General features: G+C 42.3%; 2 protein-coding genes across 2 annotated transcripts; one reads left to right on the forward strand and one right to left on the reverse strand.

Annotated features, from left to right (window-relative positions):
• Positions 1-236: 236 nt before the first annotated feature.
• VWDE (von Willebrand factor D and EGF domains) lies at positions 237-38709 on the forward strand. The gene is made up of 30 exons (XM_074150160.1): positions 237-318; positions 4378-4562; positions 7456-7687; positions 9360-9425; positions 10123-10382; positions 11941-12030; positions 12824-12968; positions 13649-13863; positions 14202-14275; positions 16285-16558; positions 17966-18174; positions 18627-19612; positions 21525-21661; positions 23912-24067; positions 24676-24780; positions 25146-25260; positions 27171-27421; positions 27539-27758; positions 28650-28787; positions 29380-29442; positions 30953-31624; positions 31955-32050; positions 32138-32233; positions 32721-32816; positions 34080-34175; positions 34768-34863; positions 35519-35614; positions 35715-35810; positions 37070-37165; positions 38519-38709. Exons 1-30 carry the CDS (start codon positions 237-239, stop codon positions 38707-38709), a joined length of 5634 nt encoding a protein of 1877 aa, XP_074006261.1.
• Positions 38710-47115: 8406 nt separating this feature from the next.
• On the reverse strand, positions 47116-54492 carry LOC141466310 (uncharacterized). The gene is made up of 5 exons (XM_074150161.1): positions 54270-54492; positions 50796-50891; positions 49406-49510; positions 48545-48640; positions 47116-47225 (listed from the first exon to the last, which is right to left on the reverse strand). Exons 1-5 carry the CDS (start codon positions 54490-54492, stop codon positions 47116-47118), a joined length of 630 nt encoding a protein of 209 aa, XP_074006262.1.
• Between the last annotated feature and the right edge of the window lie 17215 nt (positions 54493-71707).

Raw genomic sequence — 71707 nt, forward strand, 5'->3', positions numbered from 1 at the left:
GGAGCCGCCACCCGCGGCGGGGCCGGGCCGGGGGCCGGCGGGGAGGGGGGGCGGTCGGAGGGCCGGGCCCCGCCGAGGACCCCCGGCGGGAGGGGCTGCGCTAAGGCGCGGGGGTGGGCGCAGGGAGCCGGCCAGAAGAGCGCGGAGCCGCCGACGGTTCCCGGGAGCCCGGCGGAAGGGGAGCGGAGCGGAGCGGAGCCCGGCGGAGGGGGGCCGTCGTTTGGCGCGGCGGGGCCATGCGGGGGTCTGTTCCCCCATCCCTCTGGCTCTACGTCGCCCTGCTGGGGTGTCTGGCGGCGGCCAGACCCCGGCGGCGAGGTAAGAGGAACCGAGAGGGGGCGAGTGGATGCAGGAGGGGGCGCCGCCACCGGCAGGTGACCGGGGAGTGGGGTGGGGTGGGGGGGGGGGGGGAGCAGGGGGAGGCGGCCGCTCCGGGAGCCGAAGCGCTTGCCCTCAGCCCCCGGCAGGTTTGGAGGTAGCCCCCTGGCAGGGAGCGCTCGCCTTGTCCCGTCGGCTCGGGTCTGGTCCTTCCCCCGTCCCCGCACAGCGCTGGTGGTGTTCCAGCCCCACGGTTACTAGTTTCGCGGCGAGAGGCTTAACTTTATGAAGCGACAAAATAGGAGTTGTCATTGTCACAGCGCACCTGCGGGGAAGACCTACCGAGTGACAATCGGAGCCGAGGAATGTTAATTCCCCTGCTCTCTCCTCCTCGCTCTCTTCTCCCCGTGTGCTGGAGCACCCCTACCTGGCACCTCTGCAAGGGGATTTGCAAAACCTGTGCGAAAATCGTAGGGTATTCGTTCAAACTTATGACAGAAAGTGCACATAAAGAGCAGATGCAATAGCGTATTATATTGAGAACTACTAGAAAATATTCTATAAGCATGCGTTTTACATTGACTTCCTTTCCAAAGCCGCCTTTAGGGTGTGGATGTGAGTGCTTGAAAAGGTTAGTTATTCAAAATAAGGTTATTTATAAATAAATAAGGTTATTTATATATTCAAAATAAGGTTATTTATAAATAAATAAGGTTATTTATATATTCAAAATAAGGTTATTTATAAAGATATAAAGGTTATTTATAAAGATGTCTTAGTGTGTGCACATTGGTTCTATTTTCTTTGCTGTTCTGTGTCTACGCATATTATGATGTATTATGAGCATTTCTATTCCTGTTCCATTGCATTGCGATCGTCGTTGCTACAACATTTCTGATCCTGTTCTTTTGTACATCTCATCCAAGCACATGGTATCTTTTAGGTAAATAGTTACAGTCATTTTCGCGTTTTGCTTTAAGAGTCTTACCCTAAGTAATTACTTCAGGATAACTTCTTTCAAAAAGTGAACTTCTTTCTATTTTAGTATTCCGAGGGAATTGAAAACCACGAATAGGTCTGAGCACTTTTGTTGAATATGGTCCCAGCTCTAATTTCTGCCTTGGGATGTTGATATGCTGCATCCTTTGCAGTCAGTAGATGCAATAAAAAACACTTTCTAGATCAGAGCAGGCACTTACTAATAGCACTGTGTGTTTATCCATAGTCATTTGCCAGACCCTGGCCTTTGGGCAGCAGGAGATATAAACTGATAAGCCATCCATCCCGGAGGAATAGAGTTGCCAGTCCTGCCCCTCTGCCCTTGCCTTGCCTGTATTCCACGAGTGGCTCCTTTTTCCGTCTCTACTTGGGTGGGCACCCAGCAGTCCTCAGTCCCCAACTGCTCCGTAATGCTGGAAACATTAGGGACAGGTGGAAAATCATCAGCCCCTCCCTGCACATGGATTGGAACAGAGATGGGAACAGGGAATTGAAAAGCTCTTCCTTTGTAGAGCTCAGTTCTGCACCTGAGTGCCCAGAAGCAGTCATGGGGAGCCACTTAAATACCTTTTTTTGTGGAAAATGATCTGTGTTGATTTCAAGAACCTCCTTGACTTCTGATTAATGTGTGGTGCTCAGAGTACCTATTACCTGACCCAGTTTGTGGCAGTCATGGTACAAACCCCAAGGTGTTGGCAGAGATTTCCTCTGTATCTCTCCCAAAAGGCTCATCCTCCAGCACAATGCTATCCTTGTGCTTAAGATGTTGCAAAAGTTGGTTTCTTTTCTGGCTTCGGGTCACGTTTCTCAGTATCTGGCAGGACCAAGAAGGTCTGGGATGGATCCAGGCAAAACTCACTGTATTCATCCTGAAGACAGGCAGGAAAAAAAAATGAACCGGTGTTGTGCAACATGAGATTTCCAAGCAATAACTATGGAAACATTAGCATACTTCTAAAAAGGAAGAAAGAATACATGAAGAGCTGGATGACATTTTAAAGTGATGTGCATAATAAGAAGAAACATATAATTTGATCTTTAGTAGGATTTATAACCCTGTTACAAGTGAGTACAATCCGCTGTTTTAAAGATCTATCAAACGATGATCTAATTAAACTGGGGGGGGAAAGAAAATAAAGACTTGTCTCATGTCTAGCTTGATTTATTAATGGCAAAGGTAACAGATATTAATTGTTTCAGGAGTTGGTTCAGTTACAGGAAAGAAATCTGATGAGGGTGCTGCATGAAAGGGAGAATTCCAGAAAAAAAAAAAAAAAAAGAAGACAGGAAGAAACTTTCACCGTGGTTCATAAACTACTTGTGCTGTAGCTTGCTTGGAAAACATTTCAATAACACACATGGCTGACCTGTGATTCTTCAAGGGCTTTTCTTCAAATTCCAATGAAGGGTAAATTCTCGATAAGGTCAACTTGTATGGACACGAACAGCCTACGGGCTACTAGGAGTAACTCAGAAGTGCGGTGGTGGCACAGTCAATCACAGTGACTTCCATCTGCCCTTAGAGGACAGAAGATAAAGCTATTGTTACCTGCCCTGGGTAGCCTAAAGCCATATCAGATTAAATCTTCCATCTTTGAAAGGCTGTAGGATTCTCAAACTGTGCTTGAAAGAGATGAAGTCTGTTCACTCAGTGGGGCATCTTCTCCATTTAAAGGAGGGGAATTACCTGGTTTTGAAACTGTTTTATAATTGTGGTTGTCTGGGCAATAGCGTGAAAATTGTGGGAGATGATAGTGTGTTATTGCATGATTTGAACCAAAATTTGTTTGTAATCAGTGACATAAATACACCATGCAAGATATGGAACAAATACAGAAAAGCCTGGGAGAGAAAATAAGTTAAAAGTAGTAGTATTCAAAATGTAACATCATAGAGCTTTACTGCAGCTGCATTTTTTAAATTCATGAATAGCATAATAGTAGAGGCAAGAATTAAGATTAACTGTCATTCAGTATAACCTGAAATTCCATTCGTGGGCAGCATCAGTTGGTATCCAATTTTAAAAGCAAGGTAAATAGATAGGTATCTTTAAAATGTTAATTATTTATAAATATTCTCTTACTTTATTTTCCCCTACTTTCACTTCCCAGGCACATTCCTGAGCAAGAATGGCCACTCAGCATGTTGCATGCAAATATGCCATTAGTCAGAACTTTTATTGTCACAGTCTTTGACAGGAGTCGACTCAGTTGCCAGATCAGACTCAGAAATTCTGGCATTCTGCTTTATTTCTGAATGAATCTGCATTTAAAAAAAAAAAAAAAAACAAAAAAACCAACAACAAACCTGTCATAAAGACGTCTTCTGATTCTAATTCTTTATTTTACCTACCAGCAATTTTGAGATTTTTTTCTTTTGAGGCCACAAAGCCGCTTAAATGTCCAATAATATGTTTGACAGTTGTATTTACTTTATTAAAATTTAACATGTCAGTCATGCAGATTAACTTAAATTGTGTAACTGGGTATCTCCCCATTTCCATACACACTTCTGCTACGATCCACATGTATGTGTACAAACTGTATGCAACTACCTCTCATCCATTTGAGAGAATTCTTCATTTCATGCATAGAAACCCCATAAAGTGGTAGCCTGTTTACAAAAAACCTTTGGATAATCTTTACTCCTCTTAAAGTAACATTTTGACCCTCTCATGTATCTGACACCCCGTTTTTATTCGGGTTGTTAGGGTTCATAAACATCAGTGAAACTAGACAGTCAAAATCCAGAGAGAAAGTATGAACGTACTCCTTTCTGCTGTTTTTAGATCCAAGGTAAATGCCTAATGCGGTTATTAATTTGCATTTATTGTCCACTTAAAGAAGGAAAAGTTACCACATGATGAATTCTATTCAATTTTAGAGTGCTAAGATAACTATTTGTTGTTGTTACTAAGACTTCAATATGTTTTTCAATAAAAGTAGCTTCACATCATATTGCAATATATGCATATTTTCCCGTTAATAATACTTAACGTATTTTCTAACATACCTGTTAGGCGTTCCATCTTGATACTCAAACTACTCTCTTGCTCCACAGTTCTCGAATGCTCTCCTGGTGGACATCGGGTCCTGCAGAGCCCTTACCGAAGCGTTGATTTTGATTCGTCCCACCTCCAGCAATCAGCTATTCAGGATTTAATATGTGACCATTCCCTAACACCAGGATGGTATCGCTTTATGGTTTTCGATAAGCCTGCTGAGATGCCGACCAAGTGCGTGGAGGTATTGTTACAACTCATTTGGTTATTAGAAATACATATTTTTTTTCTTAAAAACTTTTCAGTCGGATCGGTATAAAAACAGAATATGGTTATGGAGACTGATGTGGAGGAATACAGAGTACCTATTCTCTCTAAATACTTTATTTAAAATGTGTTAACTGGACAATTAAGTCTCAGGCATTGAAAATTTTACACTGAGTAGGGAATAGCAGGGGATGATAAATTACGTCGCTTTTAGAGCACTCAAAACCGGTCATTTTTGGTCACTGCTGAAGATTTTCTCAGCGGCAGCAGAGCAGGGCTATCCTGTTGTAAAGCTGCAGCTATTTGATGGTCAGTCTGTTGGGAAGGCTGTGTGAATGTGGGATAAAGATTTGCAGCCATGAAATCCACATGAATCCAATAATTGTGGAGCTTTTAAAGTGATCACGTTAGAGAGAAGAGATTGCTCTTAAAATGACTTGAACTAACGGAGCTAACTGGGGATTAGTTGCCTTGTCATCAGCAAGTCCCCTAAGACTCAAGAATTACTTGGAATATTTAATACTTTAGACTTGTAAGGCTTTATTTTGGAGTGTGCCTACTACATTACTATTTTAAAACATTTCCTTGTTTTAAAAAAATTAAAATATCATTAGAATATTTTACCTGTGATTTCTCTAATGAATTGAAATTGCCTGGTCACAGTCTCTTAAAAAAGAAAAGAGAAGAGAAAAGCCCAACAATGAAACACTTCTATAGGAATACAAAACAGTTAAAACATAGTGATAAAATTAAACTGAGTTTATAGCAGCTCCTCTTATTTTTATTTATTTATTTATTTATTTATCTATTTTATTTTTTGTTAAATCTTTACACCAGTATAAAGCCACTGAAGTACCTTTAATGTGCAGCTGACTCAAGGTCAGCTCTGCTGTGTGTTGCAGAGGCTACTGTTAGCCAGGCTTTTATACCACAAAAAAAATAGCAAAAAAGTATCATTCCTGAAGGACTTTCAGTTAGAGTTAATACAAGCAAATTGATTAACTAGTTGTATTTTCTCAAAATGGATACTTCTATGCAAAGAACCAGCATGATAAACCGGGGGAAAAAATGGTGTGTTTTTCAGAGCAGAGGTTAGACCAGCAAAATAGCTGCTCTGATCATCTGGGAAAGTTTTGGAAATCTGACTGAAGTTCTCAGTGCTTAGTAAATATTTGGTAAAAATAGGCTGCCATCCTCATAAAGAGGAGTCCAGATGATTACAGTTGGAAAGAGATTGATTCAAAATTGACTCTGCAAATGAGATTTATGCATTGATATCTGCTTCTTTGCATCTGTTGACAAAACCAAGACATTTATTTTGAAATCTCAAAGTCAAAACATGAAAACCAAAATAAAATGAATGTCTTGTTTGGGAAGTTTCCTCCTTTCTTTCCCTTTAGGAGAACTTTCATTATAGCTATATTTAATCCTTGTCAAGGATTCAGACTCTGTTAAACAATCCATTCCATTTCTGCCTACTTCTCATTAATTCTGTCTGTCTGACGGATTGATGGTGGGCTCAGATATTCTAGATGAAGAAAGAAAAGTGAGATGAGTAATTGCTCAATGAGTCTGCAGTAGCCTTTAGACCAAGAGGTTTAAAGACAAGATGGTCTGAGACCTTGTGTCACTACCGGGTCAAAGAAAGGGATACTTGAAGTGATGTACGAAGGAGAAGAGGTTCTCAAAATCTCACAATCTCAGGTTTATAGTTTTCATGTAAATATTTTCCAAATGCTGGCTTTAACACACTGTGTCCTCCTAGGTGTTTCTCTTCAGTTTGCTTTCTGCAAGCACATGAGAGACTGGAGGTGATCTTTAACTCATTCTGGTAACCCACGAACCAGATTCCTCCTTTGTCTCCGTTTCTCAGGACTCATTTTTCTGTGTTCCACTGGTAAACTCTGGGGTCTGTTAACTCAGATTTACGCTTTGGGTACCGTGATTGGTACCACTGTTGAGTTGTGATCTGCGTGGCAGCTTCTTTGTTGTGAAGACCTCATGTTGCCACAGTGGTGAGGAGCGAAGGAGACTATTCCACAGCACACTTCTCACTCCCTGATAAAAGTGTCTTGCGTTTTTGGATAGGGCTGCAAGCCAGTAACCGTGCATCAGCTGGCCAGATCTCTTAGCTGAAATCCAGGAGGTTGGCTGAGCCTTCGGTCCATGGCAAAGGGTGGATAAAACATGTCCCCTTAAGCACCTTTAGTTGATATTCAGTGAGTGTATTGCCCTCAGGTGTGGCTCCTGGTTAAGTTCTTCAGGCACTAAACAAGGGGAGACTTTATCACTCTCTACAACTCCCTGAAAGGAGGTTGTAGCGAGGTGGGGGTCGGTCTCTTCTCCCAAGTCACAGGTAATAGGACAAGAGGAAATGGCTTCAAGTTGTGCCAGGAGAGGTTTAGATTGGATATTAGGAAAAATGTTTACACGGAAGGGGTTATTAAGCCTTGGAACGGGCTGCCCAGGGCAGTGGTTGAGGCACCATCCCTGGAGGTATTTAAAAGACGGGCAGACACAGTGCTTAGAGACATCGTTTAGTGATTGTTTCTGTCGGTGTCAGGTTGATGGTTGGCCTAGATGATCTGAAAGGTCCCTTCCAACTTACGCAACTCTATGATTCTGTGTTTCTAAATTACAGTCTTTAGAAACACAAATGCATTAGACTCAAAGAAGGACTTAAGCCTCTTTTGTGTGTATTTGTATTCAGCCTTGAGGAGGAAAATAAGCAAGTCCTCAATTACACTGTCTAAACTTTGCTAAAAGTCCATGCAGGAAATTAATTGAATACACGTGTACCTCTCGCTAAAGCACAGCAAGAGTTTGATACAGCATTAACCATTTTCTGATGTTTTTCTTTGGCGCGGAAGATGAATCACTGCGGTACTCAAGCCCCTGTCTGGTTGTCTCTGAGGGAGTCAGAATCCATGCCTCGCCCCGGTGAGATCAAACAGTTGACGGCTTGTGCTACATGGCAGTTCTTCTTCAGCACTTCAAAAGACTGCTGCCTTTTCCGAATCCCTGTCAGTGTGAGAAACTGCGGAGGCTTCTTTGTTTACTTACTGCAGCCCACCCAAGGATGCATGGGGTATTGTGCAGAAGGTGAGAAAATGCATGGTCTAACTCAATTACGTGCGTGTGTTGATGAGTAACTGTCTTTCTCTGGTATTTGGCTGAAGGGAAATACCTGGAAATAGTTATACCTGGTGAAGTTTCCTGTGATCCTTACTTTTAATATTGATACAGTAGGAAAATAATTTTGTGTAGTAAGGTGGGTTCACACCACCCCTTTTTAACTTGCATTTAGCACTCAAGGACTGTTCAAAGCACAGAAACTTAGGAATTGAAATTTTCATATAATGAGGTGGGGATATAAGACACATCTAGAAGTCAAAATTCAGAGTATTTTTACACTGACACTTCTGCTCTGCAAATACCCGAGACTGAACATGCATAGAATTACGTCAGAGTAAATTTTGTTTAAGAACTTGACTAAAGTGCATTTATATCAATTACTGTTTAGTGTGGTTAGGAATCTTTTTCTTACTGTACCTCTTTTATCATCATTCTGGAGAGTATACACATTGTTGCTAGAAGAAAAATTCAGCACAGAAATGCTCTATTGATAGACACTTTATTAGTACCATGAAAAAGAACCGGAGTCCTTTTGTGGTGTTTTGTTTTGTCTTGGGCCCTTGTGCTGCAAAAGCGTGTTGGTGTTCACAGCTCAAAGCTTCAGTATTTCATTATTCGTGCCAGATCTTTCAGATAACTTAAGGAAGGCATATTTAAATCCTTACACTTATAAATACTGTGAAATAGTGGCAAATCAGTGTAGCAGGAGATTCTCATTAGCTCGTGTAATACACTGTTGTGAAAATACCAGCAATATTTTTATGCATCATGCACTGTATTGCTCTAAGTCACGTTCTCTATTTCTGACTGTTTGCAAAAGCTTAACACCAAAACAATCAGTGCTGCTATATTGGACCGTCATTATACCTTTAGGTCCAATTCTTAAGGCATTCTCCAAGGGTTTATTGACAGAAAAAACTGCCAGAAATGGGACAATTCAGCATACGAGTGGCTGAAGCCACGAAGAACTCCTGCACTACGGGACTTTGCGTTTGCTTTGGAACATCAAAATCTGCTCTTCATTCTTTTTGGCAAACGGGGCTTTTGGTGTTGCTGCTGCCCTTTTGACTTAATTTGGCTGGACTGACTAACCTCTTCCTGCTGCTGTTACAAATGTGCTGGTATCTTCATGTTTAATCAAATTTCCACTTTTTAAAAATAACATACAAAATAGAAAACAATAGCCTTTTTCTTAGGTAGGAAGGATGATTTTTGTTCAAATCAGGGCTGCGCTGAATTTGGCTGTCCAGGGTTACAGTTAATAAATAAGCGTTCAGATGTGCATTTGGGGAGACAAAATATATATGCAAGGGAATAGTTTAATTCCTTTTTATTCACTAATGGTATCTATGAGTATTGGCTGGGTACCTCTGAAGTAAGAGATGCAGAGGTGGTAGAAAGTTCTGTACCTTCTTCCCAGGTGTAGCCAATCTGCTGGTGATTTCCAGTGCAAGGATTTGCACTGGCTGCGACCATAATTGTATAGGAATTACTAGAAGATTGCTTTTACTTTGCTAATTTACACTTCAATTAGTGTCTTGTGATATTTTGTCTATTTTTAACATAGGGCAATAAGTTAAGATCATTGATGTACCCACTCCGTATGTGTGTGAATATACAATTTAAGAACAATTTATAGTTGTTTCAGATGCAAAGCCACAGACCTGTGATCCTGAGGGAGCAGAGATTCAAGGCGTCTGTAGCAGTAAGTATTTTAGTTTGATTTTCAAGATTTTCTGTGCATCTGTGACCCAATAATGTCAACATTTAGTCATATTTTGTCTTGAATAAAAACATATTCATGTTATTGACGGTATTGCTCGGTCTTTGCCAAATGAACAGTTTGGAGGTCATTTCAGACCTTGTATTACAAAATTAGTTTCTCAGCGTAATGTTCAGAATAAGCCAAAATGTTAAAAAGTAGTTCTAATAATGCTGGTTTACAGATTACCTTGATTCGTTAGGAGTCAATCTACAAATTAAACTGTTGCTTATTCTGTTCCCTGTTACATAGCCCTTTTTTTTTTTTTTTTTTCTTTTTCCCTTTCTTCATAAGTAGAGAAAATATTCTTCTGTCAGGCAATTTCCTTTGCATGTTGCTCTCTCCTGTCTGTTAAAATAATTAAATATGTTTTGTTCCCTTGTTTGGGGGTCTTTCCCCCCCCTCTTCAGCACCTTCGTATGGGCTAGAATATAATCAGGGGCTGATCAAGAGTTTTAATAATTAATTAAAAATCATACACACCACCTCTGATTCTCTAAGCAATTAGGTAATATTTCCATATATGAAAAAGGTAAATATTATTAATGTATTAATGGAAAAAATCTATGTCCATGTCATTTCATCGGATACTGGTTTTTGCACAGAATAAAAAGCACAACCCGCACTTCTGTTTGACCAGGTAACCTGGCTCCTCCATCACCTCCGTCTGTGTCACCACCGCTGCCAGCCGTTCCTGAAGTTGTAGCACGGTTGATCAAAGGCAGCATTTACCTAAGGTGTACCTTTGGCTTTCCTTTTGCAAACAGCTCGGTGGGATTCATTGTAATCTGGTCAAGGCTTTCTCCTGAAGGTACCAAAGAGGAACTGAAACGTGAAACAGCAGTTCATGCATTCTCACTTCTAGAACTAGATGGAATAAACGTCAGACTTGGAGACAAAGTATGTTAAAAATAATTATAAAACTTTTTGTATCTTTTAAAATATGTTATTTCTCCTTCATAGCCATTTTATCTAAGGGCATATGGTTTCATAAATGCTCAGTAGACACTAGGAGTTACCAAAGTCAGCATTCCAGTGCCTTAGTGTGTGATTTTTCTTGGCAGAAGCATACTGCCTCTAGTTGCTGTTTACACCAGCAGTGCCCATACCAATGTGGAAACACCACAAAATATATCAGTAACTGTCACTACTGTTAAGGTTTTTAGACTGTCTCAGTGTAGTGTAGTGTGCCTCCAGGAGATAAATGCTAATTCAAATTGCTGCTTCTTCTCCCTCTACTGTGATTTTGTTTGGTACTCTAAATTAAGAGGATTTTTGGATGCAACTGCATCTAAGTAAGAGGCTATAAGAGCCAGAGATTGTGAGAAGCTGTGTTGTTGATTCATCAGACAGATTTCTGTTCTCTGAATCAATAATGAGCTCTGCTGCGTGATGTTTTTGTCTCCAGGATTGAATTTAAATGGTTTAATCTCTGCCATCAATAGGAGTGGGAGTACCTGCATTACCCTCTGTGGGAGGAGAATCAAGATCTAGGCTCTAATGGTAACTTTGAGAAGCTTAAGAACTGGAAAATCAATAAGCTTTTTACTTGTATATAACAAAATGCAGGTTATTTTTTCCTGGCCAAAATAATAAACAAAAATGAACGTGGTTGGTGTGCGTGTGGATGTGTGTTCAAGCCAAAGCCCGGCTGTTTGGATGGTTTATGGGCAACAATAGCAATTGCTAATCCTCAAAAATCCTTTGGGGACTTGGTGAATAGATGCCCGACGGTGTTAGCTCAGTGATGGTCAAAAGGAAAGGCACAGTCATAAACCACCCACTGCTGCTCTGAATCCTTGGTTTTCTCAGGATCTCAAAGGTTGTGTGTGTGGTCAGCGTGTCTCAAAAGGGATACAGCAAAATAAACAAACAAAAAATACAAAACCAAAGCAAAACCACAGTGTCTGGTAGCATGGAACTGGTTCAGTGGAGGGAAATCACAGTAAGTTCTTCAGCTTGAAGAAGATTATCCAGGCCCGTAACACCAGGAAAATAGTATAGTAAGAAGAGGAGAAGGAGGGGATGATTGTTTTGCGTAATCTAAGATCTAATGGGCACTCAGCAGAATTAAAAGGCAAAAAGGGTGAAATGGACAAAAAGAAGTAAATAACTTGTAATAAAGTATTTTCCACAAGATGTCATGGGGTGCAGAAATGCTCCAGAAGGGATTTGTTAAATCCGTGGAGACTTAGGTGCTTGTTAAACATGATGGTTTGTATGCGGCCCTTGATTCAAGAAGTCTCTGCCCCGCTGGTGGAATATACCGGGAAGAGGTCTCAGGATGCTCAGTCTATGTTTTTCTTAAGCATCACCATTGACAACTGGTAACTTTCTGGTGCAAACAGAAGACTGGGTGTGATGAATCCATCAAACCAACCCATGATGGCTGGGATTTGTCTTCACGCAACCACTTCATACCAAAAATGTGTTCTATTATACTGGTTTTGCCCTACAGGTCTACTGTAGCAGTTCTGCTTTTCTCATGGAGAAGCCGGATATGCAAAGTGCTTCTGTGGAGAGCAAGGAATTTTTTGCTGGCATTAAGGTAATTTTGAAAGAAAATAATGTTTTACTTTATCCTAGTAGGAATCTTTTTGAGTATTGCCACAGTAGTCCGTCCTCTGACTAGAAAGCACTCAAAATGTATTAATTGTGAGTTAAAAGAGCATGTTGTTGGCTGTAGTGAACTTAAATTTGTCAAACAGGAGAAGAGTTGAAGTTTTAGGCATCTGTTACCGGTTTCTAGTTGCACTTTTAGTTATGTATCTATAGTGAGCTGTGTTGTAAGTTTACGGAGAGGAGTCCCAGGAGAAATAGGGTGCTTCCAGATTATTTTGGGACATTGTTGCCTGTAGGTAGCCTCTTCCTCCCTTCCCCCAGACAATACACCAGACTGTTTGTATTTAACTTCCAGAAGGTACCCAGAGAATACGTTTTTGTGGTGGTAATGTGGTTTGCTAATTCCTTACCTTTTTAGCTAGCCTTTACTCTTGCCTTTTCCTTATCTTTGCCGCTTATTTCCACCTCTTCAAGACTCTTACCGCTGTGTCCCCATCTTCTCCCCAGTACGCCACTGCTCCTCAGACAATCTAAATTAGCCTGATGAAGTGGAGCAGGCTCTGCACCGTGACATTCATAAAATCATAGAATTGCCTGGGTTGGAAGGGACCTTTCAAATCAAGTCCAACCGTCAACACTGACAAAACCCATCACTAAACCATATTTCTAAGCACTATGTCTACCTGTCTTTTAAATACAGCCACGTACTCCTGGTTAGTAAGCGGTGCTGTAGTTTACTCACAAAGCTTGCATTTTAAGTACAATTTCTTCTGCGCTAGATACATCCGGAAACATATGATATATCAGAAGACGGGAAGGAGTACAGACTGGCAATAGAAAGCAGCATCCCTATTCCTTGTCCCGAGTTTAGCCAGCTTGAAAGCGACTGCAAAATCTCACTAACATTAAATACTGTTGATGAAGGTAAGCATCATCCTGATTTTTGTTGCATTTTGTATGTTTAAAGTGTTTTTTCTAAGTATTCCCACCAGTCTCCTTCTTTGGAGAAGCTGTTACATTGTAAAATACTTTCTAAAATATTGAAACAAAATATTCACAGACTGTGTATACTGCTGCTGAAAGTATGGAAGAACGTGTCCCTAATCCATCACTTGTTGGAGTTATCAGGTGTTTTTGGCAGCTATGGGTATCGGAGCCATATTCTTTCACTTGGATAGACGGAATACTTGCAAAGTTTATGATTCATTTCATTTTGTTGACCTGTTGCATTGCAAGTATTGTATATGCAGTCGTGAAGTTCTTGGTTTTTACTATCATGACTGTTTTCGGTAGTTCCACAAGCACAAGTCCTGTGAACCCCAGGAGGAGCCTTGCCTATGCAGACAACTGTTTTTATGTCACATTAACAGGCCTATCGTGATTTCCATTTGTCTATCAAAACTGGAAAATTCAAACCCGTGTTCTTGGGTGTGTGTATGAAGATGTAGAGAGGGAGTTTTGCATGACCAAACCCAAGAAAAATGCACAATTATTTTAATTTATGAAAATGTTTGTAAATAAGTTAGTATCTGTATCAACAGTAGTAATCAAACTGTGACTGACTTAGAGGAAAACTCACTAATGATGTGCTTTCATTAAAACAGGTAAAGAGCAGTTAGGTTTAAACTTGGCTCTTTCTTCTTGTCATGTGGATCTTCTCCAGAAACCCTGCAGTAACGGAATCTGTAGTCAAGCTGTAATTTATTTCACTGCTGTGACAGACTTTATGCAGGATGGAGATAGAATTACCAGGATTGCAGTGGAACCTATATCCAGCGAGAGCTTCCTGTGGAATGGCTACGTTCCAGAGAGCACACAGGTTGAAAATCTTCATGTTACGCTCTGTCAACTGGCCGGAAACGCGGCTGATGTTAATGAAGCTTCTATTTCAGTTGTGATTTGCTGACTCACATCAAGATTTCCAAGTGGTCATTTTTCCATGGTTTTACTTTCATTGAAATGCTGTGTTTTCATTTGAATTTTTTTTTTTTTTTTTTTTTTTTTTTTTACATTTTAATACTGATATAACTACTCAGATTGGTTAAAAGTATAATATATTTATTAGAATGTAAACTAGTATCATAAGATAAATAATGTGCTGGAGTCTGTTTATTTCCTAATCTAACACGGTTTACTGTGTGTTGCTTTGTTTTGAAGATTACGGTAAAGGATCTGCCCACTGCCTACTGCTACTCATTTACAGACCCTCACATAATTACATTTGACGGAAGGTAATCGCTGGATCGCTGCTCTTAATTTTAAGTGTGGTGGGATTTTTTTGTGGGTGGTTTTTGTGGGCATTTTTAATTATTTATTCATTTTAAATCTGGGCTGGTGATACAAGTTAGCTGTAGTTTTCCACAGCTGCACTCTGTACTTTACATTCTTTCTTGGAAAGTAAGGATAAACATTCTTTAGTTAGTAAAAGCTTGTCAGTGGTGATAATGTTTGTGAAATTTGTATTTCTAAGTGCAAGTTTTGGGCTGTGGCAAGAGAGTGAAGCAAATGGACTGTTTTCCTTTATAGAGGAGTATGCCAAGAGAGCAGGGGTTGCTGTACTGTCTGTTGACTATGAAAGATAGAAATGTTATTAAATATGAACGGTGATAAAATGATCGATGAGGCAAAACTGCTTTGATGCCAAGGTTTTTCCAATCTACAGCGTAGTTTCCCTATTTCTAGGTGTCGATATCTGAATCCTGGTAAGGATCAGGTTGCCAGAAGCTATTTGCTGCCCGTGTGCCATTGTGCTGAGTTCATTAATAGCATTGAAAGCCACTTAATCACTGCTGTCACTCGCACATCACTGACCTTCTTTCTGAAGTGAAGACAGCTTCCTTGGCCACAGCTGGCATGTTTTTGGTGTGCTTCTGTCTTTCAAAGTGTTTCTAATTCATGGAAGGTGTCAAAACAAACACGGGGTCCACACCTGGGGCATATATTCTCAGCAGAAGCCCATTTCTTCAAGTGGCAGGGTGACAAGAAGAGGATGTGTTGCCTCCACCCCACTACCCTACTCCTCCTGGGAACTTAATAACGGAAGGGAAAAGACAAGCTGCAATTGCTTCTCTGATAGCACTGAGACTAGAAATAATAATAATAAAGTCACTGAGTTATCCTAATCTTTCAGTTTCTCCTTCATTGGAAATTATAGGGATGGCTTCACTGGGCATTTTAACCACTGATGCGTTGTGATCAAGCTTTTTTATGAAGCAGTGGTTTTCTGTGATGTGGGCTGGCTGGAAGCAGGATGCTGTGGTGAAAAAAACTTTCTTTTTAAGGTTAAAGTCTGTTGCTACTTTATTTTACAAACTGAGGAAACAAACAGAAAAGGAACTGTCCTTACTGAATGATGGGTAATCCTCTGCAGTCCCAGTAGGGCAGCCATCTGCAGTTTGTCTGCTGGCCCATTATACGTAAAGCAAATCACCATTCTGCAATCAACAATTAACTGTCAAATGCTATTTATAACCAAGAGGCTGTTAAACTTGCAGCAAAAGTTTGGAGGTTTTTCTTTCTTTTCTTTCCCGCCTTCCCCCCAGCCCTTCTCACTGCTGAATCCTTAAATTGGTCATTTTAACTTTGCTTCAGGGAACAGATGGCTAACCCTAAGGAAAAGAAAGAAAAAAGAAAGCCGCTATTTATGGTTTACATCTTAAATAATTTTCAAATCTTGGGGAATAAGCACTCCTCATCTCCGTTTTAATAAAGCAGACCTTTTAAAAAGTATGTGACTTTCTAAATCATTTTGTCAAGGGTACTTAGGCAGCTTTCAGCAGCTGCCCCCCAGCTATGCACCTTATTGCTCTTGCTGCATGGATGTACTGCTCTAGAGACACAAAGGTTGAGAAGTGCCCCCCTGTTCCCTGCCAAAAACACTTAAAAAAAATAATCAAAGAATGGCAGTGGCTTCATGGTTATGTTTCCATTCACAACCATTGTCTACATACACTCCACTCATGATCCTTCTTTTATTTCTTATTTTTCTGCTGTAAAACAGGTTTAATTTTTTTTTTTTTTATTTAGAGCTGCGTGGAGGAAGATATGATGGTGTTTGTTCAGAACAAACTTGTGCGTTGGTTTGTGGGCTGTACTGTTTGGTTTGTCTGATGCAGGAGAAAGAGTTGCAGTGTCAAAGTTCTCCAATTAGAAATCTGTTTTAAGATAAAGTTGCCGACACGTGGCAATACAGTTATTTTTATAACCAAAGTGATATCACATGCTGTTCTTTTGATTCCAGGCTCTATGACAATTTTAAAACAGGAACATTTGTTCTCTACAAGAGTACATCTCGAGATTTTGAAGTTCACGTTCGCCAGTGGGACTGTGGAAGTCTTCTCTACTCAACATCCTGCAACTGTGGCTTTGTTGCCAAAGAAGGAAGTGATATAATTGCATTTGACATGTGCAGCGGTCAGCTACATGAGTCACAGCCACACTTATCTGTAATAAATAGAGACACAACAGGAAGCAATGTCAGAATCACTGAATCCTACCTAGGAAGAAAAGTAACAGTAAGTAGTAAATAATTGCTTGCAGATGTAATGCTGATCTCAGCAATTATTTTTTACCAATTCATACCAACTTCAAAACTAAAACATGTCTATTTTCTGCAATTAAGCAATGTTTATTTTACAATCACAGTCTTTTGGCCAGTGTTTTGCTTGTAAGTGAAGGATGTTGTCCTCAAAAACAAGGTTGTGTCAATGTGCACACCTTTCTGGAACCAAGCTGTCAATCACAGGAGACAACCCTTGTGTGGAAGGTGCAGTTTTCAGATTCAATATGCACTTATTTAGCAGCCCTGACGTTCCAGCATGAGATCTCTGTGTGCTCTGTTTTTGCTGGTGTCATACAGGGAGGCTGTGCATGCAGATAATGAAGTGTGCCAAATCACGTCCACAGAATTAGAAGTGGAGGTGGTTTCTCTCAAGTCTGTGGCCCTCGGATAAAACATTCACGTTTGCTTTTCTAGTTTCCTGTAGCTTTTTTTTTTTTGTAGATAGAATTGCTGTAGGACTCCACTGAACTTCAAATGAAGCAGAATGTAAGAATGAAGCCCTCAACTGCTCTTTAATCACTCTGTTGGTCTGGAAGGCAAGCAATAAAAACAGATAGGCCTTTTCACCTTGGGTTTGGCTATTGGTATCAGACTATTTTAAATATTTAACTTTTATCTGAAGCACTTCATCTGAAGGCCTCAGATATGATATATTAAGATGACATTAGACAATAGAGAAATTAAAGGGATACTTAGGAACCAGAAAAATTAGGTGACTTGCTCAGATTTGTACAGCAACTTAATAATAGAAACAACATTTAAACTTGCCATGGATTTTGTTCTTGAGAATTCTGCTATTTCTTTCAAGAGGTTGTAAAGTTGCCTGAAATTAAATAATGAATATTTGAGACTGTTCTGAGCTATCCAGAACGTTTAGGATCAGCTTTGCAGGTGGAAATTTACTCTATATTGAGCTACTAACACAGGGAATCGTGTAGCTGACAAAGGGAAAGTTGAGAAAGTTGCTGCCAGAGAGTCTGTTCCTATTGCCAAAATCATCCCTTTCCGTATGCTGGCATGTGAGGAGTCAGGAGCCCGGCTGATCTTGGATTCTCCGTGGTTTTGCAGTCACCGACCTTTCACAGTTACACCTGCTAACGATGGATGAAGCTTATGGACCTGTAGTGCACCATCTAGCTGCCTGCTAAGGTTGAGATGTGTCGGGTTTTTATTTACAGGGCTTCACAGGAAGAAGAAATAATGACATTTATCTGATCCAGAATAATTAGAGCAAGAACTCAATGGGATGCCTTTATACACCTGGCCTTTTCCCATTGTTCCGTGTCAACAAGCATACCTGGCTTTATTAGGCAAAATAAAAATCATGTTTCTCATGATGATACCATCAATCTCTTTTCAGGTTTTGTTTTCTTCTGGGGCTTTCGTTCGTGCTGATGTGAGCGAATGGGGAATGAGCATAACGCTTAGGGCACCCAGTTCAGATTACAGACATACCATGGGACTCTGTGGCACCTTTGACGGAAATGCAGAGAACGACTATCACACTGTGAACGGGGCGGAAATCCCAAACCATGCTAATGTTCCTTTTTCTTTTATTAAGGAATGGAGGTAACAAAATACTTCTGTTTCAATCAAATGACATCATTTTTTGGTTCAGCCTTTCCTTCACACTCTTAAAAACTTGTCAAAATAATAATAATAATAAAAAAATCTTCCTAAGTTTATAAGTTAATATGAGAATGCCATCATTACATTCCATAATTAATTTCAGAAAAAATTGAAGCTGAAGTGCCAAAGTAGTATTCAAGTAGTATGATGTACAATTAGTTTGATTAGGTTTCGAACAAAGTATCGAGATCTACAGAAAATATCCACTCTTTTCTATTAAAAGTTACTCCCATGGTTTTATGATTCAACTGCTCTTTAAATGTAGCTGTGTGCTGCAGATTCTGTGATCTGTGATGTAGTATTACACAACGAAAAGCAAAACAAACATTGATGCTATGCTAAAACAACGAAAATAGTTCAGATGCAGCTTCATCTTTTCCTTTCTTTTCTAGAATTTCACCAGGAGAAAGCTTGTTTGACAAGACACCTGCTTCTTTAACATCCTCTAGAAAAAGAGTCTTCTGTGACTGCACACTTGAAGATGCTGGATTATATCAATCAGTGAATAAACTGGAGACAGTTTCTCAGTCAGAACTTCCTCCGTCTTGTAAAGAAAGTGAAAACGGTAGATTTCTTTCTTTGATACCAGGCCTGGATGTCACTGCTGAGTATCTCGGTCCTGCTGATCTTGTCAGAGGCTTAAAGAAACGTTCATCTGCACGTGAAATGGACACATCTACACTTCTGCAGAAGGAGGATGATCAAACCAAACTTTACCAAACATCACTAGCAAACACACGTGTCTCTGCAACCTCAGTGGGAAATACTGGTGTAAAAAGAGAAGGAACTTCAAGCTCAGGCATTAGAAGAAATTCTCCCCGTTACAGTAGTCATCTTCACAAAAGTCAGTCTGTTACGAGTAGGGGGAAGCGCCAAAATTATTACGAATATCACCCAGTATTTCTATTCCAAAGTCTTAGCCAAACAGATCTAGAGGGATATAGTTATTTTTTCCCAGAGGACCATGCCACTGACACAGACCAAAAGTTCCTTCCTTCTTGGCCCACACCTTCTGGCCTCACCGAGTCCAGCGCTTTATTACTGTGCCATCAGGCAATAGCTAATTCCAGTATAGGAAGGTCTTGTGGTGGCCTTCTTGGCCGGCGAGTAGAGGATACGATCGACATGTGTGTTAAAGATTTGCTGCTGAAAGACGACCTCAGTTGGGCAGAAGCTTCCTTAGCTCTTCTAGAGAATGAATGCGAGAAAAGACTGTTAGAAGAAATAAATTACAACCGAGAGGAACTTGAAGGGTCGGTTGAGAGCCTACTTATTGCATTAAAGTGTCCCAGTCTCTGCAGCGGTAATGGGGAATGTGCAGAATGGGGATGTGCATGTTTTCAAGGCTACAGCTCCTATGACTGCAGCGTACTGTCTGGTAAGTGGGAGAAAAAAAATGAGATTTACTTAAATAACGTTCTCAATATTTGTGCAACCTACCTTTATTTTTCTGCCTTTCTCTCCTACTTTTGTATGCTGACAAGGATTCCCTATGGTGGCCCTGTTTGTTATCCAGCAATTTAGTTCCAGTTTAATACAGCCATAATTGTTTTCTCTTCAGCCTTCCTGCTTCCGAAGGGCAAAATATGGGCTTAGTTTCTGGTATGTCAGATTTAAAATATTTACCACCTGTAAGTTTGCAATCCAGAGCATTGCCCCAAGAGATTAGCAGTGTTTCCACACACTGTCGTCTTCAGGGAAGATCTGCCACATCCATCCATTCCCTGATTTTTTATAGTTTATGTGATCGTGCTTATTAACTGTAAGTGGGATGTTTTTCTCTTTGGTGATGTTACAACTCTGTAAACTGTTAGATGTGGGGGGAGCAGAATAGGTCTTGAAGAATAAAGAGGTACAGCAAATAGAGCTGGGCAGGTTTGGGTGTGGTTTTTTTTTCCAGCGTATAAAACATTCAGTAAAAATTCAGTTAAGCAGTTACACTGGAAAAATATGAAAAGTCAAAATCCTTTCAAACAAAACCTGTTAATATTTTGTTTTGCGATGGTGGTTTTGTTTTAGTGACTCATTTAAAAGCAAATGGAGAAAGAGGTAAGAGAATAATAAAAAGAAATATTTTATTCCTCTTGAAGTCAAATAAACTGGTTTGGCTTCATAAAAACTATTTTTGAGTGTTGTAATATTTGACAGTTCATTTCCTGAAATAATTTCCACCTGAGATATTTTTAAGCCTTTAAACAAAAAAATTCCTATTATAAATTATTGGCTAACTGTAACCTTTCCAGTTCCTATTACTAGGGCCTGAGTTTCATTTAGATTTTATTTTGCAAAGTGTGATGTAAAGAACCATAGATGAGAAAGCAAAACACATATTTGCAAGTGCTTTGTTATCAGATGAATATTTTCTCTGCTCATAGTATTCAAGAGAAGACAGAAGCCTAGCTTTATAGTTAAGATTCATTTTAACAATAAAAAATGTTTCTACCTTTCTTCAGCTGTGTATGGATTTTACTGTTTGCATAGTTTGCTTAGTTTTCTATTTATATCTCTATATCTGTATCTATCTATCTATCTAGAGATATAGAGTTAGATATAGAGATAGATATAAATAGAAAACTTTTTTAATAGATAGTTATATATATTTTTTTTTATATATATATAAAACTATCTATAGAAACTTAGTTTTCTTAGCTGGAGAAAGAAATAAACATATTGCTTAATGTAAATGGACGTGAGTCCCCACCTTGAGTACTGTGTCCAGTTTTGGGCCCCTTTCCACAAAAAAGATATTGAGGTGCTGGAGCGGGTCCAGAGAAGGGCAACGGAGCTGGTGAGGGGTCTGGAGCACAAGTCTTGTGAGGAGCGACTGAGGGAACTAGAGTTATTCAGCCTGGAGAAAAGGAGGCAGAGGGGAGACCTTCTCGCTTCCTACAACTCCCTGAAAGGAGGGTGTAGCCAGGAGGGGTTGGTCTCTTCTCCCAAGTCACGGGCGACAGGACTAGAGGAAATGGCCTCAAGTTGCGCCAGGGGAGGTTCAGGCTGGATATTAGGAAAAATTTTTTCACTGAAAGGGTTATCAGACATTGGAATGGGCTGCCCAGGGAGGTGGTTGAGGCACCATCCCTGGAAGTGTTCAAAAGACAGGTTGCTGTGCTGGGAGACATGGTTAAGTGATGGTGTTGCATTTTGTTGTTTTTGTGGGTGTTTATTTTTGTCAGTTAGGTTGATGGTTGGACAAGATGATCTCGAAGGTCCCTTCCAACCTAGAAGATTCTGTGATTCTGTGAATGAGTTAATGTACTGACATTCATCGTCTAATCTCTGCTTCAAAGACCAGGCTCCCGAAATCACAGAGCTGGAGAACGCTGGGCTGTGCGATATCCGACAATACGACTGCACGTCAGTGAGAGCTTTTGGACATGGCTTCAGGGAGTCGTTGAATCTGAAATGTGAAATTATCAAATTACAGGTAGGTCTCCCTGAATAGTCACAATTACATTTTAAACTTCTCAGAGAAGGAGGGGAAAAAAAATCTCTAACGTATTACTCATTGATGTGGGTACAACCCAATGCTTTAGTAGAAGCTAAAAGCAGAGGCACTCAGTACTTTGCAGCACACACTCAAGTCTCTGCAAGATTGCTATTTCCTCCATGATAAGAGAAATACAAAAACATAATGGGAATGTTCAGCGGCCGAGAGGGAAATAACAGCATACGGCAGCTATCCATCAGAAAAGGGCAAGGGCAGCCCTATTAGTAACAACCAGTACATCGTTGTTCGGTTTTTTAAGTGCTTATGGAGAGGAATTGAAGCATCACTTCTTTGAAAGAGGACAGCAAGGTTAAAGACATTACTAGATTTCTGTCTCGAATCTAATGCTTGAAATAGCCCTTTTATAATAAATGTGTTATGAAAAGAGAGAGGCATTTTTGATGTGCTGTCTGATTCCCTGGGGTAGAATATGGCAGCTATTTAATGATATATGTCAGCTCTATAGCCCAGGTTTGAACAGGAGATTAAAATTGTCGCGCTGTAAACTAAAGAATTCAACGGGAAAATGTTGTTCTTGATAAAAAAGTTTTCCTTAGCTAGTTCCAAGCAGATGCTAAAATTATTTTGAGAGATGAAGAGGTGCTGTCTTAGATTTTTCTTAAACACAGTGTGTATCCGCTCCTCTGCAAGTTGGCTCAAAATGATAAAGTCAAGAGTAAGTTTACACTCCATTAGGTTAAAAGACTTTTATACGGAGCTCACAGTGAAGCAATTATTGGGAGTTCACTTATCACAGTTTGAAATGTCTCAGTTTTAACTCATGGCAAGATATTCTGCTATAACACTCTTTGTGGTGGTGTATTTGGCTCCCAACTACAAAAACGTTCCGTTTAATCACTTTTATTGATGATCTTCTCACTGACGAGAGCAGGGTTAGAAAATGACTGCTGCTGCTGTTGTCTGTAATTGAGGAGGAAGCTGAGAATTTTTTCCATGAAAATACAAAAGAAAGGATGTTTGGGTTTTTTTGTTTTGTTTGTTTAATTTTCAGTCCAGAGTAATAATGACTTTATGCAAAGGTCAATGGTCTTGCAACAGTATTGAACTCCATGTATTTTGAGATTAAACTTAAATGATCAAAATTTCATAAAGAGGCTTTTTTGGCAGAATTTAGAGCTAATACACACTGAGTTTCTTTTTTTTTTTTATATATGTTCACTTTTGAAAGGTTAAATCAGATGCATTGTCTGTGGACTGTCCTACCATGTTAGGAAGGATGTAGGTCTTGTGCATGATCGTGAAAGAGGTGATTGAGTATATTCTGTACTGAAGTACCTCACAGATGCAGGACTACTACACATCTCTTGGTAGAGGTTTGGGTAGGACATGGCCAAGGAACCTGTCCTTACACACATCCAGAATTTACTAAGATTTTTGTCAAGGATGAGAGTACGTTCTACCTCCCTAAAATGAAAATACAGTTTTAGTTTCTTCTTATTTATGTTGAACTGCAGATTTAGTTTTTCTATTAACCTGGTGAGCTAGAATGCTAGTAGATCTAAAGGGTTTTTAATTGGTTTTTTTGAAAGGTTAATATGTTTCTGAAAAAGTTAGCTGAACTTACCTCCATCAATACTTCAATCAAATAGCATTATCATCCCTATTCTGTTACCTTCAGCTGTCAAGATGAATCCTTGGATGACTTGTCCACGCTTCAGTTTAGAAGAAAAGTCTACAGGGTTAATGGTGTAATCTTAGTGTGTGCAGGGGCTTAATGGCTAATTGCTGGTATTCCTCCAGCACCTGGACTGATACCTGAGCCCTGCCAAAAACCTCATCTGTTCCTTCAACTAAAGCGTGTCCTCTCCTGGGAGCAGAGATGGAGAGGGATAGAGGCACTTATACATCAGATCAGTGCTGTTAGAGGATCACCCACTGCTTAACCCTCCCATCACTCTCCAGCTGGAAGAGCTGCTTGTCCTTGGTGATGCAGTGCCAAAGGACCATGTGGCAGTAAAAACTTCTCTGCCTTTTCTTCCGCTGTGGCAGGCTTAGATAGAAATCTACATGTGCAAATAATGGCATTTAATATTTTCCACTGCATTCTAATCCGGAGACATCAGACTCGTTCAAACACTTTGCAATACACGTGGGGTTTTTTCTGTGATGAAAATATTTTCCTAATGTATTTAACTGAAAAAACAGATTTTCTGTCTTAACATTTAGTATAGTGATAAACAATGGATTCCCGGAGAACCTCTAACGATGCCAGCTGCCTTCCAAAATGCCAGGACTGTCGACTGCCAGTTACCAAATGATGGCCAGCAGCCTGATGTCATGGATCTGGTTGATGATAAACCCATCGCCCGGTGGCAAATAAAGGTACTCGTAGAAATTTCAAATATTCGCTTACAGATATTCCTATTAAGATGAAAATATATTACATAGATATTATCCTTCTTCTAATGGTATTAAAGGTGGAACTCAGCTTGCTTACCTTGATGTCTCAGTTTAATCACCTAAGATTAAGTGTTGAGTGCCATTTGAGAGTGTTCTCCTCCAAGGGGACTGGTAGCTACAACCTAGGACCTACAGAGTCACACGTTCTTCAAGACTGGAAGTTAAGGGCCAGGTAGTTCCTCTAGAGGATTTCAAATGTTATTAGGTACATTTACGGGAAAATTGAGTTGAGCCCAGTCTATGTGTACGAAACCCTGTGTGAGGTAGAAATCTGAGCTCTCACACAGACTGGGTCAATAAGGTCAATAGAGCCTACACACTATTCAATTTACCCTAAAGTAGACACCTAAGTGTGGTTGGTCAAATATCTGCCTAGACTTACTGGCAAGAATGATTAGATTTCTGATAACTATTATGAGAGTTTAAACAGCCAAATGTAGGTGTCTATCAGGAGCTCACGCTGGCAGTCAATGCTGGTGAATATATTGATATCTGGCTGGGTTAATCCATTTTTACTGTCCACCTTGCAGATCTCTAATGATGGATTCATTTATAGCAACTCTAAACCAATGGTATTGTATGATGGAGCCTGTCAGACATGTGAACCACAAGAATCTGGGTTATGTACGTTAAAGGTATGTATTTCATTACTCTCTATGTTTATTTTGAAAATACAGGAAAAACATCTAGAAAAATGAGCAGAACTTACGCTGTTCTTGTTTCCAACAGGGATTTTCCATGTACAGAAACAGTAAGCACAGAAAGAGAATTGGGATGAGACAGTTTTGAAATACCAAAAAAAAAAAATTAAACCAAAAGCACTTCATCTAGTTAACAAATAAACCCAAACGTGCTGTCAGTTGTTTAGATTTAAAAACAACCTTAGCTGTTTAGTGGAAGTGCAGAATAGATTTGATTTTATTTGACACTTTACAAATTCATCCAGATTTGCTGTTTGATAACCAAAAATTAATGAATCACCTTGTCATTTTTCTAAAAGGAGAAAACATGCAACATAGATGGACTCTGTTATGGTGAAGGTGACACCAACCCAAACAGCCCTTGCTTACTCTGCAGACCTGACGTATCCAAGTTAACTTGGTCAGTTGTTGAAAGTAAGTAAGTTCTAAATAGTTTTGGGTTTTTTTTCGATAGCAAGAAGTTGAAAATCTACTAAGATTTTTAATTTATGGAAATAGTGAAATTTTAGGTTTCACTAGTGAAGTGTTTCACTTAAAGCTTAGTACCGACTACTTTAGCTTGTAATTTGATCTTGGTTTTCATCTGACATTTCTCCTAATTTCTGAAAATGGTATTTTGTTTTACAGACCATACATGTGGAAGCCAGGCTTTTTTATTTTTTTTCTTGCCCTGCCCCTCCCCAGTAGCCATTACAAATATCTAATGAAAATTAACAGCTCTCAGCCTAATTAGCACTTTGAAGAGTTTTGATAACTGGCACATCTACATCCATAAATGTTTGTCTTCAACATTAGGAATAAAAGGTATTTTCCAACAAATCCCTCTGATACCAATCGGGAACACAAATTGAATTAAATGGCATGTCATATTTATTAGCTGCTTAATATTTGGACATAATCCACATCAATGGCATAGATACGTGGCCTAAACAAATACTTGAAAGTATATCCAAAGCTGTCATAGTTCAGTCCAGTTAGAAACCACACTATGAAAAGAAGACCCAAGGCTGGATTCTTCATTTTCCTTCTCCGTAGTACAAAGTTCTGTCCTAGAAGTTGTAGCTCTTTTGGCTCGGATCTTAGTCTTTGGATATACAAATCATATTGTTCCCTTCACCGAATGGGACATCTCTTGGGGCTTCACTAGTAGCCATCCAGGCTGCCCCATTGACCCAAGTCCATCACATCTCAAATACAAGTGTTCCATCAGTGTTTTCATGGGTGAATGTGCTGGCAAGGCTCTGCCTGACTTGGGAATGGTCCTGTATGAGTGGGGCTTCTGGTGCCTGTCTTCCTGAATCTTTTCCTAGTTCAAACTTGTAGTGAAAGCCAAGGTAGCTTTACCTATTCCAAAAGAATGAAAACTGAATGAAATGAAACTCATCCAGCAGTCAGGGTGTCAAGGGATTTCCACGTTACAGCCACAGACTGGAATTCAATATCACTAAAGTCAGAAATGGGAGAACAATGTAACCCAAGGGCAATTCCCCCAAACCAAGGAGCACAACCTCTTCTCCAGAGTGGATAACATTAGGAACAGGGTGTCAGAATCTAACTGCTGATTACAGGTTCTTCTCCCTTCGTTGTTTCTGCCGCAGTGGGTGGGTTCCTGCTTGGGGCAATCACTGTAACCCAAAAACTTAGCAATCTTAATCATCTCCCTATGTCCCAGCTTCCAAACCTACACTCTCCCCAGGGCTTCTGCTTCTCTCTTTTCACAGATCTCGTCCTGGTGCTGCATTTGTGTTTGTTTTCATCTGGAGTCTCTAGAAATCTAGTTATTCCTGCCAAAGAGGGCAGAGCTCAGCAGTGCAGGCATCTAAATAGACTAAGACTTAGCCATGAGTAAGTTTTTGTGTGGTTGAAATCCTTCCCAGGAACAGTGAGTGAAGAACTTATTCCATCACCTCACGCTTGGTTTTGCCAAGATAGTCCCTGCAGCCCGTTCCCAAGTCTTGCTTAACAATGCCTATTCGTTTGTTACAGGAAACACCAATCACCTCTGAGTTTATGCCTTCCTTTCCTTTCATCTGCAAAATATCTCTGCATAGTAAAAATACAGTAGTTAAATTCAATAAATTCCCAGTTCTTTCTATGTATAGATGCACTGCATCCTTACAAGCTGTTGCGTAGTATAAGTATTTTCTTGGTTACGTTGTTATAGTTATAATGAAAATATGTTTTTCCTGTGCCATTCAAATGACATTAGAATTTAAGAGAAATAATTACATGTGACTTCCTTAATGGAAGGATATGCTCCTTTTAAGTTTTAGAAGTATATTGCAACTTTTGCTTAAAAGAGGAAAATATCTCCTTTGTTACAGACAACCAGCCTCCAGTGCTTGAAACTTTTCAGGGTATGCTACAGACTTTTTATGGAGAAGATTTTGTGTATCAGTTTTTGGCTTCAGATCCAGAGGGCTCTGCTATTCATTTCACATTGGATTCTGGTCCAGAAGGTGCCAGTCTTTCCCCTTCAGGTCTCCTTTTGTGGAAAGCGGTGTCAGTGAATCTCCATAAATTAACATTTTCTTTGACAGATGACTGCAATGCAAAGACTAAGGTAGAAATAGAGGTAATGAATATTACGGTAAAATGACACCTACTAGTAAGATGTTTAAGATATCGAATTACAAAACTCATTGCCAGTTGATCAAAAGAAGAAAACTGTCTTATTGGGCATGTCTTGTAGGTCAGTGTAAAATCTTGTGATTGCCTCAATAATGGCTCGTGTGTGACAAACATTAATTTCCCACCTGGAAGTGGAAGATACCTTTGCGTGTGTGTGGCTGGATTTGAAGGTGATCTCTGTCAAGTGAATACTGATGACTGTAAACTTAACCGGTGTGGTACTGGCAGATGTGTGGATGGAATAAACAGCTATTACTGTGAATGTCCACCTGAGCTTCAAGGTAAATTGTTACTTTATTTACGTATATTTATCACATTTAGTGATATGTAGGAAATTCTAATTTTATGTCTACATTTTGTTTTTAATTTTTGACTGTAAATAGCTTACTGTTAGAGCATGAAGAAATTTTATGGCCTTGTGATAAAGTTATACGATGTACTTCAAGATTTTTTTCTTGCATGAATAACAAGGGTCATTTATATTGCGAGAGCAAATTTCCACTGTTCTGCTCTGCAGGGGTGAACTCAGCAACATGGTGAAACACAGGAGTGGGATGAGTTTGGTTACAGTGTGATTTCTCCTGTGCCTGTAGACGAACACACAGTCCCCAAACCCGTCTTCTCTGTATTCTGCAATAAGCAAGATATTTAAGATGAAAAAATGTGAATAGCAAACCTGGTCAGCTGTACTTATTAAATGCACTGAAATACTTTCTTGCGCTTGATAGATGCCCTTTTTGTATTTCACCAGCTGCACACATTCATAGAATCATAGAATGGTTAGAGTTGGAAGGGACCTTAAAGATCATCCAGTTCCAACCGCCCTGCCATGGGCAGAGACACCTCCACTAGAGCAGGTTGCTCAAAGCCCCATCCAGCCTGGCCTTAAACACTTCCAGGGATGGGGCATCCACAACTTCCCTGGGCAACCTGTTCCAGTGCTTCACCACCCTCACAGTGAAGAATTTCCTCCTAATATCTAATCTAAATCTCCCCTCTTCCAATTTAAAACCATTACCCCTTGTCCTGTCCCTACACTTCCTGAAAAGAGCCCCTCTCCGGCTCTCCTGTAGGCTCCCTTCAGAGCCTACTTCTGCTTTCATCTTGTATAAACACACTGTCAAAGCCTAGTGACACAGTATTATAAAAAAATAATCTGTATTTCAATGCAGGTAAAAATTGTGAAGATGATGTAGACGAATGTGTGTCCAGCCCTTGCTTCCCAGGAGTATTTTGCTTCAATACCTTTGGTTCTTACTATTGTGGTCCGTGCCCAAACAATCTGCAAGGAGATGGGAAGTCATGTTACGGTAAAATTAATTATTTTTCAGAAGAATGCTATTATCTTATTGTAATTCAGATAAAATATCTTTGGTTGTGCTTCATGTTTCTAACAGTAACTCAGAACATTTTTCAGTACTTGGCAAAATGGGACGGTGTCTCTACTGGTGGCTGGGACAGAGTCTCAGCTGATGGCAACATCAGACTGCATGGGGTCACATAGTTGTAAAACGCTTTTTCAGGTGACTAGAAAAAAATAGATTCAAAATACCACGAGTAGAATGCAATGAAATGGTTTGGGGTTCTTTTCTGCATTATTTTCATAATATGAGCTATTATTGATAAAACATTTTTCTATTAGATTGCTTAACATAGAACTATTTACCCAAATCAAGGCACTTGACAAATAAGGTGACCAAACATTTATTTACAATACAATTACTGAGTAACTTGTACTTTTAAAATACTCTAATAAAAACTTTCAAGAAACGCTTTTTACTCTTTTTCTGCTTTCTGAATTTTGAGGTTTTTTTGGCTACTAAACCTTTAACCCTGCTTGTAATTTATTTGCAGTTGAAACAAAAGTAACTACTAATGTGCCTTCACATCTTCTGTTTTTAGAAAGCTTTGAAGACACTAACGATGAAAGAAAGGATTCCACAGGAGAAATTGGAGGGAATAAAGGTGATTTTTTTTCCTTAAGAAAATGGAATTTCTGATTCACATACTGATAAGAATATAGCTGGCAAATAAAGATTCTAGTCAGTTTTATGTTATTCACTTTAATTTTTCAGTTTGACTCAGTTTAATTCATTACTGGGGTTGTAATATGATCTGAAAAATGAGACTGAAATGTCAATATCAACAAATCCCTTAGGTCAGTCAAGCCATTTTATTGACAGTGTGATGTACAACATTCTTACTGTTGCCTTTTGTTTCTGTGACTAACCACTGACATGAGATGGGTAGCATGGGGATAGGGACATCTGTTATATGAGATAAGCAAAAGTTTATGGCATTATGTTGAATGCCATTTTCCTACTTTAACTCAAAGGAAAGGTGAAGGATGTGGCAAGTGAATATCTTAATTCCAAAACTCCATAAATGCCGTGGCTGGCATTTCCAGTTCTGTGCCTGCTGGGGCTTTCTGTGTGGGAAATTCTGGTGTGTCTTTTCCCTTTATCTCCGAGCTGCTAGCGAGGGAGGAGGAAAACTCCTTCCCTCTGCTGCCAGTGCTGGATAATTCTTCATTGGCTGCAAAACGGTTTGCTTTTCAGCAGTGGGAGACAGCACTCACTCTGTAATAAGATTGAGTAAAGGTTAAACTTTCGTAGACCATTTTCTGGTACCATTCTAAATGGGGGCTAGGGACAGATCTTAAGTTTGGTTGGATCAGCTCCTCCAGTTTCATTTTGCCCCCTAATGCTAAAATATATGTGGCATCCTGCCAGTCTGGGATTACAGTGCCATACTCCTTCCCACACGCTTTTCCTGGGCAGAATATAAAGAGCTTTTCATTCACTTTGCGCTCCTTTCCACGAGGAGGCTGAGGCAGTCTCTGCTCTTCATAAAACACATGAACCCACCCAGAAACTTTAAGAAAGTTGATGAAAAAAGTGTGGAGAGTAAACTATGGTAATACTTTTGCTACAAGGTGGTGGGTTATTCACCTAAAATACTGGTCATGGTGTATCAGTAAGTATCAGCATGTACATGCTTGTGATTAAATATCTGCTTCTAGACTCTAAGCTTGTTACTAGCACTGAGACACGCTGAAGTCCCATAAGAAGTATCTTTAAACGACGTTTCATTTATCTAGTTGAAAGCAGAATATGGAGCTGGTAATTTGCTCTGATAGTAAAGCTCTTTATTGACCCAGTATGGGAAAATCTCTGCTTTCTGCCTCATATATGTATGGTGCTTTCTCCTTACCTTCCAGCCAAGAAAAGGCCATGGTGAAGGTGGGGAAGGACGCAGCCAGAATACCTTGGTCTTCTCCAGTTCTGCCAGCTAGGAGTTAGGTTCTAGTGCATACCTATATTCTGATGTAGCACATGGAGAGGCTTCCTGAAGCACAGAATGAATCAGCTGTACGTTTTTCTATTCAGAAGACATTCCTCACCCTCAGAAGGAAAAAAGAGTTTCATAACATTCCTGTACTTTTCCCCCCCTCTTTCTTTCTGACATGCTGTAGGTTTTCAACAACCATCCTTTGAGAAAGCTTTAAGCATCTCACGCTATATTCCCAGTTCTACAGATGTTCCTGAGAGGTTTATTTCTACACAAATGGTCAGTAGCAACACTCCACCAGCTTCCACTGTGAAAACAATCACTGCTTGGAAGTCACTTAGTTCTCAGAGAAGTGCTTCTGTACAACCTCCTGTTACTGGAAACATTGCTCATGCTCTCAGCATCATCAGTGGTCACCTTGCTAATGTGGAGGAGAGTTCTTCAGCACGTGCTGCATCTTCAAGGAGCCAGGCTGTATCACCTGAGAAGAAAACAAGGGCACAAGCTGAGGCTTACAGTTACTTTGAGATCAGCAGGAAGACTTCTCCTAGCAGCAGAACAAATATAAGCAAAAGGCTTTCTTTGCCAAGCAAAGTCTTTAAAGGTGGAAAAGCTCACAGAGTTCAGCGCCTATTAGCCAAGCATAAAGCAAGCCCTTTACCTTTTGTCCTTGTGGAGGCCACTGTCCCACCAAAACTGCTTCCTGAGGAACTGAGTGAGATAGTGCTTCCTAAAGCAGTAACCTGTACCAGTTTGCCCTGTTTTCCTGGGGTACCTTGTGAGCCAGATCAGGATGGAAGCGTGAAGTGTGGCCGTTGTCCTTATGGTTATTACGGGGATGGCTTCACTTGCAGAGGTATTGCAAATAACCACACTAAAGGCTTTGCAGAAAAGTGTCTTGTGACATCTTTATAACAAAGTACATTGTTACTGTGTGATCAGTGAAATGTTGAGAGTATTTAACTTTCTCATTTTCATTATTAATACTGGCAGAGCCTACAGGCTTTTAGTTGCATGGATGCGCTTAGAAATATTTTTTCTGATGTGTCTCAGGCTCCCCCACTTATGGGCAGGGACCCAATGGATTCTCTGCGAGCTGTTCGTTATGTCAGACAAGACACAGCTGGGCCGAAATACCACTTTCATTTTCCTTATTCCTCTCTCTGTTTTCTTCACTGCCTTCCAGCAAGATGCAGACAAACATGTGGCAAAAATATGGAGTGTGTGGCACCCAATATTTGCAAATGCAAGCCTGGTTACGCTGGTTATAACTGTCAGGCTGGTGAGTGTGGCACTTTGATTTAGCCTGTGGTAACTCATTTCCACAGATTTATGGTTTGAAGATCACTGTTGATTTTTTTTTGCACAGCTCTATGCAGACCTGATTGCAAAAACCATGGGAAATGCATTAAGCCCAACGTCTGTGAATGTCTGCCAGGATACGGTGGCTCTGCTTGTGAGGAAGGTAAATAGAATATTTTTCGCCTTTGAAACCATACATACCCAAAGGATGCTGTAAATAACTTCTGTGACTGTTCATTCTGACAGCAAAAAAATTCTTTACTTTTACTTGAACAGAACTCTTTGAGTTGGTATATACCCTGCTTTTTTTTGATATACACTGTAAATGTTGTTTGTGATTGGATATTCCTAAATTTAGCTTTCGCAGTAAGTAGAGGAGTTCACCAGTGCATGTCGATGCCTCTAAACTAAACACTCCCGAAGTCCTGTCTGGAAATTGTCTGGAGATTTCTTTTCTTCAGGGTGACCACCACCGTTGGCAGTCCTTCTTGTTACTTATTCTTGTCAAAAGGCATTGCATACATCTCCTTATTTTATTTCCAGTTCTTTGCTCGCTGTCAATTATTAACATTTCCCTTTTTCTAAAGCCTAACTGACCCGTGCATCTTTTTAGAGGTGATTTCTTGAACAGCGTAATTCTGTGTCTACAGCACATTGTAACCCACCCTGTCAGAATGGAGGCACGTGCCTGGCCAGAAATCTCTGCACCTGCCCGTACGGTTTTGTGGGACCAAGATGTGACACAAGTAAGCGAAGATGCCTAAGGGAAGAACACACACCATTCCTCCTGTTCGTCAGGAGCAAGAAAGCAAATTAGGGCTTAAATTTTTGATGAACTCTGTCTAATGCCAGCAAATGACATCATACCTGTGCCTCTTTGAAGGCTCCCATACTTGGGCTTTTCAACTATTAGATAGTACTATAAAAATTGCAAATAGTTTATTATTTATGATTCGCGGTGATGGACACCTTGAGCATGCTGCGTGTGTGATACTACCTTTAGGACAATGACAGATGTTTAATATGGTCTTACAGCTTTTTACCTTCTAGCATCTTAAATTGGAGAGACGCTGGGGTACATTCAGAAGTTGGTATCAGTGAATAGTGAGTCAGAGAAACTGGGAAACTTAATTCAGAACCACATTATGGGGTCTTTTTTTTACCTGGCATGGAAATTGGAAAATTTGCTGTGATCATAGCTGAAAAGTTGAAATTAGTCTCATCAATTATCTTTTATATGTCAAATTCTACATGCTACGATTTGGCAACTCCAGATTTTCGGTAGATTTCATACTGGTAATATTTATCATACAGAGTCCAAATGTAGACATGCTGTTTATGTATCATTCACCTGAATGTGCCACTGCTTTATTGACCCTGAATTGAGGCTCAAGTCCTTTGTTCCTCTCCTCCGCAAATCCCAGAACTCTTCATTCTCAGTTTTTCTTATTCTAGTTTCAATTCAATTAAAAAAAAAATAATAATGCTGCTCTTTGTTAAGCAATACTAAAGAGAATGAGATGTTGCCCTGAGGAGGTGGCTCATGGTTTTCCACAGCCATGAAATTTTAGTGTCTTTGCTTGTTAGTCTCGTGTCACTCTGTGCACGCAGCTGCAATTGCTGAAGTGATAGAGGACACTTGAGTCAACTTTCTTGGAGTCTTTCAAATCCATCGCGTAACGTGGTCTATTTGTCTCTTAATATTGAATTTCCCTTTAAATTTATTTGAAATTTTCTAGATTTTTAGCATTGAATATAACCAGGCCCTGGATAATTTCATGGAAAGATATTTTATTTACCTTTATAGCCTGGTGTTAGCTTTTTATGGATTTGAGACTGGATGAATCTGTTCAGCAATTCCTGTTCTGCTAGTGGGATTGTATGTTATTTCCAGTGTTAATATTTAGGAAAGAACTGAAAAATGAATCTATTTGTAATGTATCTCTTTCTCTCTCTCCTTTCCCCTCCCAACTTTTCTCCTTTGTTTCTGCCCAACTTCCCGGATGTAGTGGTTTGTAACAGGCACTGTGAAAATGGTGGGGAATGTCTTACTCCAGACATCTGCCAGTGTAAACATGGGTGGTACGGACCGACGTGCAGTACAGGTAACACCCCGGCGACTTCCACCTTCCTGGGAGAGCATCCCTAGGGTCTCCCGGAGTTTGAAATTTGGAACCGCGTGGCTCAGACAGTAGCGATGTCTCTGCATGTTGGTTCCGCTGCCAGCAGCACCCCTAGAAAGTCTAATTCTAAATTCTAAATTTTGGGTAAAGATTTTATGTGAATGGGGCCAGTCTTTTTTTCAGTGGTGCCAGTGACAGGACAAGAGGAAATGGGCACAAACTTGAACATAAGAAGTTCCATCTAAACACGAGGAGGAACTTCTTTCCTGTGAGGGTGGCAGAGCCCTGGAACAGGCTGCCCAGAGAGGTGGTGGAGTCTCCTTCTCTGGAGACATTCAAAACCCACCTGGACACGTTCCTGTGGGACCTGCTCTGGGTGGACAAGCTCTGGTAGGGGGTTGGACTAGATGATCTCCAGAGGTCCCTTCTAACCCCATATCATTCTGTGATTCATTCTAGTGCTACCTGCAGTTGTCTGAGGTGTTTGAATTCCTGTCCTTGCAACAGAAGTACCTATTTTATAGACTTTGTTTGGATGTCATGCTTCCCACTTTTTCTGACCTTTTTTCCGCAGCGATGTGTGACCCTGTGTGTCTCAATGGTGGTTCCTGTACTAAGCCAGATGTTTGCCTCTGTCCACGTGGATTCTTTGGTGCCCAGTGTCAGAATGGTAATTTTATTTTTTTTCCTTTTTTTTCCCCTCTCCCCTCTTAGCTGCCATGATGAGCAAATCTGTGAGAAAACATTGTTACCTTAAGACACAAAACTCACAATCAAGTCACGTACCTGAGAAGTGGTGCACAACAGAGATGATTACATTATTTTTTAGATTTGATGGCTGGTTCAGTGAATGTCCAAGGAGAAGGGAGACTCAAAATTTGCCTTGTCTTCCACTCAGCTTTTTCAGCAGTTTTTTGAACTTTTAAACTAGTTCCACTGGGGACTCTTTATCAGGGAATGTAGTGATAGGATGAGGGGGAAGGGTTTTAAACTGAAAGAGGGGAGATTTAGATTAGATATTAGAAAGAAATTCTTTGCTGTGAGGGTGGTGAGACACTGGAACAGGTTGCCCAGGGAAGCTGTGGCTGCCCCATCCCTGGAGGTGTTCAAGGCCAGGCTGGATGGGGCTTTGAGCAACCTGGTCTGGTGGGAGGTGTCCCTGCCCATGGCAGGGGGTTGGAACTGGATGATCTTTAAGGTCCCTTCCAACTCTAACCATTCTGTGATTCTATGATTTTATGTTACGTAGTTCTAGTTACTTGTGTACAAACACAGTTGCCAACCTTGATCTCTTTTTATCTTCTCCTCCTATTTGTATCTTTTAGCTGTCTGCAGCCCACCTTGTAAGAACGGTGGTCATTGCATGAGAAATAACATCTGTACTTGTCCTGATGGGTACACAGGCAGAAGATGTGAAAAAAGTAAGCCAGCATTAAAAGCCTTCCGGGACCCGCAGGTAACCAATAAATTATTCCGTAATCGGTTAAATATACTAAACAGCAGGTGGTTTTGATTTTTAAGGTGTCTGCGAGCCAAGGTGTATGAATGGAGGAAGGTGTGTGGGGCCAAACGTCTGCTCTTGTCCTTCAGGATGGAGAGGAAAAAGATGCAACACTCGTAAGTATCTTGTAGTTAATAGGAGAACCATAACTTAAAAGTAGTGTATGTCTAAAGGACAGCTCTGCCCACAGAAGTAATATGAAGTTAATGCCAAATAACTCAAGAATATACACATATTGAAAAAATAATGGTCTATAACTTGGCAGCAAAATGTAGGATGGAGAACTAATCCCACACGGTTCTTAGGCTAAACCATGAGACCAAAATATCTTCTAAATTCTTGTATGGCAAATAATACTTGTTTCTCTCTTAATTATTGTCTAAATAAGAAACATCTGTATTTCTGCAAAGAGCTGAGTGAAAAGGAAATTGAAAAGAATTTCAATTTGTGCTGTAGGACGTATTTCTTTAATAGAAAAAGAAGTACAGTGAAAGATTGGAAAACTGTGGAAACATAGTGGGAAATGATTGGAATAGAAGATGCAGTCAGCACAAGCTCTTTAGGAAAGGCAGAAATAGGACTGTGATGGTAGCAGAGCTGTGGGTCGTGTTGTATCTCAATGAAGATATTGATGGTGCATAAATAAAACGTGGCAGCGTGGATAAAAGCAGAGTGTGCACAAAAATCAGCATGAGGATGGGCGGTAGAAATCCAACAGATAAAGTGTTAGTGTCTGCCATATTACCCTCCCGAGGGTCAGGTATTGATATGGCCAATGAGCTCTCTAATGGCGCGGAGGAAAAACAATTTTCCCTGTATTACTCTCTGTAATTATTGGAAAGTTTTATTGAAAAAAATACTACAGATATTGACAGGGGTGAGATCTTATTGGACGCTGTGGAAGAGGGATTTGATTATCAACTAGTCAGTTAACCAAGGAGAAATAATAGTGGGTTATATGATGGCTTAATAAGCAGGGATGAACGTGCAGAAAAATGGGTCCTAGGAAATAACTTTGGATCAAATGTTCGTGAGTTGATTCACCGTGTGTTAAATTGCATGATAGACAAAAGATCTCTCGCTAAGGTGTGGGTTTTAAAAAGGTAAATTTGGAAAAAAACCCCAAAGATATTTAGTGGTGCTGACAATTCAGTATGTCAGGCTTTTGTGGCAGTCTGTGATGCATCAGAACATCTCAATGTTGGCTGTAGGGCTTTCTCTTTCTACTTGTTGATCCTAGATGGATTTTCAGTGAATTTGATGTGACTCTTGCGTAGGGAAAGCACTCAACCACTTGTGGGCATCCTGAAATGTAAATAATAAGTAATAGTAGTCACTTGGGATGTAACCAAACCCTGTGATGATGTCTGTGCAGCAATCTGTCTTCAGGAGTGTAAGAACGGTGGGGAGTGTATCGGACCGAGTACGTGTCATTGTCCTCCGCAGTGGGAAGGAATCCAGTGTCAAACACGTAAGAATGATGTGACCTGAAACCTCTTACTTCAGCACCGTTAAGAACACCAATACGTAGAGCCTATAAGTCCTGCACCTTGGTTGTATTTTAACCCAAATCTGTGTCAAAGGCAGGATAAAGAGTAGAGATTCCTTTGCCCATTCTGAAACCCTCCAGAAGAATATAGAATCATAGCATTACCTAGGTTGGAAGGGACCTTTCAGATCATGGAGACCAACCATCAACCTGACACTGACAAAACCCATCACTAAACCATATCTCTGAGCAGTGTGTCTACCCGTCTTTTAAATACCTCCAGGGATGGTGCCTCAACCACTTCCCTGGGCAGCCCGTTCCAAGGCTTAATAACCCTTTCTGTGTAAACGTTTTTCCTAATATCCAATCTAAACCTCTCCTGGCACAACTTGAAGCCATTTCCTCTTGTCCTGTCCCCTGTGACCTGGGAGAAGAGGCCGACCCCCCCTGGCTACACCCTCCTTTCAGGGAGTTGTAGAGAGCGAGAAGGTCTCCCCTCAGCCTCCTTTTCTCCAGGCTGAACACCCCCAGCTCCCTCAGCTGCTCCTCATAAGACTTGTTCTCCAGACCCCTCACCAGCTCCGTTGCCCTTCTCTGGACCCGCTCCAGCACCTCAATGTCCTTCCTGTAGTGAGTGGCCCAAAACTGGACACAGTATTTGAGGTGTGGCCTCACCAGTGTCCAGTACAGGGGGACTGTCACTTTCTTAGAATCATAGAATGGTTAGAGTTGGAAGGGACCTTAAAGATCATCTGGTTCCAACGCCCTTGCCATGGGCAGGGACACTTCCCATTAGAGCAGGTTGCTCAAAGCCCCATCCAGCCTGGCCTTTAACACTTCCAGGGATGGGGCACTTCCTTCCACCACACTGTTCCCGATACAGGCCAGGATGCTGTTGGCCACCTGGGCACGCTGCTGGCTCATACTCAGCTGGCTGTTGACCAGCACCCCCAGGTTCTGATGGTATGATGATAGTCTGGGGACCAGGGCAGTACGCAGTGGCTCGTTATAACACCGTTATGCTGCTGCAACAGCCCCGAGAGGCTTGAAATAGTCGGATGCATTAAAAACCACCTTACTCATGTCTCTGTCTCAGTTTCCTTCATGCCCTCAGCATGTTCCCGTAATTCTGCATCAAAGCACGTAGCGGGTGGGAGGGGCATAAGAACATTGTCGGCTCCATATGACTGCGAAGCCTCCATAGATTGAGGGGTGTTTCCCTGTGAAAATACCTAGCAAAAAGCTGGCAGAATAAGTATGTAGAGATAGCAGCCGCTTTTCCTTCACCAAGTTCTTTCCATGACTAAAGCCACATCCGTATCTCTCTCGTTTTAGCTGTGTGCAACCAGAAGTGTCTGTTTGGAGGCAAGTGCGTGTTGCCCAACGTGTGCTCTTGTCGTCCCGGTTATACCGGAGTCCTCTGCGGGAACAAAGTTCAGGTACATGTAGAGTTCAAAACACCCATCACAGATACAGTAGTTTGGGCATCACTCTCTAGTCCACCCTTGTCCAATGAAGCAGCATGAAATACCCCAAACGTTGTTGTCTGATTTCTTCCTTTCAGTCTCCAGTGAGGGGAAAAATGCATAAAATTCCTAAGAGCTATTCCAGTAATTTATAGGGAAGAGTATCCCACCGCTGGCTTTCTCAGCTTGCGTGGAGTCAAGCCCTGTTCTTCTTCCACTAACTGCACCGTCACCCAGTTCATCCCTGTTCCTGATCATTTCCCTGTTTTGTCCCACGATCTCCTGTTGCATTCCTTTGCCTGACCGCAGACAGTCATTCACTGGAGTCATTTAATTAAACATTTTTGTTACAACTAACCTTTTTTTTGCGACGTCTCAAGCAGAAAGCGTTCTACTCTTCTCGCATCGTCTGTGGTATTTCTTTTCTTTCCATTTCAGCGCATTTAGACACTTTTCTGGTGCCAGTAGGACTCCTTTGGTGGTGCTGGGACATGCCCCGGCTGATTTTGGCGCTGCGTGTGGGTGCTGCTCCTTTATGTTCATCTTTAATTTCACGCCACCGTTCCCATCTCTACTCTCTTTTCTTTTAAAAACCATTTCCTTCTTTGGTCTCCCGCTGCAGCCACAATAGCATATTCTACCCTTTCCATCTTGCCTTTGCTACATTATGGCTTTTAATATAAAACCTTTTAATATAAAAGAGGACTGCTAGATGCACAGGTATCTTTAGGGAGAAAAGGGTAAAAACCAGAGAAGACAGCGATGGTTTAACTTCCATCCAGCCTCAGTTTCTCCCAGTTGAACCTACTCGGAGTTCAGATCTTTTTTTCTACTTTATCAAGTCCAAAATACAGCGCCAATACCATTTGTGCTCAGACAGCAGGGAACTACAGATGGGGCAAATATGTTTAAGAAATTGAAACGATTAATAAATGCTGTTATGCACTATAAAACTACCCATCCTGTAAAAATAAGACTATAATGTTTGCAATATGGATTTCCAAAGTGTGATCTAAAAAAAAGACATAGTTTTAAGTGCTTACATAAATATATTCTGCAAAGCATTAGTATGTTTTTGATCTAGAAAAGAGAGTGCTGTAGGATACGCTGACCAAAATGGCACATTTTCTTACAGAAATAAACACTTTTTCACTTAAAGTTGTGTTTCTGCATACCAGCAAAGCAGACGTTCACTAAAATTGTTTCTTAACCTTTACCATAAAAAGGGGCTGCATCATTAAAGTCTCTTTTTACATTTTTTTTTTTTTTTTTTTTTTCTCCAAGGTCCAAAGGCGTAACGGTTGAAGAAGAGAAGTGTATCAATTAAATCGCAATGCTGCGTGCAGGTATGAGACTTGAAAATGGGAAGAATGTTGAAGGCGATTGCAGAGTTTATTTAAATGAAAGGAATATCCAGAAGCGTTATTTTAAAAGATGTGTATTAGTCATGAAGTTTGGTGAACTTCAATGCAACAATCTTGTAGTCATTAAAATATATATATATATTTCTATAATTTTTTTGCTACCTCATGCACAAACCCCCCATCTCTGATTCTTCACTGGGCTCACGAATGATGCAAACCCCAAATTCTACAATTTTTTGATGGAGCCAATGGGACCACAAGATTCCTTTTTGGGAACAAGACTCTAAGAGCTGCTGAGTGTCTCTAGGAGAGAAGGCGGCGCTTCATCCCTTGTGAACGGTACCTTCTGCTTTTAAACATCGTTTACAGAATTACAGAATGACATGGAGTTCAAAGGGACCTCTGGAGATCATCTAGTCCAACCTCCTGCCAGAGCAGGTCCACCCAGAGCAGGTTGCACAGGAACGTGTCCAGGTGGGGTCTGAATGTCTCCAGAGGACACTCCACCACCTCCCTGGGCAGCCTGTTCCAGGGCTCTGCCACCCTCAAAGTAACATGAGGAGGAACTTCTTTTAGATGGAACTTCCTATGTTCAAGTGTGTCCCCGTTGCCTCTCATCCTGTCACTGGCACCACTGAAAAAAAAGACTGGCCCCATTCACATAAATGATCAAGAGTCCCTCCCCATCTCTCCTTAGCCTCTTTAGGGACTGGAAGGGGCTCTAAGGTCTCCCTGGAGCCTTCTCTTCTCCAGGCTGAACAACCCCAACTCTCTCAGCCTGTCCTCACAGCAGAGGGGCTCCAGGCCTCTGAGCATCTTTGTAGCCCTGCTCTGGACCTGTTCCAACAGGTCCATGTCCTTCCTGTGCTGAGGACTCCAGAGCTGGACACAGTACTCCAGGTGGTGTCTCATCAAAGTGGAGCAGAGGGGCAGAATCACCTCCCTCTCCCTGCTGGCCACGCTTCTTTTGGTGCAGCCCAGGATGCAGTTGGCTTTCTGGGCTCTGAGCACACGTTGCTGGCTCATGTTGAGCTACTCGTCCACCAGCACCCCCAAGTCCTCCTCAGGGCTGCTCTCAATCCAGAGAGCTAGATGACCTTTAAGGTCCCTTCCAACCTAAACCATTCTCTGATTCTATGATCAAATCTGAAAGTATTTGTAAAAACTTCATAGATGAGGTTTTTTTTCCATCACCTGTTGCTCCAATGAACCGGTAGCACCTCCCAGCTGCCAAGTAGTTTTTGAACAAAGAAAATTCCAGGTTTTCTGAAGTTTCCTACAGCCAACCACTGTCTTCTTCCCTTAGAGCTGTGAAAGACATCTCAGTTCCTGCCACAGCTGAGCTCTGGTAACGGATACAAATGTCCCTTTGGCTCAGCCATTGAAGTTTAGGGGTTTGTTGGGGTTTTTTTTAACCAAAAATAAACATCATGACTTCCTGTTCTGCTGAGCAATATTCAATTTACGTGCACTAATGCTGAATGGCAAGAAAATGGAGCTCATTTTGCCGTTTACTGCCACTGTGGGACGCTGATTGCCAAATCGTAGCTGTTAGCAGCTCTCTGCCTAGATTCCTCCTCACCTTTCGATAGTCCTCCCAAGTCATTTCGCAGAGCAAGCTGGCGTTTTGAGTGCTCAGCGTCGTGCCAGAGTGATACCCCACGCGTTTCCAGGTGCCTGACCACTGTACTTAAAAAACCCCTGTTTTCAGTTTCCCGCTTGCATTTGAAGTTCCAGTATTTCCATAGTTTCTGTTACCCGAGCACCCAAGCGGCTGACAGCCCGCGCTGCCGGGGACCGCTGTGTTGTTTAAAGCCTGCTCCACTTGAACCGGTTCCTTTCTCACATCTCACAAAGATCTCTGTGCACAAAACCTGCCCAGCGGCTGGAGCTGATGCCTCGGGAGGATGCTTTGAACGCACCAGGCCCTGGAAACGTTTCTAAAATGCAAACGCACCGATACTGTGTAACCTCATCTTGTAATAACTCCCATTCCAGATGTCAGCGACAGAGGTGCTGTGCTAACGAGCGCGGTAACATCTGCCCAGAACACCGTTAATAGCACTTTGGTTAATGAGTTTGTGCAACCTTCCATTCACAGAACTGAATCAATGTACGGATGCCTTCCTAGGATTTCAGGCTGAATAAAGGTTTGTTTTGGTTTGTTTTTTTTTTTTTTTTTAAATCATAACTTTTAGTATTTCCCACTTACATTCAGTGTTTCTAAAGACGGGAATTATTTCTTTTCCCTTTTCCAAATGCAAACCAAAGCACAACCTGAATTTTGCTAGGGTGGTTTAAAACTCTCAGTGCTACGCTGTGCTATTTTCCAGCAAGCACAGGAACAGAAAAATGAGGAGTACGTGCAGAGAGCCAGCCAGCTACTCCAAACCTGCCCACTAATTACGTGATCAGCTGAAACTCTTTGGCTACCGGATCGTCCAGCACGGACACGAACCAGAATTCGCTGTAATTAGAAAGCACGTCGCAACAATTGAGCAAAATTTGCTCAGTTTACCAAGAGGCAGGAGCATAGAGAGGGCTTGCGTACACAGGGCAACAAAGCTGCTCGAAAAACGCACAGTGTAACCCGAAATCAGGCCCCAAAGAGTTTGGAGATTTGGAGATGGGGGAGAAGGGCTGCGGGAGCTGCCACGGCTCCGGGCTGATGGAACCAAGGACAACATGTGCCAAACTGAAGATCTTACAGTGGTTCTTAACACATTATACAGTGAATTTTCTTGCATGATTTCTTTAATTACTAACCAGTGCTAGAAGGTACCTCTGCACATCAGCCAGTTATTACCTGGTCACACCAGTGGAAATTCCCCCAAGCGCAGACTGACTTTGGCCCATAATCTTGAAAAGATCTTTAAAATGCAGTATTAGTGAACGTTTTCTGAAGGAAGGACTCACATCGCAGAAGATACCACAGATCTTCGCAAGGACTCAGTTTCATAGAGTTGTATCCACGTTGGCTGTTATTTAAAAAAAACCAAAAAAAAACCCAAAACAAAACAAGAAAGTGGGCCTCGTGAAAGGCTCTTTCTTTTTATGAAAGTTAATTATCACACAATCGTAGAATGGTTTGGGTTGGAAGGGACCTTAAAGATCATCCAGTCCCAACCCCCTGCCCTGGGCAGGGACACCTCCCACCAGAGCACGTTGCTCAAAGCCCCATCCAGCCTGGTCTGTATATATATATCTGTATATAAAAATATATAAAATGATATAATATATATATAATTATATATAATCATAGCTGAGAATAGAAAGTGAGCTGACATTTCCATCTACCAAAAGTAACCCCGTGAAGAAGAATCAGCGCAAACCCTAAAGTGAATCAGCATAAAGCTTAAGCTACTTGACAAATGGGCTTTATCCACTCCGTTACTTGCTTAAACGGGAATATCCAAAGTTTAAATTCTCAATGAAACGTAACACCTGGGTACATACACAGAACCAAACACAGAGGTTAGAAAGTGTTCTTAATGACTGAAGATGTTTCACTTGTATAAAGGTACCGCACGGCAACGGCGGGTCATTTTACTCGCCTTCCACCTACAGCTCAGTTCAGCCAATAAAGGATATTTTAGGGGCCTGGAGCATCTCTCTTACGAGGGAAGGCTGAGGGACTGGGGTCTTTTTAGTCTGGAGAAGAGAAGACTGAGGGGGGATCTGATCAACACCTATAAATACTTAAAGGGTGGGTGTCAGGAGGATGGGGCCAGTCTTTTTTCAGTGGTGCCCAGTGACAGGACAAGAGGTGACGGGTGCAAACTTGAACATAGGAAGTTCCATCTGAATACGAGGAGGAACTTTTTTCCTGTGAGGGTGGCAGAGCCCTGGAAGAGGCTGCCCAGAGACGTGGTGGAGTCTCCATCTCTGGAGACATTCCAAACCCGCCTGGACACGTTCCTGTGCAACCTGCTCTGGGTGGACCTGCTCTGGCAGGGGGTTGGACTGGATGATCTCCAGAGGTCCCTTCCAACCCCACATCATTCTGTGGTTCTGTGATTTTACAGATAAACCAAGTAACTCCATTCTTGCTACAACCACTTGCAGCAGAGAAAATATAAATGGAGAAATGTGCGTGTAAGTAAATCAAAAAGAAGAAACACTTCTCGCCTTTTCACACACGTTCTAAACAGACAGAATATCAAAAAATTCCAGCAGTGCGCTACCCCTACACCTTTTCCAGTTGTTTTTAGTAAAAATCAGAGCACGTGTCTACGGCGTTACAGTTAGCTCTAGTAAATAAGGGAGGGAACCTCTTTTGTATCATTTTTCCTAACTTTGAGCTGCATCCATACATTCTGAGACGGTTCTACTTTAAAATAAATACCAGCAAATTAACTTTTAAACTCACTTGAAATGTTGCGGAGATTTAAATGGTTTTGCTTAAAAACAAGAACAAAACCAAAAAACCCCAACGAAAACCCCTGTAGCCAGTAGATGGTGCTACGTTCAAACAGTATGTCTAAAATACGCCATCACCTTCCGCGCGCCATCCCATTCCTGCTGACTTCCTTCATTCCAAACAGGGAACTACTTCAATTAGCATTTGTTCTGCCCTGCTCAGAAGCACCAGTTACAGGTCTCACTCACTGACTGCTCCTGGTCCCATGCTCCTAATGAGGCTAATATCTATCTCTTCTGGCTTATAATCACCTTTATTGTCACTTTTGGCTTTATTAGTAGAAGTCACTCTTTTCAGGAACAATACTGAGAGGTTCTGCCTCTCTGCATTTACATACTTCTGCTCATTTACTCGGAATTCTTGGGTCTGAGGCAATTAATTTTTTTCCATTCGCATCCCTGCAAGCAGGATGTCACCTGAGGTGCCCAACTTAACTCCTGAATTTCTAAATTATGGCGTGATTATTGTAGTGAACTGTGACACAGAATTTCATCAGCGTAAAGCCTTCTCTAGACCCGTTGATGAAACTTTATTTTTCACCAGCGTGTCTGAAATCATAGAATCACAGAATGGTTTGGGTTGGGAGGGACCTTAAAGTTCATCCAATCCCAACCCCCTGCCCTGGGCAGGGACACCTCCCTCCAGACCAGCTTGCTCAAAGCCCCATCCAGCCTGGCTTTGAATCCCTCCAGGGATGTGGCAGCCACAGCTTCTCTGGGCAACCTGGGCCAGGGTCTCACCACCCTCACAGCAAAGAATTTCTTCCTGAGATCTCATCTCAGTCTCCCCTCTTTCAGTGTCAAACCCTTCCCCCTCGTCCTATCGCTCCCCTCCCTGATGAAGAGTCCCTCCCCATCTCTCCTGTAGCCTCCTTTAGGGACTGGAAGGGGCTCAAAGGTCTCCCTGGAGCCTTCTCTTCTCCAGGCTGAACAACCCCAACTCTCCCAGCCTCTCCTCAAAGGAGAGGTGCTCCAGCCCTTGGAGCATCAAAAATATCCAGTCTATCACAGCAAAAGCAGCACAAAACCCACACACTCCTCTTACTCTGTGCCCTGCCCCCAGCAACAAAACCTGCGCAACGTGTGTCCGTAGCGGGTTTCATCTGAACCAAACGCAACAGCCTCCAAAGCAAGGGCAGAGGAAGCTTCTCAACTACACAACACACCAATTAATAGCTCGTAACAGGAAAGAGGAGTCTCAGGAACTCTACCGTTGTCTCTCATTTGCCCTCCGTATGCTTGGGTTCTCTCTTTTAGAGAAGGTCGGTAACCAAGAAGACCCCGTTTCTTTTGCTTCTGGTCGGTGCCCAGTGGCTTGTAATCCCTGGGGACACACGGCCGTGTAAATCACTCCCCCTGTGGAAGCTGCACGTTCTGGTAAGGCAGCTCGTACAGATACAATGTTATTCCATCAAATGGCTTAAAATCATGCGTAGGCAAATGGATTACACTAATGCATAGTCAAAATTCTCTCACCAAACATTCCAGTTTCACCTAGAAGACAATGAAAACCAATCTCTCTCTCAAAATAATAATAAAAAAAAAATGATTCAGGCATCGTTCAGAGAGTTGACTGATTCAGCCTGCGTGTTTTGGCAAAACCTTCCTCAACTGTAGCCTTCAATAAAGAGCACAGATGAGATGCGGAACAACGAACGCAGGAGTCTCGGTCCGATCTGCAGCCCGTTCAAAAGGCTGCAAAAGCTAAATGAGGCCCAACTGGAACATGCCCAGGAGACGAGCCTCAGCATCCTCCGCACTGGGGATTTGCGACGGACACGGCTTTTCCTCGCTGCCGGGCTGTAGCCTCCCATTACATCGCTCCTGAAACAACACAACCTTGAACAGGAATGAATCGTCAATGTCTACATCTTCAGAAGGGAGATAAAACCCATTTCCCCATCTTACTGGGATAACGAAATCACTGGAAGCTGAGAGATGATCAGATAATGTGATGGTAGAAGTAGACAAGATAAGGACCCTTTAGAGTATCAGCATGGAACTGTCTGAACAAGTACTCTGTTTTGGTTTTTTTAATACCGCTTAACTGATCAAGATCCAAATCTGATTGGGGGGGAGGGGCAGGAAGCATACATAAAGCGATAACCAGGATTTTAATGTAATGCTTTGCGCTTTGCTGATGTTCCAGAAAGATGCAAACTCTGCAAGTTTCCTCTTGAAACTGTGTAATCTCATTGAAGGGAAATTATTCTTCAACTAACATCCACTTCTGATGATCTGAACTAAGGATGTTTTGTTTCATGTGCTCTTTAAAAACACATCGTTAATATAATGCAATAATTCTGGTCAAAGGGGGAAAAAAACCAAAAACAAAAAGAAGAGATCTATTCTGAAGTACTTTATTTGAAGAGCAAATTTTATTTCAAGGTCAGCTGTATCAACCAAGACATGATACTTCTGCTTAGAAGAAAAACGAGGACAGAAGAAACCACGTGCCATACACTACACACACTTGGACACTTATAACAGCTGTGTTACAATCAGCTGTACTTTTCCTTCATACAGAAAAGCCTTTACTTAATATACTGAAGACAAAAAAAAACCACCTATCTGAAATTAATTAGTTACCATGTGTTCTTTTAAGGTCCCCCACTGCCGCAGACTCCATCTCCGCACGAAGAGTTCCATGAAGAAAATGCGGTTGAATTTTACTGAATTTTCTTCATTCCTTCCTTTTCTTTGTACACTGCAGACCCGAGTACGGCAGCCGACACCTGCACACGTTCGGAGCTATGCATTTTCCTCCGTGTTGACAAGGGAGTTTACATACAGCTGAAACGAGACACCAGACACACGCTACGTCTCCAGCACAACGCAGCCTCATTTTTCTTCTTTGTCTCACCGTGCCAGCGGAATTGTTCCCCGGTGATCGCACCGGGACAGTATAAATAAAAGCATAATGGCAGAAGTGAAAAGCAATGCCTCTCAATTTATGGCATCGTGGCCTCCACTGGAAAACAGCCACGGCGCGTCTAGTCTTACTCATGCTCCATTCCCTTTTTAAAACACCATCATTTCTATTGTTCTTTAAGGCACAGGCTATTTTTGAGACGGATGCCGCCCCGAAAGTGAGGGAACAATAAAAATTCCTACTGAAATTTATTCAAGTCGGTTCTTGGATCCACATCCACGAGGAAACAGTTGCCAAATACTGGCTGTTGTTCACACGCTGCCCTTCTGTTCCCCGCAAAGAAGGGCAGCAGAGGACTGAGGGGGCACAGCTTTAGCTGTCCCCCGGCCACACACCAGTTCAGGTAACGAGCCAGGGGCTGGAATTTGCTTATAAGCAAATTCTTCTGTACCAACACAAGTCAAACTGGATGCAGATCTAGTTAGTTCGGGAACAGGGGTTATTTTGACATTGAGAACTTGAACACTTCTACTACTTCTTGCTGGTGCAGGGAATGGAGCTACACATTGTGTAAGTCCGTTCCATCTCCCATACTTACCTTTTAATATCACCCTCTATCTCGATACACGGATGAATCCAAAGATAAGCATTTTGCTGGTCAAATGGGAACGTTAAAGTATTATTTATTAATGTTTGTTTGACTATATATATTGCAGAAGAACTAACGCTGACTGATTTAGATTCCCACAGCCGCATAAAAATTTCAAATGCAGAGGAATTAATCCAGAGACGTTGCAACTACGCTACTGAATTCAAAAGCAGTGTTTAGCTGAGCTTTCTCTCAGTTTCCCAGAGAGCAAACAATAACCCTTTCCTTTTGACAGTCTCGGGATCCCTGCCTTTAGCATGAGGGTGGTGCTGTTACGAGTGTACAAGGCCCTGCCAGAGAAGGGTAGGTTCAAGTTTTTATAATCATCACCTGCTTTTGTGAATCAAAATCTGGGAAAATGCAAGTGGTTGAATTTACTTAAGGTGGAAAAGTTCTGGCTTTCTGACCAAATTAAAGAGCTATCTGTTCCTTATGCATCCTTGTAAGATCCCCAGCATGCAGAAGCAGCTCTCATTTACTATTCTAAGATATCTTCCTACCAGCTTTGTTAGGCACTGAAATTTGAACACTGTGTTGGTAAATCAAACATGCAGAGAAAAGGATAAACGAAAAACGTCAGAAGTCATTTACCTAAGTGACATGCTCCCCCGACCCATCCAGCCGGACAGCTACAAATCCCAGGAGCCACACAAGCTCCATTATTCCGACAACCTTGAGGACAAATTGCTAGAAGAAAAGAAAGGGTAAGTCAGCAGGATTTATAAAACTGATCTAAAAGAATTCTGACAGAATGAAGGATTCAGGATGATACAAATCAAAATGGCAAAATACATTTTCTTCCAGGCCAGATACTCAACTGGTGTAACTCTAAAGGCATTTCCAGGACTATGGAAATGGAAAAAAAATACATATATACTGTGTTAAGAATTTTGGTTTAAAAGTTAATAGACGTACACTTTAATGCAAAATTGACACTATTTTATCTGAGTATGCAGCAACAATGCAGGTCCTTCATTTCTATAGCAATGCAATGACATTTCCATAGTCTCTTAATCCTTTGAAAATGTTTTTGTTACTGCAGTTACATTTTAAATCAATATAAATATTTTCATTATGTAAATACACAAGCTACTGTGAATGACCCATGTCATGATAATGTCACCTTATTATCCTTATTTAATAGCGAAGTAATACAGGCATTTTAACTGAGAGAACGGTTCCTTCAAACTTTTCTCCTAGGAGAAAGACAGGGTTTAATTTGGTTTGTGGGTTGTATATTGCTTTTTGTACAGACTAAATGAGTAAGAATTCTGTTCTTGAGAATGCACTGATAAAAAACTGAGACTGCTCCAATGATGAATCTAGCAAATTATTTTTATTTCCAGTGCCCTCTCACCAGGCTGCCATCAGGACTTTTTTACAGGCCTTAGGGACAGATAGCATTTAAGTCACCCGTGGTACAAAAAAAAGCACATGAGTTTAGATACCCACCCTCTTGGCATCTTGATCCTGTCCAGCCAGAAGCACAAAGGCACTTCACAACTCCATTGACAGAGATGCATTCTCCCCCGTTTTGACAGCCTCCTTCACAGCTTACTGCAGCAGAACAGCATACACAGTGCATTTCAGAAGCAGCACAGGACTCCAACTAATTAAACAGCTGGTCTATCATCAACTGCTTGTTTTATCACATCTGCAAAGACTGAAATTGCAACTATTCAGAGCAAGGCACAGCTCCATAAGGAGCGAGTGTGTACGACAGAACCGTGTCTGCAAACGCCAGCTCAAAATGCAGTTAAAATTAAGCATGTGCTTAAAAGCTTGTTGAGCATTTAGCCTGAGAGTACCAACAAACAAACATGATTATGGCTATGGCACAGCTCCTCCCCTCCCCAGCTGCTCACCCGCTACACCACAGTAACTACTAACATGCACGTTCTTATCTATCTCCCCAAATCACAGCTGGTAAATCAGTAGTCGCGGTCACGGATTCACGTACCTCCTTACCTGACAGGACCTACACGTTACAAGAGGAAGAAGAGAAGCGGATGTTACTTTGACAAATGAACCCCATGACCATAGTCAAGTGGTGCCTTCCCAAAGACCAACTAACTAGGTCAGCCTCCTCGTTCTAGAATTGTTCTACACCTCAAAGCCCTGAAGCTTCAAAAAGAACTTCTAAAAATTTCTAAGTGCCAGTTTGAGGCTTCTCTTCTGAAAGTAAAACAACGCTTTCTTTTCCTTCTCTCTCTGGGGATACCTTGCCTACAATATAATTTTACCCTCAAACTATTTCAAATTTGCTTCCCCTTTTATCCCAGAACTCAAGTTACCATCAGTAGTCTAATCAGTTCATAACAAGGTTTTCTTGGATTGCCTTTTCCAATCCATGCATATATTCAACAGGCTTCACAAAACCATAAAAATCGGTCTTTGCTATTCCTCATCTCTGTCGTTTCCCACTATCTATCAACAATACACTGCCAGGCGTATCTTTAGTGACTTGCCCTCAATAGTACCATCTTGCAGATGCTACAACCACCTAACGCAGAAATAGGTATCTGTACAAGTCACCTCATTGAACTATTTAGAAAGAATCTGTTATACAGCTAAACAGAATATTTACATAACACATAAAGAAGGTATTTTCCAAGGGACAAAATTCTCTCACAACGCATGTCAGTACATACACTCCAGCCCCTTCTCCTGCAAGGATGCAGATCCTCTAGGGCATGTATTTTTTGACAGTAAGGTCAGAGGTCTAAGGAATTAAGGTCATTATTTCAAAGTCCATTAGTCCTGGACTTGAGGACTAAATTAATTTTGTATGTTTTCAAACTTCTTGTCCTTCCAAGCTATCATTTGTTTGGGTTTTACTCACCTTTATGACAGTATCTACCCCCATAGCCAGGCGGACATCTGCATTTTCCAGGTCTGAGGCACTCCCCACCATTTTTGCATTTTGGATAACACGTGGCTGTTAAGACAGACAACAAACAAATCTCGGATAAATACAGGTGAAGCTCACCAGAATTACTACTGAAGCATCTAAGAAATTTGCGTTATTTTAGTCTGAGCGCTCCGTTTGTCTTCACGTTTCCTACGATATCTTTGCCCTGCCATCCCACGCCACCCATCAGGTGAAACCATTTCCCTGCCCAGAGGGCACTCCAACAGTTTTGAGTGTTTAAAAGCTTTTAAAATAAGGCAGCTTTTGGACCCTAGGCAGAAGAGAGAGAAGAGAGAGCCACACTGAAAAGGAACAAAGGAACGCAGCTGGACTGCCAAAGCAGCTTTTGATAATTGAAGCCAAGAAATGACAGGTGAGAAAAGAGGTGATAAAAAGAAATTATTTAATAAAAATTGCTGCAGCTTCAGTGGCACCTTCTGATTCTTAAGATATAATATCAGACCTAACTCTTCACCGGATTCCTACATATCTCTCCAGAAAAACAATGTGCTCATTTAATCTTGCCTATTCTCTAAAATGTCTCCAGAAATAAGTCAGCACTTCCTTCTCCTCCACCCTCTATTTTTCTTTGCCTCAGGTGGCCTCTCAGAGACCTTTCTGAAATGTACAGTGTTTGTTTAGAAATCACCTGAGCTAAATGTAACTTTTGTCATAACTGTAAATAAATATCTGTTGGGAGAAAAGGATCCCATGTGTTCCAGAGAGTCTCGTCTGAATTGACTACGGGTGTGAGACGAGTTCTCCACATCCCATCGCTTTATCCTTTGACTGGATGGGCAAGAAGTCTGAAACAGAGGAGGAAAGGGAAAAGGCGAGCAGAGAATTAACACCACGCTGATTTTGCCCTCGTACACTTACTGCACCTTCAAGCAATCCGGCTGAAGATTGGAGGATTTTTCACATGAGTGTCTGCAGAACGAGTATTTGCACGCAAATAAAGGACACAGACACGGATGAAAGGACCGCTCAGGACTCAGCTCTGCGAAACCGTTTTACCAGATGCTTTCAGTTCATTGGAAAGTCCGTGCAAGAGCTCTCAATTTTAGAAGAACTCTATTTCTGTGTTATTTCACATAGTTTTATAAAGTATACTTATTTATGCTAAAAAAATACTAGAATGGCAGTGGTATCTGAATGTCACTGTGAAGTTACATACACAGGAGTAGGAGAGCAGCCCTGCCGTGAAGATCTAACACTTAAATTCGATACCACTTGCACAAAGAAAGCGTCACAGGTGGGAAGCACAGGTGTGAAACAGGAAAAAACCCACAAAAAACCAAAACGAGAGCACAGCAATGAGACCCCAAAAGGTGTGCTGCGTGCGTTATGCGGTACCGTGATCCGATTCCACTGTTCTCATCTGCTGACTTCTACTATTTGGACTGCTGGATGCTTTCCCATGCAAAACAGGTATTTATAGGAGAGAGCTGAAGAAAGACTCTCCATCAGGCACAGACCTTTTATAAAGCAGGGATTTCAATAAAGGGCAGGGGCTGTGTGAAAGAATTAAATATTCTTCTGAAATCCACCACCTCCAAACTGTATTTCTTTTCCTTACACTTGTTTTACCCTTTGCCAAAACACCTGCAACTCATCCCAGACTTTTAAGAATAAGCACCGTATTTTCTTATTCTTTTCTTATATTTAAGACTCTTTCTAAGCAACCCACCCAACCAGAGAGGACCACTCCCATAAAAAGTTTTGCCCAACTTTTTCACTCCGTTACATCCATGTTTTGCAATCTCACTTGCAAGGTTATTCCAAAACCTAGACCGAACATAACATCTATGCATATAATTAGATCCATTTAGCTTCTAACCACAAATTGAAAGAAGTTTAAAGATCACTTACTTAAGAGCAAATATAACTTTTTCCAAACTGCCTTCAACTGTAATGAAATTCAGTTCAACTGTTGTTAATTACAGATTTTTCTCCTTCTCCTTTAAACCACCTCAATAGCCAGAAATGGCTACAGGTATCACAAATACTCTTTTTATTTCAAGAACACGACTTTGAGTAAAAAGCACAGTGCAAAACTGAAAAACACTCCCTGCCCCCTCGTAGTCGGACAGATAGACATGTCCCACCCTTCATTACTATGTTTTTGGTGAGAGTTTTTTTTATCAGTGAGTTTTCTTGACAGAACAAGAGATAGAACTTCATTTATCCAGATTTTTTCTGCATTGATGACCTTATCAAAGCAAGCATTCGGTGGTTCCCTGAACAATACCAGACTAGTTCAAAAATGGATCTGCATCTCTGACCATCTTTCACACCTTCTCGAAACCCAAAACATGCCTCGGATCCAACAGTCGTTTGGAACAGTGCAAACTGCGGAGTCATTCATCCCCAATACGCAGCGCATTAGCTATACATCCTTTATCGCCACCTGCTAGCCTTAGCTTCTAAATAAAACAACGCTCCATGAATGATTACGGTGCCGAATGAAAGTCTCAGCATCCCATTTTAGAGTTTTTTTTTAAAAAAAAATAATCACATTTTAGATGAAGGAAGTTGGGAACTAACATACTGTACAAATTATACTGCCTCTTCACACAGGACAAGACGTTAAGGCAAAAGACCTCGTGATAGGGATTGGGTTTTAGCAATTATTAGCCCCAATGCTCTGTAGTTAAACTTTTGAAGAAAGGAATTAGAAACTGGGCATGTTGCATTGACCAGGGTTTAAACCCAAACTCTTCTTGCCAGTGTTTACTTTTCCATATTGGGCGACATTTTCAAAAATACTTTGTCTCCCTTGGGAAACTAAGAGGAACACACTTGAGTTCACCCCAGCTTTATGCCTCCTGCCATGGAAATGGGATATAGGAATGATTCTGTGGGTCAGGTTCTGAGAGCTGTCAAGCCTCTAAAAGCACCTTTTCTTACTCAGGCAAGTATTTAAACGCTCAGAGAAAATGATAAAAGGAAGATGATGCAGAAGCCTACCCATTAGTGGATCTTTACCCAATATCCAAACGGTAAAATACAACTTACTGACCCTATGGCTGTTTTCACCGACGTGAGTGTCCTCACGGAGGAACTGTCTCTTGGCTGTGCTCTATCAGTTTGCTGTCATGGCCTCACCTCACCAGAAACCACCCTTCTTCCACCCCTCTTCTTCCACCCCACCTTACCTGCATCCTCCCCGGCACCTAACCACCACCGCCTCACGCCATACCCTCACCTGAGCTCCTCAGGCCTTCCCGGAGGGATAGCCTGCAGGAAGGCCGGCACCTCCCAGGGCTCACACACAGCCTCCCGTCCCCAGGCCACCGCGTGTCCCCAAGGACCACCAGGGACATCCCCACAGCCGAGGGCAGGCGACCCCACCGGCACCCCCCGCCCCCCCCCCCTCCCCGCGGTGCGAGGCCGGGCCGTTACCGTGCTGGCAGCGCTCGCCCTCGTAGCCCTTGGAGCAGAGGCAGGTGCCGTTGGCGAGGCAGAGCCCGCCGTGCTGGCAGCGGGGGCTGCAGGCCGCCGGCGGGCCCGCGGCGAAAGGCAGGGCACCGGCCCCTCCGCCGCCGCCGCCGCCCCACAGCCCCCACAGCGCCAGCCAGAGCCACAGGCGGGGCAAACCCCGGCCGCCGCCGTCCCACCGCGCCATGGCCCGGGCAGCTCGCTCCGCTCCCCGCGGCCGCCTCCTCTCCGCTCGCTCCCCTTTCACCCCCCTGCTCCTTCACGCCCACCCTCGCTTGTCCCCTCTCTCCACTCCTCCTCCTCCTCCTCACCCCCGCTCCAGCGCCTGCCTCCCCCCCCCCCCGCCTCGCCGCCCCCCGCGGCCTGTCAGGGCGGGTGGAAGCGCCCACCCGGGTGTCGCTGAGGGGCGGCGGGCAGGGCCGGGGAGTGCCCGAGGGGGTCGTTAAAGCGGGCCCGGGGGGGTCCCTGGCCCCGAGCCCACCCGCGGGGTGGTGATGCACCAGGGCCGATGTGTTGTCAGGCCAAGGAACCCGCCGTGGCAGGACGGCCGGCAGCCGGCCATGCCGTTTGCTGCCCGTTCCACCCATTTTCCAAGATGGCGCCGCTCTCAACATCCAGGCTGATCTCCCTCCTTCCCTCTTTGTGACACTCTGGAATCTCTAGTTTCTATTCACCTTCATCTTTAAAGTCACCCCAAGACGTGAATATCACGACACAATATTTAAGGGTGATTTGAGGGAGAGGACTGAGGTGCAGACCTCACTGCCGCTTGGCAGGTGGGAAAGCGGGAAGAGTGCAGGTTTCATGCTGCCGCCTCGCCCAGCGTGCCGGCGCTGGGAATGGCTTAAATACCGCTCTCTGACAAATGAAATAACGATATATTTTGGCTCAGTTGTGAAAATCTATTCAGTTGCAAGAACACAAACATAGATGATCAGGAAATATCTCCCCCCCCATTATTTCCCATCTTTACCAAGCACATCTTCCAGTACCTAAAAGGGGCTACAGGAGAGATGGGGAGGGACTCTTTATGAGGGAGTGGAGCCATAGGATGAGGGGGAATGGTTTTAAACCGAAAGAGGGGAGAATTAGATTAGATACTAGAAAGAAATTCTTTGCTGTGAGGGTGGTGAGACACTGGAACAGGTTGCCCAGAGAAGCTGTGGCTGCCCCATCCCTGGAGGGGTTCAAGGCCAGGCTGGATGGGGCTTTGAGCAACCTGGTCTGGTGGGAGGTGTCCCTGCCCAGGGCAGGGGGTTGGGACTGGATGATCTTTAAGGTCCCTTCCAACCTGAACCATGATTTGAAATGTTCCCTAGAGAAGACACGCGCTTTCAATGCCAAGACTGAGCCCAAGGGAAGTTCGTCAGATGAGTTTGATCGACCAATAGCAATCAAAGGGTAGCAAAGCGTCAACAGAAAAGTGAAAAAAACCCTCATGCCTTTTGAAAAACTAAGGATAAAACAAATCTGTCTTCAACAGTGAGATCTGACCTGGAATTAGTTTCGCAGTAGCATAAACCCGCTTAATTTTTTGCCTAGATGAAGCAGCAGTATGGTCTGATAACTGAATTCACTTTGACTGGAAATTCAAATTTGTGTAATTGCTTGATAGAATAAAAGGCAAAAGTACTTGCATTGGAAAAGTGGCTTTGATCCCTTTTCACACCTACAGAGTGTGGATCATACAGTTCCTAGAAGGAGTGAAATGCAAGGAAAATCTGTTACCGATCCTACGAGGTGCTCTGGCTTCTTGCAAAGATTAAGGCACATGTAATGTGGTCTTTGTGAGACTGTATTTAGCCTTTCAAGGAGCAAAGTAAGGTGTTAAACGATGAAACAACAGAAGCCTGGAAGTGCAATACTGACTAATTGCCTAAAACCGGCACAATTCCCCTCTTGCTTGTACCTAGGCAACCAAAGCAACCTTTAGGTGATACATAGATACAATTACATTCAGCCTGTGCAAACCCATGTTGCAGATCCCTTTCATGTAGTGCCCATGCTGCAAAAAAGCAGTGACCTAATTACTCCTGTATAAGTCACCATAGTTTGTAAATTTGCTATCTAGAAAAAAACCCATCCAAACCCCATTCGTATTTCCATTCCGGTTGTGGTGGGGAGAACAGGGTCTCCCGTTTTCACGTACAGCATTCCCTCTTGTAAGTACAAGGGTAATTGGATTGTGCAGTGAGAGCACTCTTGGTAAAATCGCTCGCCAGAAATATATTGGGGAATAAATTCTTCCCAAAAGGAACAGCGTTGTTTATGCCAAGCCCACAGGAGCAAAAGGAGAGAAGAAACGAACTGAGATGCTGACTCTGGGCTGTATTGTTCTCTGGGTATATCATAAATTTACACTTCCTTGACTTCTGCCACTAATTTTGACCAGAGAATTAGAGTTCTCCACAGAATTAATTTTTCTATTTTTGTCTTTTCTCCAGTTTAATGTGTAAGTGTGCCTTTCTGATATTAATGCCTAGCAACAATTCATTCATACAGAATTCTTTGCAGGTTTTAGCAGCTAATCTTCATTATTCACCTAGAGAGTTTGATTTTTAAAGTACTATTTATTTTCAGTCCCATATTCCAGCTTCCCTATACCAAAAGATGCCTTCTGGTAGCTTAGGTTAATTAAGAGCCCTTTTTCTTTTATTTCTCACCAGGTTTCCTTTGAGGATCTTAATATAATTAATAGGAAAGAAAATAATCATTTTTTGAAATATGGCAAGTGCCCCTTCAGCGGAGATAATTAAATGCAAAGACTATATTAAATAAGCTTGCCCAGGTGTTCCGTTGAATGAAATAAATTTGTTTAAACATTATCTTCTGTGAGAAGGATTAGACTGCTTCACCATCTTTGTGCATCTAAATTCATCTCGGGGCTTATCAAATTTGCCGAGTGCACGTCTGCATTTTAAAGGGATTGTGTCGTGTTAACAGAGGTTCTCACTGAAAACAGAAATGCGTCCAGGCATCCAACATGCTTTAGCCCTAGAAGCACAATCTGATAAAACAAGGCTGCAGTTAATGGAGTTGCTGAGTAGGGAGTTAGACAGAGAGAATTCACTTTCATTCATTCATGTTGTAATGGTTATATTCATAGAATCACAGAATGGTTAGAGTTGGAAGGGACCTTAAAGACCATCCAGTCCCACCCCCCTGCCCTGGGCAGGGACACCTCCCACCAGACCAGATTGCTCAAAGCCCCATCCAGCCTGGCCTTGAACACTTCCAGGGATGTGGCAGCCACAGCTTCTCTGGGCAACCTGTTCCAGGGTCTCACCACCCTCCAGCAAAGAATTTCTTCCCCAGATCTCATCTAAATCTCCCTTCTGTCAGTTTAAAACCATTACCTCTTATCCTGTTGCTCCACTCCCTGCTAAAGAGTCCCTCCCCATCTCTCCTGTAGCCCCCTTCAGGTACTGGAAGGCCATTATGAGGTCTCCCTGGAGCTTTCTTTTCTCCAGGCTGAACAACCCCAGTGCTCTCAGCCTGTCCTCATAGCAGAGGTTCTCCAGCCCTCGAATCATTTTGGGGCCCTCCTGGGACTCTCTCCAACAGGTCCATGTCCTTCCTGTGCTGAGGACTCCAGAGCTGGACACAGGTGGGGTCTCACCAGAGCAGAGCAGAGGGGCAGAATCACCTCCCTCGACCTGCTGGGATGCAGGTCTTCTGATGCAGCCCAGGATGCGGTTGGCTTTTCGGGCCGCCAGTGCACATTGTCAGCTCATATTGAGCTTCTCATAAACCAGTACCCCTAAGTCCTTCTCCTCAGGGCTGCTCTCAATGCATTCTCCACCCAGCCTTTTTTTTTTTTTGGGTTGGGATTACCCCAACCCACGTACAGGACCTTGCACTTGGCCTTGTTGAACTTCATGAGTATATTTGATACTTATTCTCAAACTAAAACCCAAATAAAGTGGTTTTAGGACTAGGACATTCACAGGTTCATTTTTTGCTTATTTAAACAGTAGAGGAAGAAGTGTCACCATCCTTCTGCTGTACTGGCTACCCATACCATAAACAGCAATATGTAGTAGTCTCTTGAGGGGCACTGCTGTCCAGTCCAGAGAAGACAGGGAAGAAGTGGAACCTGCATTATAACTTGAGCTAAGGTACTCGGCGATATATTGTGGGTATAAGGATGCTCACCTGGAGCTTGGGATTCTGCTTTGTATAAGGCAGAGCAGGGACAAGGACTGGGCTCTCCCACAACTCCAAGGCCAGCCCATACCCCCACTTCTGGCCACCCGAGAACGTGCGCATGTGTCTCTTGCTTATTTCAAAGACTTTTTTTTCATTACAGTGTGAAAAATATTCAAGAAGTATAAGTTCAGATCTTCATGTGATTTTAGGAATCAGCCAGCTGTAATACAACACAGCCCGCTCTCAAAAACACCGACTTGTAGGAAAACGATAAGCCGAGAAATCGGCATATGAAATTTTATGGGGTGCTTGCGCAGTGGTGATGCACGATAATCGGATAAAATGTCAGCAGCTCATTAATCAAGTAGGTTTGCTGGGGTGGGAGGTAACGTTAGGAGGTGTATTATAGAGCTAACCTGGTTCCTAGCACCGTGCAGCAGGTGGGGTTCAAAGCTCTGACGCCATCATAGCTGCACAGGTACAGCTGGACTCCGTGCTCTGCTTAATTACATCCAATAACGTGTCAGCCGCTCTTTGTTTATCACTGTAGCATCACAATTAGCACCCACATTTAGAGGTACTTTTCAGCATAATTTGATCTCCGTTCCATCACGTGTAGCTGAGCCACCAGGTGACGACACAGTGAAGTAGCGTTGATCGCAGCTGTATCCCAACTCAACCCCACGACAAATCTTTTGGATAATAGGGACTTATGACCAACATCAGTCTTCTTTGTTGACAGTTTGAATACTGATCTGTCTTCCAGTGCAACCGGGCTACGGTGGCATTCGAAAAAAATACGTGTGAAAGTCACTATAATTCTGCTAAAAGAAGGAAAATGATATATCGGATTGTTTTCAAACATGCCCATGTGTGAATTAGGTGAGCAGAAATATTATATATGTACAGGCTGTGTACAGACATTCGTCCACAGCTGCCGTGCACATCTCTCGTTGGTGTCCAAAATGAAGAGCCTCTATGGATTGGATATACAGATAGTCGCCGTTAGCTCACCTAGCCGTGATTTCATAATATAAGGCCCTATTTTAATTTATCTGAAACAAATATATTAATCTGAAGGATGCCAGCCCTGTAGGCAACTTTCAAAACCATTACTCTAATAAGTAATTTTCTTCCTATAATGGCAAACCTCTCAGTGTGTGATGTTTAGTCAACAAGACTGATGTGCACTGAAGTCCTTGTTCGCAGATTTATCTTGCTTACTGGATAGAAACACGGAAGTGGTATACGATAGTGAGATATTACAGGATTAACACTTTAATCATTGCAATTAGTTATAAATCTCTCGTATTGTCACCTTTCCTAGGCATTTCCAATTAGAGTGGAGAATAAATCTGTGCCTGGGGACCCCGGGTATCCCAAAGCAATGCAGGGGTACTGTCAAAAGACCAGCCAGGCTCGCTAGAAACAGTTTAGCTCTGTTTGAAGCTCTGCTTTATGCAAGGCAAGGTCACCCAGTCGCTGCTCCCTCTTTTGAATCCTGGAAGTAAATTATTTGACAGGAAAAGAAACGATGTTTCTTTTGCCCATTAAAAGATTACTGAGCAAAAAGATCAAGGCTTGCGTTATTCCCTGGGAAACGGCTCAGCTTTCAGCTGTAACCTTAATTTCTGGTTGGGTCTGATTCTGTCTTTCGGGAGCGTTTGGTGGTGTCTAAGCTCAGAAACCTTCCACTTCTACAAAGCGGGTAGGCCAGTGACCCTTTATCTGATTTCACAAACATAAAGCCTTACTTCAAAGTTGCAATTTTATAAAGCAAGGCCCTGATCTTGCACTGCAGATCCCCTCGGTCAGTGGCTGCAATGAGGAGGGACCACGTGTTTACACAGATATTGCCCAATTTCATTTTGAAAGCCGAGGCCAGTCTCACAATAACTAAGGAATTTTCTGCTCATGCTATAGCTCTTAGGGTCAGCCCCGTTCTGTAGATGCACCATCTGAAAGATGCTGAGAAGATACCCATCAGTGGAAACCAAGTCTGCGATTCATATACATAAATGACTCCTAAGGACCAAAGTCCTGATAAAGCAGGACTGTGAGACGCTTTTAAATATCACCTCCAGCTTCCTTTAGAGCCGTCTGGAAACATCCTTATTTTCTTCAGCACCGCAGTATCAGGCCCTACATCCCCACAAATAAAGGGCATGATGTTGGAAGGCACCAGGTACCTTGAATTTGGATTTGGACTGGAGTTTAAAGGGCTCGGTATCACACGTAGCCATCAAAGTCAAACTGAAATAGTCCTCTTCCCATCCTCTTCTCTTTCCACACTGTACTCTGCCGAGTTGCTTAAGTGGGCTTGAAAGTGAATGAAAAAAATTTTATTTCCTCACTACTCGTGGGCTCTCAACCATGTCCCTCATAAATAAATGATTTTTTTTGGTCACTGAATCTTGTATTTTGCCCTCAAAGAAATCTGGCATAATATCCAATGAAAAGAATAATTGAATAGCACTTGGTATAACTATTGACTGTAACTCAGATACCACACCACCGCACACAGTATAAATACCAGGGGCCTAATGTTCTGTAAATTCAATGAAGTGGAAAGTCCATATTCACAGTTCATCCTGATAAACTCAAGGAAAAAAGACCCAAGAGGGTAAATACTAATTCCAAGATAGGGTTTTTTTTATTATTGAGTAGCGAATTTTATATTGTTCCAGTAGTTAAATCTCCGCCTCACAGGACTCAGCTTTCTATCCATCAACTATCCACAGTATCAAATATTATTAATCATTTAATATTGATATAGTTATTATTGTACCATAATCCCCACACGTACACTGCTGTAAGCCAAAGCAACACTACTCAAGCTGCCCCAGAGAAAAACCAGTGTCTGTGGAAGCATCCAGAGAATCATCCTCGAGACATAAAGATATCACTTTGTCTGCCACAAAAACGCTGCCAACTTTAGGGTGAATGTGGCCACTGTTCAACAGGGCACAGGAGCACAACCCAGCAACGGAGAACAGGAAACGAATTAGAGACGACCACATCTAATTGATATTTAGATATGGTAGGATGTCATTACTCATGCTGGAATTCATTCAAAGCATCAGCACTCTGAATGCTCCCTTATTAAAAAAAAAAAAAAAAAAAAGTACAATCAGTTCTTTACTGTCCACCAACAGAAAAGACTTTAGTTTGGCAGCTGATGCTTAAAAAATTTGGTTTCATGAATATTTCTATGGGGTTTTTTTCATGCCATTATTATGTTTCTTAAGTCATATTACCTCAAGTCTACCTCTGAGCCTCATGCCAGCACGTCTCATACAAAAACCTCTCCATGTGGTCTGTACAAGTCTGGCCAGGGAATGCAAAGTTATTGTAAGGCCCTGTTAAAGTGGATTCCAGAGTTGACGTTGGTTGTAGGACCCCGTTTTAAGACAAATCATTTTTAGAAGGTGCTTGACTTAATTTGTGACTTAATATTTTCGTGCTTTATACTGTACTAGTTTGTGGGCTAAAACAAATTGCATGGCTTATGAAGTAAAGGGCAAAACTTTTGTTTTCTGCTGTCTACTAGAACTTCTAAAGTTGGTCACTTGCCTGGATAAACTTGGCATCCTACTGCCCCGACACCTTAAAACAAGCCTGCCCTGCCAGTGCAAATCAGTATGTATTTGCAAGGAAGAAGGTGACAGAACAGTCATGCTCTTTTGTAGAAATCATACATCCTCCAGTTCACTTCCTTTTTAATGTCACTTGGAGGAGCAGACGGGCTGAAGATCTCAAGAGCAGGGCCACCGCTACCATCCTGAGCCAGCTCATAGGTGGCATTCAGGCGTTCCAGGCATGATTCATTCTGACCTTCACACTCAGTAATCAATATGAAACATCCGTAATGTTTGACTCGCCATTAAAAGTGTTATTTTTGTTACACTGCTGAAGGAAGAGGAGGCTGATGGGAATATACACCATCCCAATGACTCCAAGGACACCTGGTCCCTACACCCCTCCTTAGCGCTCAGAGACACCCAAACCAAAAGCTCCTAATGCATAACATCAGCCTCTTAGGAAAAGCGCGTTGTTCTTCACAAAGAAGTCAAAAGATATAAAAGATGTTGCCAAAGCCTTCGTTGTTTACACCTGCATGGAATTTTCTTAGTGAAAACTTAGATAGGCCAAATAACCCTAAGGAGGAAATGTTTCCTGTCATAAAAAAATACTTCACCACTGGCTCCTGGCCAGCCCAGTCTGAGAAGAAAAGGAGGACATGAACTCCTCTTGAGCAGCACCATCAAAGCCAGGTAGCAGTCATGTTTCCTAAACAAAAGTCATCCCACTGAAGTCTACCCAGTGCAAAACCAGAGCTATTGCCTGGGTACTGGCCAAAAGCAGGCTGACGCTACTGTTCCCGCGTGGACTTATGGATATTATTTTTGTGAATTACTTTCATTGCCGCAAAGACAATGAGGAAAATCACAGAAGAAAAGCAAGTGGTATGTCACAGAATCATAGAATTATTTGGGTTGGAAAGGACCTTCAAGATCATCCAGTTCCAACCCCCTGCCCTGGGCAGGGACACCTCCCACCAGACCAGGTTGCTCAAAGCCCCATCCAGCCTGGCCTTGAACCCCTCCAGGGATGGGGCAGCCACAGCTTCTCTGGGCAACCTGTTCCAGTGTCTCACCACCCTCACAGCAAAGAATTTCTTCCTGAGATCTAATCTAAATCTCCCCTCTGTCCTACAGTCAAAGCCAAGCAAGGCTGGTTTTGAAGTAGTACCAAACAAAGGAAGTTGCAAAAATTACAATTATAAAAGCTTGGGTTATATTTCTGTTTCTTAATGAGAATAAAAATAATGTAATAGGACTCTGGAAAAAGAAAGTTTTATTTCCTATTCTCAGTGCTAAGAACACCTACACGGAATAACACCATATTCATGGTTATTTTCCCTCTAGCGCTATTATCTGTCGGCTGACGTGGAAGTCAATACTCAATACAGTCTGGCGCAGTGAATGGGGTTATTGTGAGACTGTAGGAATTTTCGTCTCCTTTGCAACCCTCACGTTCCGTATTGGCCATTATGGATTTGCAACAGAAGGAGACGACCCAGCGATCTCCAGAGCCCCTGTAGCACCTCACATTGTCTCTCTGGGACTCTGCGAGTTTTCACATCTAAAATGTTCACACTTCATGTATACAATAGAGCTAAAATGGAGTGTAAATACCTTAATGCCTTCCTTGCCTGCCTCATTCCTGAGCATCAGCTCTGCATCTGTAGAGTCTTGTCCAAGCTGCTAGCTTTGAATAGATACATCTATTCAAATGGGTCTTAATTTTCAGCTGACTGTGGCTTTTTGACACGTCCCATCAAATAGCCAATAATGATGTATTTTCCTGGCATTCCTAAAACGGCTTCCCGTGTCTCTCAATTACTTGCCCCCAGCAGAATGACTGCAGTTATTAGCTTTGGCTTCACTGTGTCACTTGTGTTATTCTAGTTCCATGTGAAGTATGACTTCCTGCCATTTATTTGCTGAGGGCGACTTGCTGCCTTCCCCCCCCCCCCCCGAGGTTTTTTTTCCCCCCTCCGAAACGTACTCAATTATTTGCTGGCCAGAAACACAATTATTCTTCAGTGTCAGTAAATTCCTCAGTTTCTTTAGGTTCTGTTCACAACCAGCAATATACGTACTAGAATTACTTAGCCACGATTAAACTTCTAGAGTATAATTTTAAAATAAAGGTATTTTCAAAGCATCAAATCCAAACAGCCTGTAATATATTATCCGACATGGACAAAAAAATGCAACTTAGAAAAATGCCTTGAGGCTTATTATTTTGGCGATCGTCTTAGATTATAGTCTTTAATACTGAAATACAGCTCCACATTAGCACATGCACAGTAATGATGCAAACACCGTTGGCAAGCTTTTTTAATTTGGTTTTGTGACGAAGAGTGAGTGTTTAATTTAATCTGCTGGGAATCAGCCAAAATTAAAGCCCACCGAAATCCGCCCCTCTCTGTGTTATTTCCCTTTGCCAGAAGAAAAAAAAAAAAAAAAAAAAAAAAAAATCACAATTTGGTAGATTTGTTTACTCAGCCTCCATTAAACAGTGTTTACTGAAAAAGTCTTTTGTGCTTTTGTGGGCAGCACAGATTGCTAACCTGGAGCTCGCTGATGAACTGCTGGCGGGGGACTGCAAACCTCTAGCAAAGAATGAAAAATAATAAATAAACAACCAGAATAAAAAGCTGAAGTTAAGATAGAAGGCGGCAGTCAAAGCGTGGAGGCAAGAGGAGAACGCGTATCCTACAGCATCTCATGGCCTGGATTTCATGATTCCCTTTACTGGTTTGTGTATACTGTCTTTTCAAACTGCAGCTAGAAGATGCTCTGACACTTTTTGTTACCCGTTTATATTTTATGTGGGAGTTTAGTATCCCAGTATTTCCTGGTCTGTTCAAGCAACGAAGTATGGCCAGACCTCTTGGTGTTGAGCCCCAAATCCTCCTGACCAGCTGCTTTCCCCTCCATACTCTGCTTGGGAAAGTGACACCTTTAATCATTCGAATCACAAACAGGTTGGACAAGATGAACTTGGGACGTGGTGAACCAAGTCTACAGCTAAACAAGAATCTACAGCAAGAATCGGTATGAAACTGGCATGGAAATCATGCTAAATATGTAGTTTTGCATTAAGGAGTGCCAGGGACTATTACTGGGATATTGGTAAATTCTGTGTGGGTAAACTGTTTGCATCGTCCACCTTGCTCCTGGTGATACCAGCCAGCACCATCCCAGGCCACCCCTAAGGACACTTACAGAGTTGGAACTCCTTGAGAACCATTCCCAGTAGGCAGTTTGTGCCCAAGCACGTTGTTTTGTAGGGTAAGAGAGCTTACATGGGCAGGGTACGTCATGCCTATTGGTTTCTTTACCAGCAAACGGACCTGGATACTTTTATTTAGAGTCCTACCACCTCCTGATGCACCATAGGGCTACCTGCCCTAAGACCTACGCCGAGCAGATTCACTCTTATCCAGTATATCACCACAGCAGGGTTTGGAAACAGAGGAAATTCCCAATTGTGATCCAGCTCTGACCAAAAGGCCTTTTAACTGGATGGAACGGCAGCCAGCAGTTTAATTATGTGTCAAATACCGTTATATTTCTATCTTAAATCCACAGGCGCGATATTGGGTTAGATGCGTAAAACACAAAACTCCACATTACCTTGTCGAGGGCAAACTGCTCAGCGTGCAGATGGCAAAGTATTTTACACAATATTAAAGTTACAAGGCTAATATGATGAGGAGTGGGAGAGAAAGCGCTATGAACGGATTAATAGGGAACTGTTTAGAATAATTTGCGTTAAGTGAAGCATCCGTGTGGGTATCTGCTTTAATACCATCGCAGGCAATATTCTCCTCTCGTACTGTTTTAGCTAAAAATACTCTCTTTCTGCCTCGACTCTCTATTTAAGACTAGATAATAGGAAAAACATTCAAAGTACATTTTCTTTATTACTATGACCACTTTGAGAGGGACTGCATGGTTTTACATGATTCAGGAAAAAAGGTGGCTTCCACGAGAAGGCTCGTGGAAGAACGAGTGGCCTGTGATTTACCAGGAATTAACTCGATGAAAGAGGCAGGAGGAAAGCACCGCTAGACCCTCTATCACAGCTTTTTAATTTCCAGCCTATCCTCACAGCAACAGTAAATTCCTCCTAAAATCAAGTTTGCAGTCTGCAGCCTAACGTAGAAGCGACGCGGATATAGTTGCAACCTTTACGAAAGAACACAAATTACCACTCTCAACATTAATCAATCGTCCTACGTTTAATTGGGGGAAAGTCATCGGTGTAGACAATAGTCGTTAAAAAAAGAAAACAAATCTGTCTCGGCAGCAGGTTCAGTATCGCTAAAAAGCACAGAAATGAGAAAGCAAAACCAAAGATTGTGGCAACTGTTTATAACCAAGATGCTTGGGAAAAACAAGGGATTTGAAAACGTTCTGGAGGCAGTAAATGTCCCTCTCTATTGTGTGCATCTGAGACTTCACAGTTACATCCAATTCACGTAGAAATCAACGTAAAGCTCTAACTGTACTTTCTATTGCTCATCAACTCAGAGAATCTCAGCACGAGTCCCACTGAAAACAAAGCCTAATACTTTTACCTTGGAGCCTGTAATTTAAGGCAGGCTGGAAACAAAATGAATATATTTTAAAAGGTTTTCTTATTTGTTCCAGCAAAATCTGAAGAGAAAGCGTTGTAGACCTCAGTTTGAGTTCAGTCCTGCCAAACGTTAAGAAGGAAATCCCGGTGTCACCTCTGGCACAGCGTAAAACAACCGTCACCGACAGGAAACCTCGCATCAACTCTTTCCAGGATAAACTGGAAATATAACTCCTGTGAAGCAAACCCAGCAAAACTTGGCTTCACGTTTAGCCCGCATAACAAAATTTACCCTCCTGAGCTCGGTGCGGTGGGTGGTTTGGCCCCACTTTACACCCAGAGTGAGCCCCAGAGCTCCGAGCATTTCCAATTAATAGTTCCAAGGGAATTGTCGTTGGGAGGTGCTTCCGAACAAGCCCCTCTGACTGAAGCCTGCAGAAGCTAATTACAAGCCATACTAAATGAAGGGGATCAGATGGTAAAGCGGGGAGAGGTTCAATCATTTCAGAGCTATGATGGTAAGTTTTCCCGTTTCCTAATAAGTTCCCCTCTATAATACAGCAAGGGATGGAAAAATCTGCTTTTCTCTTGGCAAATTATTTCAGCTGTTAATTAACATCAAGGGTAAAACTTTGCACATTACCTTGACTGTGATTTTTTGGGGTCTTAAATATCTTCTTGGGAGAAGACTCTTTTGGAGTCCTTGTTGCAGCTAAAATAAAGCCAAACAAAACCAGAATTTATCTTGACATAGCCCTAGAAACTGGTCCTGGGCAAAGCCCCTGCTTTGTTCCCCAGGTGATGTACATTCAGCCTTTGAAGTCAGGGCACCTGGCTGCAAGGATCGCTCCTGATTCTAAAAGATACACTGAGGTTTAGGGCTGGGAATGAAACGATGCAAAAGCTAGAAACTCCCTGGTGTAGCTCTGTTGCAAACAGCCTTCAATATGGTGATGTTTCAGCCAGGAAAATCCGGTGGGTCGGTACCGATGGTAAGAGGGAAGGGAAATAAGAAGGAAGCTGAGAGCTGCCTCCTGATGGACGAGGAAAGCACTCATCCATCTGCTGTTTAGGAGGTCAGCAGAAATGGAGATGTTAACCCTGAACATCAGCAGCGTCTGTGGAATGGCTACAGCTCCACGTCTGTGCAGGGGAGGGCTCTTGTACCCCAACACGGAATAGGATGCAATCGGAAAGCCAGTGCAGAACACAATGCACACCTTATAGGATCACAGAATGGTTCAGGTTGGAAGGGACCTTAAAGATCATCCAGTCCCAACCCCCTGCCATGGGCAGGGACACCTCCCACCAGACCAGGTTACTCAAAGCCCCATCCAACCTGGCCTTGAACCCCTCCAGGGATGGGGCAGCCCCAGCTTCTCTGGGCAACCTGTTCCAGTGTCTCACCACCCTCACAGAAAAGAATTTCTTCCTAATATCTCATCTAAACCTCCCCTCTTTCAGTTTAAAACCATTACCTCTTATCCTATTGCTCCATTCCCTGATGAAGAGTCCCTCCCCATCTCTCCTGTAGCCCCTTTAGGTACTTATTAGTGCTCTTTGGGCACGATATAACGCAAGGACCATGCAAAAAAAAACGAAAGCGAGATTAGGAAAGAAGCTTCCCAGCCACAACTGCAAAAGAAAAGGATTTATATTGCCTGCCACTGGCATTTGAACGTACTGCCCCTGTGGCTTTGATAAGGTTTTGGCGTGGCTACACACAATGATCTCACCGGGAGGCGAGGGAAATGGGCTGGGGGAGATGAGGCTGCCGCGGGGCGAGAGCAGAACCGGTGAGAAACGCCCCGAGCCCTTTCCGAGAGCTCTCTGGCAGTGTGGGAAGATGTTCTGTGGGGGGTTCCTCAGCATTACAACCCACAGGTCTGTACCTTAACCCAACCCACGTAAGCAGCTGACTTGGCCTAAGGGGACTCAGCTGTCTTAAAGATGTGCAAGGAAATTATACACATGTAAATTGGTGAAACAGTGGGATTTTGTGGGTCTGGTTGAATTTAAAATAAATAAATGAATAATGGGTTGGGTTTTTTCGTGTTTTGTGGTTTGGCTGATGTAGATTATGGCTACCAGCCCATCCAGCAGATCCTGACACTGCAGAAACAGTCCTTGGCCAAGCGACAGTGGGTGACAGCAAGGAGGGCGTATTTTGGAAGCCTGGTTGTGCTCCACTTGGGAGTGCTGAGAGCTTCAGCCCCTGGCACAGCACGGATTCGGGAAGGCAGGGCTATGCCTTAAGGCCACCTTAGCCCACTTCCCCTTGCATCTCACCCACACGTCCCAAGAAATCTAGTTAGTGCTTCCCCTCTTGATACTAAAATTAGGATGGGACCTGATTAACCTGCTTCTGGTGGATATTCCCCCTCGTTTCAATGATTCAAAACTGGTCCAGCAGCTGTGGCTTCCTCAGTGAGAAGGAAGCAGGTACTATCCTTCATGTTTAAGGGAGACTGTAGGTTTGTTCTTCTGAAACTGAACTGTTCCTGAACTTAAAAATAAAACACGACGCCATGAAAAATGCGCACATCCCACGTTACTTGATAGCTTTTCCATCACTCTATGAATACAGGAAACACTTTCAACCCGCTTACACCTTTGTGGCTTGGTAATGAAAGTCTACGTGAAGGAAAAAAAAAAGCCTAGAAGAGTTAAGCCTAGAAGCTAGTCATTATTCTTCTTGTCTGTATCTCAGTGAACTTTGTAAGTAATTCATGATATTCCCTTTTTTTTTTTTTCCCTTACTCCACAGCGTAGTGTCCGTTGAGACTGTGATTCCTTGTCGGGCTTCACAAAGAGTCAATGGTTGACCAAGAAGGGACAAAGGAGGTTTGTGAATCTGTGCTGAACTGAGGGGCTATTACATTTTTAGCTAAGTTTGAGAGGGGGAAAACGTCATCTAGAAACAAAAGAACCATACTCAATCCATATGTCAAAGCCTAATAGATCCCGTCTTTGATTTTGTGATTGTGAATAGATCAATTAAATGGATGTTACATTCCTGAATGAACCCTTGTAGTTTTTATCCATTTGTGGCACGAATACGCTTTCCTGAGTGGGAACCAGGGGGTTGGGAAACAAAGGGCTCTTGAACCCGCTTCCATTTCCTTTTCCCAAAGAGCCCGGGTCTGAAATGGTCTTCAGATGAAACCAGAAATTTGGACTCCACTCTTAGGCGAAGTAATAAGTGAAGCCTCTCCACAACAGTTGCACGTCTGGCCAAATGATAAAAAATGTAGACAAAAGCTCTTCATTTGGAGCAATTCATGAGCATATTTCTGAGAGGTAAGAGCACTTCAGAAGCTGAGGGCCATTCATTTTCTCCCTCTCACAAGCTATAATTCTTTTGTAGAATATGGAGTTACCAAGAGGTAACGGGCACAAACTGGAAAATAAGAAGTTCCATCTAAACATGAGGAGGAACTTCTTTCCTGTGAGGGTGGCAGAGCCCTGGAAGAGGCTGCCCAGAGAGGTGGTGGAGTCTCTGTCTCTGGAGACATTCAAACCCCACCTGGACACATTCCTGTGCAACCTGCTCTGGGTGGACCTGCTCTGGCAGGGGATTGGACTAGATGATCTCCAGAGGTCCCTTCCAAGCCCATATCATTCTGTGATTCTGTGAAGATGCTCAGCACTATAAGCCAGCGAGCTGGATGCTGTGGCCCAGTGGCCACCCAGCCCCAGTGGAGCGTGCAGCAGAGCAGGGAGCTCAGGTTTTCCAAAACCAGCCAGGTGTGCAACAGTCCCCAAAGAAATACATCGTTAAAGACAGCAACCATACTTCTGGAACCATCACAGCTTCTCCCTCCTCTCTGCTGCTGACAGCACATGTCCAAGGCAGAGATTTCAGCTCCTGCCAGTTGTTGACCCTCTGCCTTCCACCTTCCTCCCCGAGACTGGCAAAACACCAGCTGCCTCCTCCTCATCTGAGAGCTAGAACTCGTACAGCACATGTGTCCTTGTGCACTGCAGTGACAAACAGATGAATTCTGCTTATTTGTGTGACTGACTGCTCGCCTGCGTGATGCCATTAACACCCGGGCTCCGTAGCTCCAAAAAGTCACCAAGAGAACAGCAGTTTCAGCAGTTCCCATAAGAGACAAGTTGATCAGGACATTGGAGAAGAAAGGTTAATCATGCATTGAGTTTACGTAAGGCTCTTCCCAACTGTCCAGGCACCAGAAAAGGTGGGTTCATCTCACTCCTTCCTTTTTCAGGTGCGGGAACACTACAATATAGAGAAAGCAAATGAGTCACCTTGAGTCACTGGTGGAGCAGGACAGAGGTCCCTGGTGCTAGGGCTTATTCATACCATCCTCTGCCACCAACACACAGTGACTCAGCAGCGAAACCGGTTTCAGAAACCAGATCTGAATCTGGTTCATCAAAGTCACACAAACTCTGATGAAAGAGGCCCATGTGTCTCATGAATAAGCTGGTTCATTCGTGCTCCCTTCCTTTCCACGACCTGCATCCGCAGGGCACGGTGCAGATCGTCAGGCTTCACACGTTCTCTCATGTCTTGACTCCCGCATCCTGCAGAGCCCCATTTACAAAGGAGCTTTGCAAAATCGTGTCAGTCTGTGGGTGAAGCAGCTAATAAAGCTAATAAGCACAGTCTTAATAAAACAGGAACTATTGGCTTTTAGCTTGGTACTAGAGAAGCAAAGCTTAAGCGTATATTCAGACTATCTCTCTGACCCCAACCTGCCTATTGCCTTTGAAGCCGCTAAACACCACCCACCAAACACAGAAATGAAGTCACTTGAGATATCAGGTTCTTACAAGTTCTGCAAAAATTGATGGTTGTGTAAAAAAAAAAAAAGAGATCTCAAAAATACTCCCATTGTAGAGAGGATACGACTTTTGTGGGACGCTGAAGAATCCATGTGGAAATGGCCCCATTGCTAAATACCTAATCTAAAGAATTTGCTAATTTATCTGACAGACTAATTACTGCATAAAAGAAAAAAAAAATGGAAAAGAGAAAGTTCCTGACAGTGATATAAAAAAATTTATATAAATATAAATATAAATAAAATTTGGGATGCCTAGATTTCCAGAAGCAGCACCTTCCTAAGAAA

Source organism: Numenius arquata, chromosome 7 (genome assembly GCF_964106895.1).
Source record: "Numenius arquata chromosome 7, bNumArq3.hap1.1, whole genome shotgun sequence".
NCBI classification, from domain to species: Eukaryota; Metazoa; Chordata; class Aves; order Charadriiformes; family Scolopacidae; genus Numenius; species Numenius arquata.

Excerpts from the sequence above, each read along its gene's own strand:
- VWDE (XM_074150160.1), top strand. The coding sequence starts at position 237 with ATGCGGGGGTCTGTTCCCCCATCCCTCTGGCTCTACGTCGCCCTGCTG. Across the intron at positions 21,662-23,911 it reads GTGAAATTATCAAATTACAG|TATAGTGATAAACAATGGAT; the intron begins GTAGGTCTCCCT and ends CTTAACATTTAG. Across the intron at positions 25,261-27,170 it reads AACTTGGTCAGTTGTTGAAA|ACAACCAGCCTCCAGTGCTT; the intron begins GTAAGTAAGTTC and ends CCTTTGTTACAG.
- LOC141466310 (XM_074150161.1), bottom strand. The coding sequence starts at position 54,492 with ATGGCGCGGTGGGACGGCGGCGGCCGGGGTTTGCCCCGCCTGTGGCTC. Across the intron at positions 48,641-49,405 it reads AGGATCAAGATGCCAAGAGG|CAATTTGTCCTCAAGGTTGT; the intron begins GTGGGTATCTAA and ends CTTTTCTTCTAG. Across the intron at positions 47,226-48,544 it reads CGGGGGAGCATGTCACTTAG|CTGTATGTAAACTCCCTTGT; the intron begins GTAAATGACTTC and ends GTCTCGTTTCAG.